This window comes from Mus caroli, unplaced genomic scaffold (assembly GCF_978045245.1).
Source record: "Mus caroli unplaced genomic scaffold, Mus_caroli_1 scaffold_6, whole genome shotgun sequence".
Classification (NCBI taxonomy): Eukaryota; Metazoa; Chordata; class Mammalia; order Rodentia; family Muridae; genus Mus; species Mus caroli.
Window position 1 is genome coordinate 66,356,299 of NW_028227261.1, and position 72,089 is coordinate 66,428,387.

At 43.7% G+C, this 72,089-nt stretch overlaps 1 protein-coding gene and 1 pseudogene across 1 annotated transcript; one reads left to right on the top strand and one right to left on the bottom strand.

The window, feature by feature from the left end:
• Positions 1-3,708: 3,708 nt before the first annotated feature.
• LOC115031033 (small nucleolar RNA SNORA17) lies at positions 3,709-3,823 on the top strand (annotated as a pseudogene).
• A 3,411-nt stretch (positions 3,824-7,234) lies between these two features.
• Mtap (methylthioadenosine phosphorylase) lies at positions 7,235-48,389 on the bottom strand. Its single transcript, XM_021159850.3, has 8 exons — positions 48,244-48,389; positions 37,647-37,733; positions 33,776-33,834; positions 29,337-29,504; positions 15,797-15,899; positions 14,637-14,876; positions 10,456-10,578; positions 7,235-8,011 (listed from the first exon to the last, which is right to left on the bottom strand). Exons 1-8 carry the CDS (start codon positions 48,274-48,276, stop codon positions 7,973-7,975), a joined length of 852 nt encoding a protein of 283 aa, XP_021015509.1. The 5' UTR covers positions 48,277-48,389; the 3' UTR covers positions 7,235-7,972.
• Positions 48,390-72,089: the final 23,700 nt, after the last annotated feature.

Below are 72,089 nucleotides of genomic sequence, written 5' to 3' on the forward strand. Positions count from 1 at the left end.
TTCACATGTGCTCTATGTGTATGCCTCCCTTCCCCCCCAACAAACAAATTAATGTGCAAATTGGATAATGTATTAGTGTCTCAGTTACTCTTCTACTGCTGTGATAAAATCATGACCAAAAGCAACTTGGGGAGAAAAGGCTTTATTTCTTGTTACAATTCCATCACTAAGGGAGGTCAAGCCAGGAAGGGAAGAAGAATCCAGGGAAAGCACTGCATGCTGGTTTAGATCTCTACCTTAGACAACTTTCCCAGGGATGGACCATCCACAGTGGTGTGGTGGTTTGAATATGCTTGATGCAGGGAGTGGCAATATTGAGAGGTATGGCCTTGTTGGAAGAAGTGTGTCACTGTGGAGGTGGGCTTTGAGACCCTTCTCTTAGCTGTCTGGAATCCAATCTTTTCCTGTTTGCTTTCAGAAAAAGATGTAGAACTCTTGGCTCCTCTAGTGCCATGCCTGCCTGGATTCTGCCATGCTTCCCACCATAATGATAGTGGACTGAACCTCTGAACCTGTAAGCCAGCCCCAATTAAATGTTGTCCCAATATAAGTTACCTTGATCATGGTGTCTCTTCACAGCAATAAAACCTTAACAAAGACACGTGGGCTGGGCCATCTCACATTGATCATCAATCAAGAGAATCCTTACATACTTGCCTATGGGCCTGTACTATGGAGGCATTTCTCAATTGAAGTCGTTCTCTCTTCTCCAGTATCTGGGTTTGTGTCAAGTTGACGAGCACAGTTGGGATTTGCCATAGAATTTAAAAATTTTTTATAAATATCTGAAGTTGACTTTCCTATTATGGCTTCAGCTTCGGAACCCTGATTTCCATAGGGCCTGAGGTCACAGAGGGCAGTTACAAATCCATCATCACATTCAATGGGAAGCTTCACAGCCTGGGTTATTCCTAAAACCGAGGGGAGCCTGGAAACACTGACACACTTTTCTCTCTCCTTCTCCAGATGAAATTAAATCAAACTTTTTGATTGTTCTTTTTATGATTTTTTTTTTAATTCTAGGAGAGGAAAAAGAGGGTGCTGCAGCAAAATACTTAAGAAACCACTGTCTCTTTTTCAGTTTCTTGTTGAATTCTGTGAACTATGAAATGAAAACGGCAGTTCTATCACCATGGCTCTCTGATTTAAACTGTCAACTGACGTGCAATTCTTTTGTTGGCTGTGGAATTTGTGCATTTATTTGGGCTGTTGTAACAAAATACCTTACATGGATAAACATAAGCAAAACATGTCTCACTCATAGTTCTGCTCAAGAGGGAAGTCTAAAATCAAGATTCCTTGTGCTTCATAAAATGAGTTTGTTTGTTTGTTTGCTTGTCTTTTTGTTGTTTTTTTTTTTTTTCTTCTGTGTCCTTGTCCTAACATGGTTGAAGACGCATGTAAGGTCATTTGGGGGTGTCTAAGGACTTTTGTGACCTAATAACTCACCACTCCTCAATCCTATTACATGAGGAATTAGCTTCCTACATGTGAATTTTTGGAGGGTTACATTCTAACTTTAACAGTTCTTAAGACATAAATGCATATGTCACACTGTTGTAAGTGATGTCCAAAGTGGCCTTTACTTCACAGAACCTGGTTTCTTCAAATTATAATGCTGTAAATAGCAGAAAGCAATAAGTAGCTGACAAGATAATTGAATAATATTTATTTATTTATAACCTTTTTTGAACTTGTTGGTAATTCCATACACACATATTCTGGTTACTGTAATCCCTCTCCACCAATCTCTCCAATCTCCCTCCCATCCCTCTCCAATCTGCCTCTCACCACCATTTGCTCCATCCTGTAATGCTCTTCCAAACACTGTGGTTTCTTTCCTGCTTTGGGAGCCACTGAGTTTACCCAGGGCCATCTGTGTGACCATGAGTTTAGAGCTATCTACTGGAGCCAGGCTCAAGGAGCTGAAAATAATTGACAGATGAGTGCTTAATCCTAAACAGAACATTTATATCACACATCACTATCTCTAAAGCTCAGGGATCATTGGAAAAGAGGGGGCAGAAGCATGTAAGAGTAGGAAGACAGGGAGAAAGTCTGTGAGATGCTGTGTTCTAGACATGGTACAAGGCAGTAATGGTACAGCAGCTATGGTTGCCTGCAATGGACCTACATAAGACTGCCCAAGTACAGTCAATCATGAATTCACAAGAGGTCAATGGGGCTCTATGCCTCTTCACTGAAATAGTCTATGGATGGACTCTGGGGTGAAGGACCCATTGAAATATCCACCATAACCTTTTGTCGTGAGCTGAATTGTTACTTAGAGGCGGGCAGATCCTGCACTGCCTCCAGAGTTGTAATCACTCTGGCCATCAGACTTAAAACCTGCTGAGAAGCTCTAATCTACAGTAATGGTTCTTACTCATTCCTTATCTTTAAATGTGTTAAGAGTGATAGAAGGAAAAAGGCTAGTGCTCATTGTACACTGCACACAGGACAGCTTTTAATAGCTGTTGTATAACAGTTTGCCTTTTTCTCTAGCTTGTTGTCCAAAGCGCACCAAACAACACTCCTCAAAAAAAAAAACCAAGAGTATTTCTTAAATAATTACCCAAGATCTAGCTTATGAGTTAAAAAAAAAAAAAGGGGACAAGAGTAAGGATTGTGAATTATATGAATTATATTTAGTGAGAGTTTGAAGGTGGAGACGTTCCCTGTACCAAAGAGATAGACAGTCACTCTAATGAAGTGTAGGATACATGTAAGGGGCCAGTGAGATGATTCAGTGGATAAGGACTCTCAATTCCATGTCTGACCACCTGAGTTCTGATGCCCAGAATCCACATGGTAGGAGAGAACTGAGTTACATGGTTGTTCTCTAGCCTCTGCACACACGCACACACACTAAATAAATGTAAAGTGTGTGTGTGTGTATATATATATATATACATATATATATATGTATATATATATATTCACAATTCTAACAGTGTAACAATAGAATAAAGTGCTTGGGAAGTATAGAGGATGTGCTGTCAGATAGTGAGTGGGGTGGATCAAGGGAAAGGAGGTGGTACTGGAGGCGTCAAAATCTGAATTGAACTGATCAAGAGAATGGAGAATGTTACGCTTGATGCCAGTTGTCAACTCTAGATGAGATCTAGAGTCACCCAGGAGATGAACTCTGGCCTTGCCTGCTTAGGATTATGTTGATTAGATTTTCTAAATGGGGAACACTCAACTTGAGTAGACCCAATATGGGTGACACCATTCCCTATGCTGGGATCCTGGACTGTATAAAAATGATAATGTGAGCTGAGCACAAGCACTCATCATTTTCCACTTATTCGTTGTAGATTCAAGGTGAGCAGCTGCCTCAAGCCCTGGACTGCACTCTTGAACTGTGAAGCAAAAATAAACCCATACTTCCTTAAGTTGCTTTTATCAAGGTATTTTAATCACAGCAACAAAGGTATTTTATACACACTAGGGCAAGAACAAGAACAAAAAACTAAGAAAGGATTTTATTCCAGATTAAGTCAAAGAAATTAAGACAATAAAGAATTTTAATGGAGGCCAAGAAGTATAGGTCCATGGTACAGTGTTAGCCTGGCATGCACAAGGCTTTGGGGTTTGATACGCAGCACCACATATACACATATTGAAAGGGAGAAATGAAGCATATTTGTGTGCTGACATAACCTAATAAAGAGCAAAAAATAGTTAAAACAAAAGTACAATGGACCTGACCCTAGAGGCATTGCAGGTGTGGCTGTTGTGTACGTATGAATCAGTAGGTGGTAGGGAGGAGAGGCTCTGTCTATGCTCAGTGTTCTGAGCTATTGTGATGGTTTGTACTCGGCCCAGGGAGTGGGACAACTAGAAGGTATGGCCCTGTTGGAGTAAGTGTGTCACTGTGGGCTATAAGACCTCATCCTAACTTTCGGGAGCATCCCCAAGAATGTCCCAAAACTCCTGGGAATCAAGGTGGGAGAGCTCACACTCAATGCACCAGCACAGGAGATTATGCCCCCATTAATGCTGGGGCCACTGGTGATCCTGTGTTCCCAAGCCTAGCAGATATTGGCTCCCTTCTTCAACCCAGCCCCTCTGGTATCTTCCCATCCCTTCTTCAGGCCTGGGGAACATTCTGGGTGCGGTGCTAGCTGCCCATAACCACTGGCCCATTTCCATCAACAAAAGTCATGGACCCAGTTCAATCTGTAGCAGTTGAAGACACATCAGACTCAGCTCCAGAGATCAGACTCAGCCCTAGCCAAAGCTCCAGTACTCTACCACCTTCATAGAGCCAGCAGCAGCTCAAGTTCCCTCAAAGCTGCAGCTTTGAAGATCCATATAGACTGAAATACTTGCACCCCACCACTAGATCTGGGTTCAAGGCCTCTACAGGTTTGACATTCCCCTAGATACTGTGTTGTTTACCAAATCTGTTGTCCCTGACTCTGCCCAACCCTACTTACCATGAGGTTATTTCTGGAAACCCTTTGGTTCCTCTTGTTTATTGTGTATTTTACTTTGGAAAATTTTATTAATTAAAGACATGTGCAGTTAAACTAAAAAAAAAAAAAAAAAAAAAAAAAGACCTCCTCCTAGCTGCCTAGAATTCGGTCTTCCACTAGCAGCCTTCAGATGAAGATGTAGAACTCTTAAGTTCTGCCTGCATGCCTAGATGTTGCTGCTATGTTCCCACCTTGATGATGATGGACTGAACTTCTGAACGTGTCAGCCAGCCCCAATTAAATGTTGTCCTTTATAAGACTATAAGTCTTAGTCATAGTGTCTGTCTAGCAGTAGTAACCTAACATAAATTGAAAAGAGCAAGCCTGAGTTCACCACCAATCCAGTGCCAGGAGGCCCTCTGGACAGGGAGGGAAGGGAGCTAGCCTGAGGATCACTAGTCTGGCACTGTGCAGAACCTGACAGGCTCCCAGGGAGGGGAGCAAGCTGGAGACTAAAAGTACCCCACCTGGAACCATGGGTCCCAGGCTGAAGAGAGCCCCAAACTGATAATCCACAAGGTGCCCAGGCAAGGAGAGAGCCCAAAACATTTCAGACAGGGAGCTAGCCTAAGATGACCAGCCTTTTGCTGGCTGCAGCATTGGATGGGCCAGTTGGCACAGGGGAGGAGAGCTTGTCCTGGTAGTATGGGTGTGGGAGGGCTGGTGGGCTGACCAGCTCAGATACCTCTCAGGCCCAGATCCATGGCTTTGAGTTGGTGCACCCCAACATGTACCCCATAGATGAATTGCTAGAATGAAGGGGCTAGCCCTACAAATCCAAAACTACAGGGCAACAACAGGATATATGAAGAGTCCCAGTGAGGTTCCAGTATTGTTAGTGTAGCAGAAGGCAGAGGGCCTTGTACCAGACCAGCAACTCAATGCCACCAACATTGGCAAGCCAAGAGTATACTGTAGGACACACTGTGAGACCCTCACTACAGCTTCTGTTGGCAGGGGAGGCTGCAAGGGTAGAGAGTGGGCATGAGGGGAGGGGAGATGAGTGGTTTGGTGTGCATGTGAAATTCAACCAATTAGAACCAATAAAGAGTTGTGAAAAAAAAAATGTACGATGGACCAAGTGATGCCCTTGACTAGGTCTGAGGTCAGGAATCTGTCTAAAGAACAACCAGAGAAATGGTTTGGATAGTGGTTCTCAAAGTGGAGTTTAGTTTCTATACAAACAGCAATAGCTAAGACCCAACACAAATGCTCAAGTATAATCTGATCATCTGAGAAGTCTGCAAACTGATGTTTATTGAAACACTACTCAGAACAGGCACATTATGGGAGCAGCCCACACGTCCATCAACACATGCATGGATAAGGATGAGGAAAGGATACACAATGAGATTTCATCTTGTCAGAAAAAGAATGGAATTATGATACCTGTAGGAGGACGGACAGAACGGACAGCATCATGTTGAGCCAGACCCAGTGATTATATGCATGTTTCATCATGATGAAGGATTAAAGAAAAGGGGAAGAAGCCTGCACATGATGCTAGGAAGGCCACTGAAGAAAGTCATTCTCCTTGAAGAGAGCAGCATTTTCTAAAGGCAACAAGACGGGTGCCCACCCCGCAGTGACTAAGGGGAAAGAAGTGTTTACACTGCAGTGAGTAAAAACAACCTAAAGCCCTGGGCAGGCCTCACGGAGTCTCCATGGACTGCTTACAGCCAGAGCTGGAAGCACTGTAACATGGGCGGAAGTAACAATTGCACTTATCCAGGGCCTCACTCGACATTAATGCTGGAGCAAATAGTTCATTTATTGCTTACAATCAACAGCTTATTATCTTGAAGTCAATTTCAGACACAGGCACACTCACTTTATAGACCTTTACAGGCGCTGTAGGGCACCTGTAACAACAGTAATTTGAAAATAAAGTTTTGTTCCCAATTCTAAGAAGGGGCACAGTGTCCACACTTTGGTCTTCATTCTTCTTGAGTTTCATGCATTTAGCAAATTGTATCTTCTATCTTGGGTATCCTAAGTTTTGGGCTAATATCAGACAAAGTTTGGAGCTGTGACAAAAGGATGGACCATCTAGAGACTGCCATATCCAGGGATCCATCCCATAATCAGCTTCCAAATGCTGACACCATTGCATACACTAGCAAGATTTTGCTGAAAGGACCCAGATATAGCTGTCTCTTGTGAGACTATGCCAGGGCCTAGCAAACACAGAAGTGGATGCTCACAGTCAGCTATTGGATGGATCACAGGGCTCCCAATGGAGGAGTTAGAGAAAGTACCCAAGGAGCTAAAGGGATCTGCAACCCTATAGGTGGAACAACATTATGAACTAACCAGTACCCCGGAGCTCTTGACTCTAGCTGCATATGTATCAAAAGATGGCCTAGTCGGCCATCACTGGAAAGAGAGGCCCATTGGACACACAAACTTTATATGCCCCAGTAATGGGGAACACCAGGGCCAAAAAATGGGAATGGGTGGGTAGGGAAGTGGGGGGGGGGAGGGTATGGGGGGACTTTTGGGATAGCATTGGAAATGTAATTGAGGAAAATACGTAATAAAAAATGTTAAAAATTAAAAAAAAAGAAAATAAAAAGTTAGGCTTCTACTTTCTTTCTTCTTTTAAACAAAAGAAAACATTGCCAACTGATTATGTGTCAACTCTCGATACACTGTGATGAGTCACACTGGCTTGCATTAAACACTGGCCTTGGTTTTCTCAGTTACATCATCTTAGCTGTGTGGTGACCCAGGATATTTCTTAGCAAACATTTAGTAAGCTCCTCACACAGCACTTTCCTTTATTTCTTTATTTGGGAAAGGGGGTGATTTGGCTTATATATCTTGAATCACATACACAGCGCATTTATATTATTGTTGTTGTCTTCACCACCAAAGGAGTTTCAAAGCTCTCTAAGTCCATTTTAATTTTTACAGCTTTATTATTTGATTATACTTAAAAGTAGAGGAAAAGATTAATCATTTCTTTGTGAGGAAACATGATTTCCACTTGATTGCTCCATAACCTAATTATAACGGAAACACGGCACACCTAATTTTTTTTTTTATATTCAGATAGTTTTGATTATTTTACTATGACAGGTAATATTCTTCTTTTACACATGACTCTTTGAAGGAATATCTCATAACTTCTTCAAGAGAGACTCTTAGAATACCAGGTGTCGGAAACATGGCGCCAGTTTACAATCACGCAGTCCCATCTCGAGCTCATATTGGTTCCTTAGCGCTGTAGGGTAGTGGATGTTGTCGCTAGTGAGCCTTGCTGTCAGTTTAATAGGGAAAGTGAGACAGATGTGCTTTCCGGTTTTGTTTGGCAGGCTGTCTGCTTTCCTTCTGGGTCCCAGATGAGTTGGGATCTTGGTTGAGTCACTAACAGTGTCTTTCTTTCTAGGCAAAGGCATGAAGGCTGCGGATCTTTCCCATTTTTGTTTAAGCAAAATCTCCCAAAGACTAGAAGTAGAACGTCTTCTTGTGTCAGCTATGCTGTTTTAATGTCTTGGTGGTAAAACGGAAAACTGAGCCATGTTCTGAAAGAAAGTAAGCAGAGATGACAGGGGCTACAAGCAGCTGACAGCATAAGGACCCCAGCACTTCTCTGAAAAGCAACAATAACAGACATAAAAAGCAAAAACAGAACAATAGAATCCTTGAAACACTGAGGATTATAGGAAGGACTCAAGGGGACACATATTTATTAAAACTTTTCAGATACTTCCCATATTAATCAAAATTTAAAAAACAACAACAAAAAAAAACCAACACTAAGTAGGGCAGGTGAAATGGCTCATGGGGTAAAGGTACTTGCCACCAAGCCTGACACCTGGGCTCAATTACTGGGACCCAAATGGTGGAAAGAGAATCAAATCCTACAAACTGCCCTCTAACTTACACACACTCACCATGGCACATATATCTCACACACACACACACACACACACACGAGAAATTAAAAATGTAGCTAAGGAAAACCACTAACCATATGTGGGACTTTAGGAGCAACTCTGATTTCTTGTGTGTCCTTCTCTTCTGTGACAACTGTGGTTGGCTGTGCTCATCTCAGGGGACAGTTGTGAGAATCTCACATGTTCCCCCAGTCTCCCAGCTTAATTATCGCCCATGTGACCTCTACCCCTCATCTTGTATCACTGTAAAGTCACTGAAGTTTTAATGTGTCTCCATCAGCAACACAATGGGATCTTCTCCATTGGGGGAGAGGGCTTTGGGTATTGTCCTACATTTTGTTTCTGGAGACAAGATCTCACTATGTCACCCCAGCCGACCTGAAATTCACTCTGTAGACCAGGCTGACCCTGAACTCACAGAGATCTACCTTCCTCTGTCTCTCTACTGCTGGCATGAAAGGCATGAACTGCCACACCTGATAGCTGGGTACTGTTCTAACTCAGAGCTTGACACAGTGGGCTGATTGGTGTTTGTGGAATGAACTAGTGAGTGAACATATGATACGCATTTCGTTACATGCATTTTCGTGCCTAGATGATTCAGAATAAAAATGATTAGTCCCACGTTCCTTATTATTCCAGAGCGGAGATCACGGTACTCAAGTTTGTCTTTAAAAAGACAATTCTTCAACCTTCAATTCTTCACTTCATTTGAAACCTGATGAATGCTACACTAAATAATCCACTTTAAAGTGAGTATTTCCATGACCACACTCCATCAGCTTCAAAGGGACCACAGATTTGTACCATCTCAGCATGTCTTTTAAGGAGCTGACTTGGAACGTGAAACTGTGGTAAACACAAGGTTAGCTTGTGAGTCTGAAACTGATTTGAAGAGGCCACAGTGAGTCATGGTTCCAGCAAACAAACTTCTGAGTGGTCTGAGCACATCTGTTTGAAATTGCTTTGTTCAAACCACCATTTTGTAATTGGTGGATTTTTATCTCCTGTCTCTCCCCCATCCCCAACCCCCCAGAACTAGCATAATCACAAGGTCCTTTTGCTCCTTAGCTGCAACAGAACCCATCATGGGAGGAAAATTATGCACTCATTAAGTAAACATTTATCTCCTAGGTATCCGGTGCTGAAACCAGTGGGGGTGTCTCCTCCCAGGGAAGACATTATATTACAACATTCCTGGCCTTCCCAGTCATACAGGCTGAGACCCATGGTCACAGTGGTGTGCTGCACAGCTCACTGGAGCGACTCTCGACCTTTGGGTGGCTCTACGTTGGGCTCTGCTGTGGCATTCCGTGCAAGACATAAAACACTGTTAATCATTTACTACTTTACAATGGCTTCACTACCTAAACTTGTGGCTCACTCCTGTGGGAGGTGCTAATCCAGGTAGGGGTAGCTTCTATCAACCTGTGCCGCCCTCTCAGTGACTGTCAAAGGATCCAGGAGCACAGAAAAGCTCTAGGACACCTGGAGGAACTTTCTCTTTAGGTACAAGAAAAGGTAAAGTGGAATCAGAGTGAGGCTCCGTACTCACCCCAGTTAATCAAGTCACAAAATGGCCACGAAAAGTGGCGCTCTCTAAGCTTGCAATTTAAACTGTATCCTTAGAACAGACACTCGAGTTGAGATTCTACCAATCTGCAACTTGTCATTTACCCATCACTAATAATGGTCTTAATTTTATGTAATATTGGCCTAAAGGAGATATTTCCCTCTACTTTGTCACTGATGTATTGATGTCCTGGCTATAAAGGCCTGCCTAAAGCCTGCACTAATCTACCAAAGAGAAAACAGCTGAGCACAAGAGAAGCACACAGGAAACTCATGAGCCTTCTGAACCAAGATGTGAGGACAACTCCAGGACGATGGAAAGAATCTGGGGCACAAGATAACAAAAAAGCTTGTTGGAAAAAAAGAAGTGTCGGCCTACATAAAATGCACAAGGAGAGGGACCAAATTGAAAGTGACAGACAGACAGACTAGAAAGACAGACAGACTATAGTTAAAAGCCATAAACCAAGTCTGCTCACAGACGTGAGGACGCTCACCTTTAGGTTCCGGAGCGTTTCTGACCATTCCATCGACCCTATCTGAGGTATAGTAGTGAGGAGTAAACTTTTGGCTTTATTGGCATTTTCTTTCATGGTCTTTAAAACCCCATCCACTGACACCTGGAGAGAGAAGAACACAGAATTTTACTAGCATAAACTGCTTTTCACAGAACACTTACCCGTGTCCCTGTCTTGCTCTGGTGTGAGATGTTTGTCTCCCTTCCAAATTCATCTTAAGGAATTTCGTTCTCTCGGACTGAGGGTGTCTGGAAGCTGGGGTATGAGAAGTTGATTAATTAGGTCAGGCTGGCACTGCTGTTAGGAACGGGGTCTGGTATTACAGCAAGCTCCCTCATTGTTGTGGTTTGAATGAGAGTGGTCCCATAGGCTTATCTGTTTGAATGTTTGGTCCCCAGTTGGTGGAACTGTTTGGGAAGGGTTAGGAGATGTAATCTTGCTGGAGGAGGTGTGCCACTGGGGAAGGGACTGAGGTCACTCTACTGCTCCAGCGCCATGCCTACCTGCCTGCTCCTATCCGCCCTGCCCTCTGAACTGTGAGTCTCTAGTAAACTCCTTCTTCTATAAGGTGTCTTGGTCATGGTTCTTATCACAACAATTTAAAAGTAACTAAAACATGAATTATATGTCATGTGAGGTTTGGTGAAGATAGGACTAAAATGGGTTCTCACCAGACATATAGCCAGTCAGTCTTGATCTTAGAGTTTTCAACCCCTTGAAATGTAAAAACAAGGCCTTCTTTTTGGTCTAGAAGCTACTTTTAATGGGATTTTTCTCATAGTTGCCTGAACAGATGAAAACAAACCTGTGCTGTAAGTCTGTTTACTCCAAATTTAATCCCCTGAGTCCAAACACTGCTCTTCATCTTACAGGAAAGCCCTTAAAGCAGCCCAATGTTATTTCTGAAAAGCCCAAGAAAATACCACAGATGTCAACCAGCAGTGACTGCCGCCACCACCGCTACCACCACCACCCTTCCTGGTCCATAGAAAAGTGAATTCCAGTTTGATTTGCTACATTGGATAACTAAACAGGAGCTAAATATTCTAAAAGCATCTTTTAAGAAAAAAAAAAAAGTAGAAGTGTTATTTTTATGACTCATAGTAAATGGACTGGTGGTTAACACCATAAACTACACCCAAGAGCCTAAAGAAACAAGCAAACCAAGTCAAACCACCTGAAAACAAAAATTCCAACTCACTCTGTGTTCCAGTCACAAATCACCATTATGATGTTTAATTTTCCTTCTGTATCTAGATCCAGCATCCAATACAGAAGACAGAGGGACACACGGTAAGATGAAGCTGGTAGGAACCTAGAGTGTGGGAGACTCAACACGTTTGTCCCCTTTCCCTGTCCTTCCTTTATGTGAAGCCGTCCCTCACTCTGTAGCACAAGCTGCATAGCACAAGTTGCTTTCAAATTCACAATTCTCTTGCTTCTGCCCCCCAGGCACTGCTTGCTTTCTGAGTGTGTGCCAACTGTACTTGGCATCTTAAGTTCCTGTACAAGACAAAAAAAATTACTTCTAGGACTGGGGATATAGCTCAGTGCCAGTATGCTTACCCAGCATAAACTGGGTGCTAAACTGGATCTTCAGAAACGGGTGTATGTATTTGTGTATGAGTGTGTGTGTGTGTGTGTGTGCACGTGCACGTGTGTGTGCATGCACACAAGAGTCACTTATAACATGTATGTTATTTATGATATTTAACTAGGAACTGGAAATTTGCTTGAGCACAGTAAGTAATTATAACATAATTATGATGTAATTACTTGGCCACCTCCTGCAATGCTTACGGAGGTACAGATGAGACATGACTGGGCATGGAGTCGGCTCGGATGGACTCATGTAATTATCTACCTTTGTGTATGAATGAACTGGTTCACGGGGGAAAGCTGACCGTCAGGTCCAGATCCTTGCCTTCCTTTACCCTGCTTAGAAGACAGCTAAGATCCAAAGACACATCTTTGTGTCTCCTCATCTAGATGGCTTCCACAAACACCAAGACAAGCTAAGGAAGTAGGACTGCCACAGGGGTGGATGCTCAGCTCCCGTGTGGCTTGCATACAAAGGTGCGATTTAAGTCGAGGGATCACACGCAGGCGATTACAGCAGCCAGAGACTCACCTTATTTATTTTTACTCATGTCCATATTCTTTCCCCCTTGACTCTGAACTAACCTTGTTCCTGTTGTTGGGTTCCACTCAAAATGCCCTTCCTATTGACCCCATGACTCCTAGCAACAATCCAACCCTCATTTCCAGGTTGAGCTTAAACTTCCAAGGTTCGCTCCTTTGCACAGCCACTCGATGGAGTTAAGGGTGAGAGTGAGCCCGGGAGTCAGCACTCTCCAAACCACTTGCTGTGGTCTGACTCTTGCCTGCCCCCCACAGGCTCATGATTTGAACACTTCTTCCCCACCGGGCAGTGACATTTTGGGAGACCACTGATTCTTTTTCAGAGGCAGGCTGTAGCTGACAAAACTAGGCCAGCTGGGGTGAACTTTGGAAGGTTACACGAAGGCCTGGAGTTCTGGCCGTTACCTGACACCTACTCCTGCAGTGTGGCAGTCCCACCTCCCCTTCATGACTTGGAGCTGCGATGCACACCACAGGCTCATGTTTGAGTGCTTGTTCCTCAGCCAGTGGAACCTTTAGGGCAGTGGTTCTCAACCTTCCTAAGGCTGTCGACACTTCAGTACACAGTTCCTTGTACTGTGGAGACGCCAACCATAAAATTAACTCCATTGCTACTTCCTAACTGTAATTTGCTAACACTATGAATTGTAATGCAAGTATCTGTGTTTTCAACGGTCTTAGGAAATCTCTGTGAAAGGGTCATTTGAACCTCCATAGGGGTTGTAACCCACAGATGAGAACCAGTACTAGGAGGCTGGGCTTGATGGTTGTTGCAGTAACTGCGACAATGGCCTTGGAAGGTTACTGCCCCATTCTTGTTCAATCTAGCTCTCCTTGCCTCCTGGGTGTGACACAGGAGTTGCCGGGTGGCTTTCCCACAATATGTTTGTTTGTGTTTGGTTACAATGGCACTGGCGCGCGCGCGCGCACACACACACACACACACACACACACACACACACACAAGCACAAAGCAGAGAGTCATTCCTCTGCTCCATGTCCTGGCTTTATTTCAGAGAAAACAAACTAAATAATCTGTTGAGTGTCAAAAGGAAACCGAGGTGAGCTTAGGCCACTCTAGAACCTTGTCATGTCGGGCTGTAATTTGTTTAAAGCACAATGACACAAATAGCCGTTTGAGCGAATGCCATGTTTACGCGTGTCTTTCTTGTGGCATGTGATATTACTTGTCTTTATGCCTTCCCACTGACAGAACTGAGCCATCTGCTTTCCAGCACCCATGTGGCATAAGAGTCACCGCTCCCTCTGTAGAGGAGGCATCTAGCTGCCTAGCCTGAGACTGAGTAGAAAATCTGACAGGAAGCAATGTGCTGCCAGGAAGTGACAGGAACAAATGTTTCTTTCCCATTAATTGCAAACAGCTTCTATAGATCATGAAGCTGGGAGGAGCTCTTGAGCTGCCAGGCCAGACACAGTCAGCCTCAAAACTCTCCCATAAGAAAAAAATACCAGCTGTAGTGAGAAGAAAGCAATAACACGTTTATGAAAACCAAAGGACCGGGATTCGTTTGTGTTGCCCAGCAAATACATGTGGGTAGACAGGTGACATGATTAGGTGATTCTGTGTTATGTTTAACTGGATGGCGAAACAGGCCCTGGGACAGTGGCCACAGTATGATAAACAGGATAGGGACTTGGGGGTTTCTTACTAGGCTTTCCTTCTCCATGAAAATAAACATAAGTAGCAACAGCACAAGGAAACCACACACAAAGTACAACTTTCTTTTTAAAGGCAGGCCCAGGGCTCAATGATTCTCAGTACATCTCCCTGCCTACGATGTAGTGCCTGCACTGTTGATGCCCAGATAAGAACTCCCTGACCCTCTGTGGAAGATCTTATATGCCAACAGGAAACTACAGAAAATATCTAACAAAGCCTAATGAACACCTAAAAGCGATGTACAAAGGCCCCGAGACAAATCCAAAGGAAACCAATGAGACATTCTCTTGGTGGCTGACGCCCACACCTCACGTGATCAGGAGGGATTCCCACTTACTGCTTCTTCATGCTCCTTCCAACAATCATAGTCGGTTGCCATGGCAATGCTTGCATAACAAATCCCAGCTTCCTTAGCAAGCACCACCTCTGGAACAGTAGTCATGTTGACAACATCTGCGCCCCAAGTACGGAATATAAGGCTTTCTGCCCGGGAGCTGAAACGAGGCCCCTCAATCGTGACTATTGTCCCCTTTGAATGGCACCGAAGTCCTAGCTTCTTAGCAGTTTCTATGAGGACCTGGAAAAGGAAGAGCACAAATGACACGGACAGTCCAAGATTTTATCTTTCTATTTTAGCAAACTAATTACCTAGAGTAGACTTTGCGGTCATATCCTTAGAGAACCTAGATCACTGAAAGAGGCCATCACACCCTACAATCACACATTCAGGTCCACTGCAGGCATAGCTCGTAGCTTTTAGTGAAACCACACCAGGCTCTGGTAATCTATATACTTGAATTCCATTCACTGTCTAGAACTTAGGAAGGCTATTCCAAGGGCTGCAATCTGGACTGAGGTCTCAGGTCTTAACTGATCTCACTCGCTCAGCTAAGGTATCACTTGTCACACACAGATTGAAGTGTGTGTGTTTCCCAGTGTCGTTTCCCAGAGTGCAGCTGTCCTCCAGTCACTGCTCTTTTTTTTTTTTTTTTTTTTTTTAAAAGCTTGCTCTCCCTCCAAAGACATATGGCAAAAGAATGGCTTTCCTGATTTTTTTTTTTTTTTCTGTCCAGAGATCAACTTATCTGGGCTTCCTTACTTCAAGGCTTTTTAGAAACATCAGTTGTATCAGAAACAGTTCTGGGACTGGAGAGGTGGCTCAGCAGGTGAACCGATTCTGCTTAAAATAACTAATAATGTAGATATCCTTAGCCATGGGAAATGGCTCACCATGAAACCACTGCTTTTCTTCTTTTTCTTCTTTCTTCACATTATATATATTTTCTTAATTAGATATTTCCTTCATTTACATTTCAAATGCTATCCTGAAAGTCCCCTATACCCTCCCCCTGCCCTGCTCCCCAACCCACCCACAAACCACTGCTTTTCAAAACCAACGCTGAGGGGATAAAGAGGGGACTACCTACTCAGCCAACTGACAAACCTGCAGATTGCGTGCCAAGCTCTCCTGAAATACCTGTAAGGGAGACCACTAACCTCTCTTGTTTTGGGGCAAAACGGTTCAGCCATGGGGATGTGGCACACTCCTCTGGCACTGCAATGACTCCCATCATAGAAGGTCTGAGGCCTTAGGGATGTCCTAGGAAGATAAAGGGGTGAGGTGTTGACCACTGTTAAAGCACTGTCTCTGTCCTCTGGAGTATCCAGGTCACTTCTTATCCAATAGCTGTGGATATGTGCAGGTGACTGTCACAGAGCACCTTCAGGTTTGAACTGGACTCTTCTAGCTCTGGGCTGACTGTAACATGCTCCTAACCAGGAATGAATGTGTACCCATTGGAGACTGTTAAATCAGGACCTCAGGGAGGGCAGTAATAACCAAGTCAAAGTCGATCTGAAACATTTTATCATGACGTACACGGAAGAGTTGGTTCTGTGTGCCATTTCCCAGACTCACACTAAGTTCCCCCAAACTGTACTATACTCTTTATTTGTTAGCTTTTTCATAATTGCACATTGTACAAATTGAATCAGACTATACCCAGGTCTCCCTAAAATCTACAAAACAAACAAACACCAAACAAACCCAAACCCAACTTTTTAAACAATTACTTTGTTTCAGGTCCATAGAAAGTCCTTACCCACATTTAAAGTAGAGATAACTGCGGCCTCAATCCTAGTCACGTTTTGCTAAGTCATTCTGTATATCAAATTGCCCTGCTCCACTGGTCATCTGCCCCTTGTTCAGCTTGTTTCCACCTGCTTTGACTAGTTCTCACGTTTTCTATTTCAAGTTGTTTTGTTTTCTGTTTTTCTAAATTCTGTTCTGGGAATCCATAAAAGACAAGCTAAAATGAACTCACTTCGAAACTTTCACAAAAAAACTACCAACTACTTTTTTGTATGTATTGATTTTTCTAACTACTGAGTAACTCAGGGAAAGCCCCAAACCCCACCTTTTCCTGCTGAGGGGAGATGAGGCAAGGGTGGGACACAGGAAAACTGAAAGCAGAAAATCTGGTGTCTTTTTCCAGGAGTTGGGAGTGGGGCAGGATGGAAAATTCTTTTTGCTGGTTCCATTCACACAGCTGGCATAATTTGGTACTGTTCCAAATTAACTATTCTTTGGGCTGGGTCATACCTAGTGACTCTACTTGACATCAAAGTCATCTCTATTTGAGATGAAGAAGTCCCACTGCTGTGGAGGAAAGCAAGCTCCACGATTCTTGACTCTTTTTCACATGCCTCAAGGAGAAGTCAGAGTTTACTCCACGGCATCCAGCTGACTTGAAGAGTGGGTCATATGACAGCTCTAGCCTACACCAACAGGGTTTTCCCTGGAAGAATGGCCAACGAAAGGATGCCTTGTTATCACCCCCAGATGGTTTTAGTTTTGATGATGAGTCAAGCTGTAGCAATGTCCCCACTTGCAACTCTAGGATTATAAAGCAAGGACACTGAAACTTCCGTAGCTATGGCAAGAGGCGTCCCTGCAGGAACACCGACCCTAACAACATACCCACTACTTCTCTGTCTCCCTACATCTCTGCCTGTGGCAAACATACCACATCTTGCCATGTTACTTGATACTTGTTGACTGGTCTTAATTCCTTCCTTCAAAATGGAACAGTTTACATTTTTCTTTCCTTTTGTTCTTCAGGACAGGGTTTCTCTGTGTATCCTTGGCTGTCCTGGAACTCACTCTATAGACCAGGTTGGCCTTGAACTCAAGAGCTGGGAGTTAAGGGGTGTGCCACCACAGCCCGCTTACATTTTTCTTACTAAATGAAGGTATTCAATTACAAGTTACACAGTTATAGCAAGTTCTGTATATTTTTCATTCTCCCATTTTCTAATAAAACATAGTACTCACTGGGCCTGGAGCCATATGATTTTGATTCTGGTACTCAGAAGACAGAGGCAGGAGGAGCCTGGTCTACATAGGAAGTTCCAGGACTGCCAGAGCTACATAGTGAGACTCTACCTCAAAAAACATACAAAAATAATCTATAGTGCTCATCCCTTCGTTTATAGAAGCAGTAAGAGAAGTCAGTTAATCAAGGTGCCCCGGTAACATAGAAGAGACACCTGAGAGTCAGCTGCAGGCTGAGGCCCCAGGAAATGAAAGGAAAGTAGCATTAAAATCAGTTTTCCTCCCCCATGAAGACATGCCTACTCATGGCATCTGCACCACTAACTCAAGTGTCACTGTGCTCAGTGAGATGATCAAAAGCTAAATCGATATACATAGAATATACCCACACATGGACTGTAAACTGAGGAAACAGTCTACACTAAATGAATTCGGACAGAGCAAGGGGTTTACAACCACAGCTGAGAAATGTCAAGGCAACCCCAAAGGAAATCCTAAAGCAAATGTGAGTCACCTGTGGACTTCCTCTGAGCCTTCCTGGCAGAGAAACTGCATCTTCTGGAACTCAGGACAAAGCCTAGAACAATCTTGCAGATGAAGCCTTGGAGGAGAGGCTGCTAACAAAGCTGGAAAGGTCACCTCCCAATTCCTACCAAACCAACCTGTCTGGATTCACAATTATAGTTCAACTGTGTAGTTCATTGTTGTTGAGTGATACGGGCCAGAGATGTATTTCATCCTTTTGTTTCAATTAAAATAAAACCAACTAGCCAACCAGTCAAATGTGTCTTGTACAAAGTCCTTAATACCCCAAACTCCATATACATTTAAAAAAAAAAACAAAACAAAACAACAACCTCACAGCAACATCTAAGGCTTGTCCAATCTCTAGACTTCTATACTGAAACCCTGCCCCTTAAGGTCCTAACATCTGGAAACTAAGACCAGGTCAAGCAGGCTAGCTCTTCTCAGACACCAGATGCACTGGCACCTTTTCTGGGCCTTCTTAGCCTTCTGAGAAATTTCTGTTGTTTAGAGTCTACACTATTTTGTTATAGCAGCTGAAACAGAATAAAATACCCACTTGCACCCTTGATTAAAAATGGAAACTCTCAGTGGCTGCCCCTCAGTACACTCAGGTACAATTGCATCTCATTGTTACATTTGGGTTATGCCTACCCCACAAGATGACCACAGGCTTATCCCCAGAACCCACGGTTACTTTACCTAACCTGGCAGAGAAAAGCAAGGGTAGCAGATGGCTTCGTATGAAGCTGACTTCAAAATAGAAAGAGAATTCTGGATTAATTATGCAGGAACGTCATCCTTACAAGAATCCTTAAATGTGCAAGAGGGTAGAAGGTGTGTAGATGTCAGAGTGATAAGAACTTCATCCTTTAGTGCTGGCTGTGGATGGATGTGGGCCCAAGTCAAAGAGTGTAGGGCATAAAGGGTCAGGAAATGGGTTCCATCTTAAGCACCACCCCCAGAGTAATATAATATAAAATATAAAATAATATAGCCTTGCTAATAGCTTTAAAAAAAAAGGCCCAGTGAGACCCATGCTAAACTACTAACCAAATAATACCAAGATGACAAAATTTTGGTTAGCTCCTAAGTTTGTAAATAATTTGTTATACTATCAACAGGGCATGGATACACTTGTTTCTGTAGTTTGATATATAATCAACCCAGCCATGGCTTCTATAGCAATAAAGAACTCCTGCCGAAGGTCTGCTTCTTATTCTAAAGTAAAGAGATTAACTCTGCCCCCTAACTGAGCATGGATTTCAGGGGACTGACTAGCAAGATGCTTACTACTCACTGGCTGCTTGCTTCTGGGAAAGTCACTCAGACCTCTGCGCCTCTGCCTCAGATCTTCCTATAGCTAAAAGTGGGGGCAGGAGAGAGAAAACCACTTACCCCTATGGGCTAAGCAAGGGTGGATGAGATAACAGAATACAAGGGGCTGGCCCTGGCCATTGCTGCACCCGGAACATCCGCTTCTGTACTCTCTTCTACCAACATGGGAGTTTGGCGTTTGGATGGGCCACAAATCATGCAAACCTCTAAAACTGCCTGAGGTTGTCAAGCAGGGGTAGATGCTCTCCTAGCTTCCTTTCTGCTGCTGTGACAAAATACTAGGCCAACAAGCAACTTAGGAGAGAAAGGGTTTTAGCTCACAATTCCGGGCTAGAGTCCATCTCTGTGGGGAAGTTACAGTGAGAGAAGCTTGAGAAAGATGGTCATATCATGTCCACATAGTACAGCAGAGACTCCTCTCCTGCCACTCAGGACCCCTGCCTAGGGAACGAGTGCCGCCCACAACTGACTAGCTTGCCTGATATTACTTAATAACTAGCCACAGACATATCCACACGCCTACCTGGCCTTAATAATTCCTCACTGAGACTCTCTTTCTAGATGATTCTAAATTGTGTTAAGGTGGCAGTTAAAACTGACCAGCTCAGGCACTAAGATAAAATGCACAAAGTATATCTCTGAAAGAGTGAAGGAGACATATACACTGGTACTGCCAAGAGAAATGAGTTCAAGGTAGTTCAGACACAGCACAGCAGAAAAACCAATTGGTAGGTTTGTTCCTTCGTTCTCTCTCTCTCTCTCTCTCTCTCTTTAAGATTTATTTATTTATTTTATGTATGCAAGTACACTGTAGCTGTACAGATGGTTTTGAGTCTTCATGTGGTTGCTGGGAATTGAAATTTTTGTTTTAGGACCTCTGCTCGCTCCAGTCCAAAGATTTATTTATTATTATTATTATTCATAAGTACACTGTAGCTGTCTTCAGATGCACCAGAAGAGGGCATCAGATCTCATTATAGGTGGTTGTGAGCCACCATCTGGTTGCTGGGATTTGAACTCAGGACCTTCGGAAGAGCAGTCAGTGCTCTTACCCACTGAGCCATCTGGCCAGCCCCTGGTAGGTTGTTTCTTAAGTAGACACCTTTGAATTAGCTTGAAAGTGTTAAGTCAAGGCTTTCCCGTTAAGATATGTGAAGCTAAAAATGCACCGGAGAGAAACACACTTGTTTTCCAAGAAACAAAACCATCACAACTTCTGAGGTAGGTTCCAAATGCGGCCTCTGTCCCTAGCAAGTCCTGGCATAAGTGCCTGCAAGGTGACATGGCTTTGCTCACAAGGATGGTTTCTGGGGAAGAGATTCTTTCAGTTCATTAGGATCATTTCAATCTCAGGAGTATTCCCAATTGTTTAACAACTGTAACAATAACAACATCAACAAAAAAACAACAGAAAAAAAGAACGAACGAACAAGTGAACGAACCTAAGGGATGTTTAAACCTCAGTGATGAGACTGTTCAATGACGAGGCTTCATTATCCCTCCTTATAATCTGCTAATGAGATCTTGCTAACAGTACACTACGCAACATAAGAACAAACATGGTTCTTGGGAATGTTAAAAGTACTTGTTGGTTACAGAAGACCTGAGTTCGGTTCCTAGCACCCACATGGTAGCACATAACCATCTACAACTCTAGTTCCAAGAGATTTAACACATTCTTCTGACCGCTGAGGGCACCAGACACGCACAGATGCAGTGCACACGCATACACACAGGCAAAGTTCATACCCATAAGATACAATAAACAATTCTTTTAAAAAAATCTTCAAAAAAGGAAAAAAAAAAACAATACAAAAACAACAATCACAGAAATCTTAACTCTGATGGGAGTAGCAGGAACAAATCTGACCTCGTTCCCTTAAGGGTTAGGATTTCAACATTGCATCAATGAAGCCTTTGTTCAAGACTGCAAGAGACAGTCCTAGACTCTCAGTCTGTCCGTGTGTAAAAAGGGACAGTGACATTTACTAATGCTGTTATTGGTTCCCAAGTGTTCCAACTTGTTCCAGGTCGATGTAAGTGGTTTTTATCTGTTTACCTGGGAAACAATAGCCACACGTAGATATACTGTATGCAGGAAAAAGTACCACTGTGTGCTTTTATGCTTAGGATTGTAAACTGTAAATGGGAAAAAGTTGGCTGGAAAGGCTTTAGCATTTTAAATTCCACTAGTGGGTCAGATGACCTTTTTTAAAATGTCCACTTCGAACAGCAATAGTTATATTTAAGAAATTGCCAGCTCCTAAGAGTGAAATGTGACATTTTCTTTCACTCCTGAATTATTCACAGCTAACTCGTCTTCCTGTCTACTGCATCATAATCATTCACAGTCACATGGAAAAAGAGAAACAAGCAAAGGTTTGGGGCTTTCTAAATATGAACTTATGTGAGAAACCATTCCTAGAGCCGGACAGTGGTGGTGCACGTCTTTAATCCCAGCACTTGGGAGGCAGAGGCAGGTGGGTTTCTGAGTTTAAGGCCAGAGTGAGTTCCAGGACAGCCAGGGCTACACAGAGAAATCTTGTCTCGAAAAAAACCAAAAAAAAAAAAAAAAAAAAAACAAACCAAAAAAACCCAGAAAACCAGAAACCATTCCTAGAAAAGTGGCAAGAGTTAGAGAAGCACGTATCCACAAGTTGGAACAATTTACACCAAGTTATAGGAAGGGCTGAGTCAGTCTATGAGAATAGCTAATCAGAACATCATTTCTGCCAGTTTAACTTCTGCTTTCCAAAGCCCAGAGGATAGCCCCCTAGACATCACTTGTGGCCAGTTCATGTCTTATTTACAGGAAGCTATAGAAAGCAGCTAAAGGGGCTGTCAGGTGGAAACGGGGAGAACTGTCCAGAATGCTTGCAGGGAGAGAAGGTAGGCTTGAGCATGCACATGTAACAAGATGTTGTGATGGAGACTCAGAGACAGAAGAGGGACAGGTGGCTCCAGCCAGGCTCACTGAGGGTGCGGCAGTGTTACAAATGAGCAAGTGCCAGAAGACAGTTACAAAATCTGAGCCATCTCACTGGGGTGGGAGAGCGGGAGCTGAGGGGACAGGCTCCAATCACCTGAGTTTGGGTCCACTTGCTAGTATGTAACAGCATCTCTGTCCCTAGGTCTTCTCAAGCATCAATCAGAGGATGATCCTCAGGGAGTGCCTACCATGAACTGACCACGGCCCTCAGCTCCACAGCTCAGTTGTTACAACAGGAATGTGGTGAGACTGTGAAGAGCTCTAAGGAAACTAGATTCCAGAGCAGACTCTAAGGACAAACTACTTCTTGGGGGTTGTTGACTTTGCTAGATACAAAAGGAAAACTTGGACACAAGTTATGGATGGAAGGGAGGGCAGAGGCACGTAGCGAGTGTATGCCCAGTAGTATCTGCTTCTTTTTTTTTTTTTTTTTTTTTTAAGATTATTTATTATATATACAGTGTTATGCCTGCATGTATGCCTGCAGGCCAGAAAAGGTCACCAGATCTCATTATAGATGGTTATAAGCCATCATGTGGTTGCTGGGAATTGAACTCAGGACCTCTGGAAGAGCAGCCAGTGCTCTTAACCTCTGAGCCATTTCACCAGCCCAGTATCTGCTTCTTTATAACACTGAAGATGACTTTCTCAGCAGAGTGAGGACACACACAAGCCACAGGAACAGGATGGTCCTGTCCTGTCCACACTTGCCTCTCAGAGGGGTGGGACGGAGCAAAGGCCCCTAGGAAACTCTGCATCATGGGTCTCTGTGCCTTCCTTTCCTGTTTCAGACAGGGTGCTGTCATGCAATCTGGGTATCCAGAACTACCCTCAAACAATGTCCCTACTGTGGACTCCTCAGGGGTGAGGTCCCAGGTGCAAGTCATCTCGCTCAGGAGTCCGTTTCTAACCGTTAAGACTCTAGTGGACACACTCAAGATGAAAGAAGACCTGTGTCGACACCAGAGCACACCTCTACAAGACCTCAGCCTTCAACGATGACATTACCGGGGAAGCCCAAGGCAGGGCTGTGTCTCTAGGAGGGTGAAATAGGCATCATCTATCATATCAGCCCATGTATTTACTGCGGGACTTTCCTGATGAGTCAGAGCAAGAGCAAACCCAGGCCTCTCCTATTCTTCCTGCAAGAGGACAAGCTGGGAAAAAAAAACCAACCAACCAACCAACCAACCAACCAACCAACCAAAAAGCTCGAGAAGGAACACATCAGAACCCAATACCCGCAGAACTCTTACATTAACAGATAGGATACTGAAGGGCAGGCATTGCTTGACCTGGTATTTTGAGTCACAGAAGTTACTCTGTCTCTATGAATTTTGTTTTAAGTTTAAAATAAAGACTTACACCCACAATTTCTACATATATCCTTCCTTCCTGTCCAATCAATGACTTCAGTGATACAGCAGATATTGATGGCACAGGAAGAAAGTTTACATGAAGTCATTGCCGGAAGTCCCTGTCCCTGGGCCCTCAGCCTCTCGAATGGGATGACTGTATTACATTTCTTCTACCCAGACAACAGGATCTGTAATAGTATCTGTACTGGTGGGTTTTGTGTGTCAACTTGACCCAAGTTAGAGTCATCAGTGCCTCAGTTGAGAAAATGTATCCATGAGGTCCAGCTGTAAAGCAATTTCTCAATTTCTCCCCTCACTAATCGAAGGGAAGGCCCAGTCCATGGTAGGTGGGCTGGTGGTGATCCTGGGTTCTAAAAGAAAGCAGGCTGAGCAAGCCATGAAGAGCAAGCAAGTAAGCAGCACCCCTCCGTGACCCTGCATCAGCTTCTGCCTGAATTTTTGTCCCAATATCCTCCAAAGATGAATTATGATCTGAATGTCTAATCTAAATAAACCTTTTCCTCCACAACCTGCCTTTTGGTCATGGTGTTTAACAGAAAATGGAGGGACCAGGTGTGCCCAGAAATTCAGGAAGAGACAATAGAGTGTGTCAACATTGGGGAGAAGCCAGCAGAGTCCCCCAGGAAAAGGCCCCCTATGCAACACTCTACAAAGAACCTTTAAGAAGTAAGTATAAGCTACAAAGCTGATAAGCAACGAGAGAAAGGCTAAGCAATCCAAACAACATGCTTCTAAACTCGGCCAAGGCTCTTCTTAGAATCTGGCCTGTTTACACAAGGCCCTTGCCAAACCACAGCAGGGAGGAGGCATCTATCTCTCGTCTCTGACTTCATGAGGCACCTCATCATAGATCCTGTGCGGTTGAGAGGCCACTGCATCTTCAAAGATATTTGTAAAAAGAACTGTTAGCATTTGGTGAGGAAGTAACTGTAGCCCCCTTAGCAAGCAACTGGGGGTCCATACACTTGCTGCTTTATCTATAAGTGGCATAGTAACACTGAAGATCAGAAGATGCTGGGATCAAAGCATGTAAAAAAAAAAAAAATTCACCATCTAAAAGTCCAACTGGAGCCCTGAGAACAGCTAAGCTCTCTCTATCCACATAGCAAAGCCAGAGTCAGGAGGGAAGTTACATGGACTCCTCTGTGTCAGCTGCCCACCCCCACAGGTGGCAGGATGAAAGAGAAATGTCCCTACCCACAGGAATGTACAGTACATAGGACCGTGCTAGCAGACAGTTACAAGGAACTGGCAAGGCCTTCTCCTGTAAGCAGCCAGGCGTGACCTGTGAAGATGGTTCGCTACTCTCTTGACGCAGAACATCCGACAAAATCATGCAAATCTAGAGTTTCAAACCTTCATTCAGTTTAAGAACATCTGAGAAATTGCCCAGGACAGCAAGGGTATGCATAGCCTCATAGCAGCCAAGCCCCCAAGTAGCTGAAAGATGTCATTTTAAAGAAGCAATGTGTGCCGTTCCGGAAAGAGTGCTAAATTTTTGCTGCACATGCTTTAAAATGCAGAAAGTAACACTGAACTTCCAGTTTCGATGTAGATTGTCTCGTTATTCAACATATCCAGGTGAACAAGGAACTTAAGACGCACTGACGAACCTATAGAGCTCATGGCTCGATTAACACATACACGAGCTCCCTAGCCACACCTTTAATCCCAGATAATCTTGAACTCAGAGATCTCCTTGTCTTAATCTTCTGGTGTTCATAGCCACTATGCCTCAAGATCTCCATGCCAAGATCCAGGTCAGAAACTTGTATCTCCCAGCCTCCAGATTAGGATCACAGGCGAGCCTTCCAGCTCTGGATTGTAGTTCATTCCAGATATAGTCAAGTTGACAACTAGGAATAGCCACTACAATCCACCCCTTGTCAACTTGACACAAATAATATCTCATGTCCACATGAAACAATAATAAGGTCCTGTCCTGAGTAAGCCTAACATGATATAACTATTCCTTTGTACAGTAAATTCACAATGGGGCAATGTCCCTTGGGAACATTCTTTTAGTGTCTCAAATTAAATACCAATTGATGTTAAAGAAATTGGAAGAAAGACAAATGTATTCTTAGCAAAATAGGACAGAAGCATTCCTATTACTTTATAATCCTCATTTCTGCAACTGGTTACGTGGCCTTAGCTGGTATTTATAACTACCTTCCTCTACTACCCATTCTGTATTTCCTTCACCCTCGGCAAGCACCTCAGCAGGTCTTGGCGCTTTTCCTGGAGGATTGACCTATACCTTCATTCCTGATGGGTCTGCATCCTTTGTCACCCTGCTTGGATTAGGCTGTTGTAGTTTCCCATTGACTTTAATCACAGGACATGGTAGTACTAAGAGACGCCCTAAGGGATCTCCTACACTCCAGACATAATCCTGCTTACCTCCATTGTGGAGAGGCAGTCCAATTCCCCCATGGTAATCTGGATCTATCACCCCTCCTAACACTGTTATTCCTTTCTTAGCCTGATGTGCTCATCTGCATTACACGGGGAAGTAGAAAAATTTCTTTTTAAAAACAGTGTTGGATCTCTGAAGCATGAGATGAACTGTGTAAAGACTTATGGGTGGACGAAGGCAGAGACTAGTGTGGCCAGGGCTGGCAAAGCACTTCATGCCTGCGACGACTTGCCTGCTCACTGCAGGATGCCTTGGTTTGGTCATCATCCTCAAATGCGGACGCTCAGGGATATTTACAGGGACTGGTTTGTCATACACACAGGAACACTGATAACAGAGTATCTTGAAAGTGACGGGCAACCATCTGAGCAGCCCACACTTGTGACAAGCCAGAAGGACTGTAGTCTACCTCCTAGGGGCCACATACCAAGATCACTGGCACTAGAGCTCTGCTTCCTTAGCGGCTGTAACTCAGTCACTTCTTAGCTCATGCTGGTAGGCAAGGTAGAACAGGCTCAGCCTCCAAACCCCCACCCCAAACTGACTTGCTGGACTGGATCTAAAACGTATCCACTTCCCCCTTACCCCCAAAACTGGAAAGACCCCCACCCCCATCTTCAGCAAGGAGGAGTATATGACTTTTCCCTTCAATTTCTTTTATTGTGTGCCCAACCTTCCCCAAACTTTTGTTGAGACAGGGTCTCACTATGTATCTCTGGTTAGTCTCAACTTTCTAGTTACCCTGCCTAGCCTCCCAACTGCTGGTATTAAAGGGGTGTCCCACTTCTCTCTTTCCCTTATACTTTCATCTTAAATTTTACCTTCCTAGTATGCCCTATAGTTCTTTCTTTCACTACAGATATATCTATCTGTGGTTTTGTTTCTAGTGACTGGGTTTCTCTGTGTAGCCCTGGCTGTCCAGGCACTTTCTCTGTAGACCAGGCTGGCCTTTGAATTCACAGATCCATCTGTCTCTGCTTCAGAATGCTGGGATTAAAAGGTGAGTGCCGCCACTGCCTGGCAGTGTTACTTTTGCTTTCTCTCCATTGAATCAAAGTGGATGCTGAGCACTGCACAGAGGCAGACTCATGGAGAACTGTCACTAACAAGAGGACATGCCTTTCTCAGGGGACAACAAACACTAAATAGATAAGAAAGAGAACAGTCTGCCGGGCGGTGGTAGCACACGCCTTTAATCCCAGCACTCGGGAGGCAGAGGTAGGCAGATTTCTGAGTTCGAGGCCAGCCTGGTCTACAGAGTGAGTTCCAGGACAGCCAGGGCTACACAGAGAAACCCTGTCTCGAAAAACCAAAAAGACAACAGTCATGTGTGACAAGATGAACCTGGAGGGATTTCTTGAAGTGAATTAAAGAAGTGAGAAACAGAAAGACAGCAGCAGGAACTACTCACACGTACGATCTGAAATGAACATGCTGAAGCAGAGGGTAAAAAGGAATTTACCAGACACCCACAATGGAAACAATCTATGATGAAAATATAATGACTATGAATACATATGCAGGAAGTATTGAGTATACTTAAGTTCACAGCCCACTCATTTGAGTTCCAAAAGGGGGCTGTAGTCATGAACGCCTGTATTAAAAGTTCAGAAAGTTGGGATAGCATTGGAAATGTAAATGAGGAAAATACCTAATAAAAAAAAAAAAAAGTTCAGAAAGCTCTCAAATAAATAACCTAACTGAACACCTATTTCTAAGACAAATGAGGCGAGCAGAAGACAGTGACAAAGATGAGAGAAACCACAGCCATTGGATTCCCTGTGAGGGCCCAGACCATGATGGGAAAGACAAGTTCTAGTAACCCATGCAGGGGGAGGGGGATATTCAGATGTAGACAGGCAGGGGTCTGAAACGGGATGAGATTGCCCTCTCTCATTCTGCACACACACCAAGTCAATTCAGCAGCAGACCTGCAACCCTGACAGTGCTGAAGGAAAGGCACACTGAACTAGAGGCCTGGGCAGGGTAAGAACTTCCTTCCTCAGGACCCCAGCAGCTTGGAAACAACAGCACGGGGCAAACGAAAGAACCAAGCTGAAAAGGCACACACACAATGCATCGCACTCCCAGGAAGTGCTCACGTACTGGGAGAGCATCTTTGCCAGCTATTCATCCAGCAAGGAATTAAAAACCGAAATATATAAAGAAAAATAGTCAATATCCTTAGCCACCAGGGAACCGTCAACCATATCTATAGTGAGATCTGATCTTCAGAATGGAAAACAGGCAACAAAGGTTGGTAGAGATACAGAAGTCAATAAGCCCTTATAAACTGTTGGTGGGGATGTACATTAGGCCAGCCACTATGAAAATCAGCCTTGGGGTTCCTCAACGAAGGTGAAAACCTCAGGACCTACCCCACCCCGGGGCACTCATCCGAAGTATCCAAGTCAGCCTACTCCAGAGGCCCCTCTGCACAGCCAGCTTTATCCCAACTATAGAATCAACCTTGATGCCTAGTCACAGGTACAGAAAATGTGGCACACTGACAACAGAAATCAGTCAACCATAATAAAGACAACAGTCATTGACAGCAAGACGAACAAACCTGGAGGAATCTGGTGAGGTGAAGTAAGCCAGGCACTGGAAGAGAATACACAAACTCACATGCGATCTAAAACACTCAGAAGATGAGGAGACGACGACGACGACGGCACTTACCTGAAGCCTGGGAGATAATTGGCCAAAGGACATTAAGTTTCAGTTGAGCAGAAAGAGTACGTTTTTGAAACCTCCTGCGTGGCATGGCGATGTGGTGCATCTATTCCACAGTGAAAAATCAATGTTTGCATCCAAGCTAATTTGTGAGGTGTGTATGTGAAGTGATAGGTGAACATTATATAAATCACCATGTAATGTCCACATATAGCAATTACATTCATCAATATATAATATCTGTCAGTTTAGTTTAAAAAAAAACAGTAACAACAAAAAAAACCAACCTACAATGAGAAGCTTAAAGTGATTTTGTGACCTGCTCTCCCATCTCCGTGTTTCCCACACATCATCTCTCAGAGCCACTCAGCACTTACCTGTCAATGAATTGGTCAATGATGACCATGTCACCAGGCTGGATCTCCTCTCTCAAGGACCCGCAAGCTGTGGTCACGATGACATGTGTACAGCCCTCTTCCTTCAAGGCCCAGATGTTTGCCTGGTAGTTAACTTTTGAAGGCATGATGGTGTGTTGTCTGCCGTGTCTAAGAGATGGAAGTATGACATCCGCCGTCAGAGCAGGGAACTATAACAGTTACAAAGAAACGGCAAAACCAAGTTCCTGGTGGAGGCCTCCAAACCCTTCTGCCTCACCGAGTCAACTATGAAGCTGTTCATTGATGTCCTGCTCTTCTGGATGACAGACCAGCTCTTTCATGACCACTGTTCCGGGCTTAACTGGATCAAAGCTTTTATTCTATCTATCTATCTATCTATCTATCTATCTATCTATCTATCTATCTATCTATCTATCCATCCATCTATCCATCCAGGAGACAGGATTTTCTGTGTAGCCCCAGCTGCCCTGAAACTTAGACGCCCACCTGCCCCTGCCTGAACTGTAGATCTAACCTTGACCTGGACCACAGGGCTGTGACTATTCTTGGAGACAGGGTTCAGGGTCCTTTTTTTTTTTTGAAAGAAAAACTTATTTTGATTCATTTCTCAATACATTGTTCAATATAATGCCAATTTTCTTTTTCTGCTTATTTTATGTATGTGAGTACATTGTAGCTGTTTACAGACACATCAGAAGAGGGCATCAGATCTCATTACAGATGGTTGTGAGCCACCGTGTAGTTGCTGGGATTTGAACTCAGGACCTTCGGAAGAGCAGACAGTGCTCTTAACCACTGAGCCATCTCTCCAGACTTTATAATGTCAATTTTTAATGGCAAAAATTTGTTGTTGTACTGAAATTTGACAATGCTCTAGAGAGCCACTACTTTCCTCAAGAAGTTGTAAGCAGCGAGAAAGAGAAAGCACAACTTTCTAAGAGTGTAGTAACTGAAGCCACGGGCCCGCAAGGCCCACAGCTTCTATTTTAAAACTGGCATGAACATTTCTTAGTTGGTAACAGAACTGAGAAATGGAGAACAAGACATGGACACCAAAGGTAGCACTGTATATATGGCAATAACAGTGGACAAAAAGGTTCTTAAAAATTATAGAAAAGGAACCAATATTTTAGTTAAAGTTTAAAAAAAATCTTTCTGTAGATAAAAATTCAATGCTTACCCCAAAGTGTTTATACAGACATATCATAAAACATGTTTTATATATATAATTGTTTCTCAATTAAACCTGGATCCAGACCGATAGCATAACATAAAGCATTTCTTCTGTCAAGACTAGCCATCTTGCCGGGAGTGGTGGCACACGTCTTTTTCCCAGCACCTGGGAGCAGAGGCAGGTGGATTTCTGAGTTCGAGGCCAGCCTGGTCTACAGAGTGAGTTCCAGGACAGCCAGGGTAATACAGAGAAACCCTGTCTCGAAAAAAACCAAACCAAAAAAAAAAAAAAAAGACTAGCCGTCTCAGTTTCCAATTTCCCTAAGGTTAGTGCATTAGTAAATATAATGACCTGACATCTTTTTTTAGTAGCTACAAATCAAGTGGGCATTACCTTTTCAAAGGGTTTCCAGGTTAAATGCTGCTTCATTAGGATGGTATGCATATCATACCTATGACAAGCCCCATAAAGAATTATTACTACTGTGGTGGTGGTTGCAGCGGCAGCTCACACCCTTAACGCCAGCACTGGGGAGGCAAAGGCGGGTGGATCTTTGAGTTTGAAGCCAGCTTGTTTTACAGAAAGAGTTCTAGCATAGCCAGGGTAACAAGGAGAAATTCTGTCTCAAAAAACCCAAACCAAACAAAAAGACCAAAACCAAAACAAGCAAACTAAAAAGGAATGGAAATATTACTAAAAAATATCGACCCGCAACCCCCAGGGGAGCCAATTCCTTGACCTCTGAGTCCTAGCTACCGGAACCTCGAGGAGCCACTTCATGTTATTTACGCCTTCGTAATCCAGGCTCACTGGACTTCTTTGCTTCCATTCTTAATTTTCGCTCAGGCCCTGACCCTCTTTAGATCTCAGCACCAAGATCAAGAAGTATTCTCATCTACACCGCATACAACTACAACACTAATGTCCCCTCTATGTCTCCTTGGTGCCCACCTCTAAAACTACAATCTGCCCCAAGGGCTCTGCCCTTGTTTTCTTCCGTAGCATCTGTCATGTAAATATCACTCTGTTGGACAAACATATGCACTTGGTTAAAATTATTTGAGCACCTGAAACCCACGAACCTGAGAATCCACATTCATTTAGGAAACTCAAGCCAACAGCTGTAAACTGCTCACTATTTAAAATTCATTTTAGGGGGCTGGAGAGATGATGGCTCAGTGGTTAAGAGGACTGGCTGCTCTTCCAGAGGACCCAAGTTTAATTCCGTGCACCTACACGGCAACTCCCAACTGTCTGTAATACCTATTTCAGATCAAACATCCTCATACAGGCACACATGCAGGCAAGATACTAATGTGTGTACATAAAATTTATTAAAATTAATCTTAAAACTCACATTGGTTACATGGCATTTTTATGTTCTTATGAGCAATATTTTATAAAGATGCCCAGACTATCAGGCCTCTTGAGAAACTAACACAAGTAATGTCCTACTGAAGTAGTTTTGTCAAGAGTTCATTTTTTTACCTGCGATAAGACAGAAATACACTAGAAGCAAGTAACACACAAGCCTGCCTTTGCTCAGTGTTTGAAAGGTTTGTTTATAACTTACGTACTTACTCAGTATTGGAAAGTCCACTTAAAATCTATTTTATATGCCTATTTGAATACGCACCTACATGTGTGCTATTATTTATTCAAGTAGTCACAATTAGAAGAGTGGAAATATATCCAAGCATTGGAGTAAGAACTTTGGGCTTTGGTAGGCAACCATTTTTGGTTCAAAGCTCTCTCATTGACTTTCCTTCTGGCCTCCCAAAAGTCACCCAGCCCACTTGAAGACAGGATCCCCCCCCCCCCCATCAGTAAAACCCATAATGAAATAGCTATGTGCTTGACAGAGCTGTTAAATATGCCTCCCTATCATCCTGTTCTTATTTAAAGAGAATTTTCTGGGGCTGGTGAGGTGGCTCAGTGGGTAAGAGCACTGACAGCTCTTTTGAAGGAGTTTAAATCCCAGCAACTACATGGTGGCTTATAACCACCCATAATGAGATCTGACGCCCTCTTCTGGTATGTCTGAAAGTTACAATAATAAATCTTTGGGCTGGAGTGGGCAGGGTTGACCAGAGTGAACAGAGGTCCCAAAAATTCAATTCCCAACAATCACATGAAGGCTCACAACCCATCTATCTGTACAGCTATAGTGTACTCACATACATAAAATAAATTAATAAATTTTAAAAAAAGAGAGAATTTTCTGTCTTCTCTTAATAGCTAACAAACTGTGGACCAACACAGCACACCAAGTTTCCACTCTGAGCTCATAGATGACATCTAAGGAGGGACCCATCATTACCCAGAAATGCACACATTTTCCTAGGGCTCACCTCCAGAGCTCTCAGGAGGTTTTTCCAGAACAAATGAAACATCAGTGTAATTTAAATAATCGTTTCTTCCCTGAGCTTGAGAAAAAAATAGGCAGCTCTCTAGCAATGACCACAGACCAAGGAAAGAGACTTGTCTGAAACCCATAGGGAGGGACAATTAACAACTCCATTTTAGTTTTGCTGGCTTCCAAGGGTCTTCTACTTCACTGTTCCGGACAGAGCTTTGAATAGTCCCCTTTCCATGTCTTACATAATAAAACCAACACATGTAAGTGTGGGCTGGCCTGAGACTGGTTCCCCACCACTAGACCATGCAATCCTTCTAGAAGGTACCACCTGATGACATGCTTGAGAGAGTCAGTCTGCGGGCCACACGTGAGCAGGGGAGTCCCTCATGACGGTGCTTTCTTTCTGTGCAGTGGTGTATCCCACTAGCTCTGTTCGGGGAGCGAGTAGATTCGCACAAGTAACCCACATCAGTCCAGGGACGCCTAACCTCCCCTCCACAGAACAAGAACTCCTCCTACACAAGGATCAGGATCTGTCATGGACAAAGCATCTTATTATCTGATCGCTGGAAGAAAGGAGATCGTGAAAGGAAATAGCTTTTCCGTGAGAACGGAAACGGAAGCTTCAGAGGAGGGTAAACCAACTATGTTACAGACTGATGTGGGACTCGAGATCTCCGACTTCCTAAAGATTTGAAATCTGAACTTATCTTAGGGCCTCGTGTGGTAAACAGAGTCCTGACTCTACAGACATACAACTCACACCTACATTATTACCTGTTCCCAGACTTTAAGTTAAATTTAAACTCTCCCGAAGTAGTAATGTTTAAAAATAAAACAAAGCCAAAAAAAAAAAAAAACCCAAAAAACCTTTAAATACTTTACCTTGCAAGAAGTACACAATCAACGTTCTTTATCTTCCCCAAAATTAAGGCGTCAGATGGCTGCATGCAATGGAAAAAAATAAACAGCTACGGCTTAGTCATTTAAAAACACACACAGAGAGTTCTTAAAAGTTAGAATCATTAAACAACACAAGAGACTGGTAGGAACTTGGCGTTTGAAGCTACAGCACAGGGAAAGGAGTTTAGATTTTTAATGATCGACATTATCGTCAATAAATATTGACTGAGCTCTTGGCTAGCATGGACTACACAGGTTCTGATGGCAGCAAGTGCCCCAGGAGACCTTACATGTGTTGATGGCATTTGGATGGTTCAAGACATGGTGTGAAAGGCAAGGCTGAGGATTTAAGAAAACTGTGGGGTTACCAGGAGCTCAGTGACAGAACCGCATGCTTGTGATGTCCAGGCCTAAGTCGGCCACTTGAAGTGTCACAGGGAAAGACAGGAGAACCAATGTCCATTAAGAAAGCCCAAGGCTAAGAGCAAGATGAGAAAGAACTTGGAAGAACCCAGGTCAGGTGAAGAACTTAGCTGAAAATGAGGGCATAGCTGGGATGCAAGCTCTTCTCAGAGGGCTTCTTGTCAGAAGAATGCCCGTGACTAGAGGAGGCAATGTGGAATTAGGAAGGTGGATGCCTTGCTCACACAGCCTCGGCGGGATAATATTATCTGGCTCATCTGGGTCAGAAGATGTCACTTTCATACTGACTCATCCAGTCAGTCACCAGTCTGTGGTGCGACCTGGACTCTAAATTAGAAACAGATTTGAATGGAAAATGAACATCTTGACTTCTAGAAGTGTAAACCAAGAAGTCACGTGTGTGTTCAATAGCCATGGCATCAGTCTCCTGTAGTTTAATGGACACCTCAGCTGAGGAAATTCAGTGCTAGGACCTCTGGCCTTGTAGGCTGTCCACACAAAACCAACTGTTACTCTTTATTTAAAAAAAAAAAAACAAAAAAAAAAAAAACAAGGGCTGGAGAGATGGCTCAGCAGTTAAGAGCACTGACTGCTCTTCCAGAGGTCCTGAGTTCAAATCCCAGCAACCACATGGTGGCTCACAACCATCTGTAATAAGATCTGATGCCCTCTTCTGGTGCATCTGAAGACAGCTACAGTGTACTTAGATATAATAATAAATACATCTTAAGAAAAAAAAATCAAGCCGGTAGATTCCCAGAGGCCTGCCAGCAGCAGCAACAACCAGGTGACAAACCCCTGTCCCCAATCCCCTGCCTAGAACACTTCACCCAAATACAAAAGAATCTACCTTCTTCTCAGCACCTCAGGGAACATTCTCCAATATTGGTTATATACTTGGTCACAAAGCATGTCTCAACAGATGCAAGAAAAGTGTAATAACCCCTGTATCTCACAGACCAACATGGATTAAAGCTGGACTTAACGACAGAAAGCCTCCACCCTCATGGAACTGGAACAACTCTCTCCTCAGTGAGCATGGGTCAAAGAAATAAAGGAATTAAAAACCTTCTAGAATCTAGTGAAAACAAATGGACAACATACCCAAAGGGACGAGAGCAGTGCTCAGGGGAAAGGTCTCAGCACCGAGTGCTTCATCACGCTAGCAGTAACAGCACAGCACACACAAAGCTCTGGAACAAAAGAGGCAAACACACCCAAGAGGAGTAGACTGCAGGAAAAGATCAGACTCAGGGCTGAAATCAATAAAACAGAAACAAAGAGAACAACACAAAGAATCAATGAAACTAAGAGTTGGTTCTTTGAGAAAAATCAGCAAGATGGACAAACCCTTAGCCAAACTAAAAGGCAGAGAGAAAATATCCAAACCCTTAGCCAAACTAAGGCAGAGAGAAAATATCCAAATTAATAAAACAAGAAAAGAAGGGGGGAGGCATAACAACAGACGCCAAGGAAATCCAAACCATCATTAATTCTTTTATTTCAAAGAACAGTCAAAAGGACAAAATGGCAGCCTATAGAATGGGAAAAGATCTTCACCAACCTCACATTTGGCAGAGGACTGATACCTAAAATATACAGAACTCAAGAAACTAGGTATCAACAAACCAAATAACCCAATTAAAAAATTGGATACATTGCTAATCAGAATTCTCAACAGAGGAATCTCTAATGGCAAAGAAGCACTTAAAGACATGTTCAGTGTCCTCAGTCATCAGGGAAATGTAAACCAAAACGACTCCGAGATTCCACCTTACACCTATCAGAATAGCAAAGATCAAAAACTGAAGTGACAGCACATGCTGGCGAGGATGCGGATCAAGGATGTTCTAGCCTCCATCCTGGTGGGAGTGCAAACCTGTACAACCACTTTGGAAATCAATTTGATGGTTTCTCAGAAAACTGGAAAGATGTTTACCTCAAGACCCAGCTAGACCACCCCTTGGGCATACACCCCAAAAAAAAATGCTCCACCATACCACAAGGATACTCGCTCAGCTATGTTCATAGCAGCTTTATTCATAAATAGCCAGGAACTGGAAACAACCCATGTCCCTCAACTGAAGAATGGATACAGAAAATGTGGTATAGCTACACAATGGAATACTACTCAGCTATTTAAAAAAAGACATCAAGAAATCTGCAGGCAAATGGATGGAACTTGAGAATGTCATCCTGAGTGAGGTAATCCAGATTCAGAAAGATAAACATGGAATGTATTCACTTATTATAAGTGGACATTAGTCATAAAGTACAGGATAACCACACTACGAATCACAGAACCACAAAAGGTAGGCAACAAGGACAGCCCAAGGAGATCACACTTGAATCTTGCTGAAAGGGGTAAATCCATTAGGCATGGTGGGAGGTATAGAAGGAGTGGACTGTGTAGGGGAGGCAAGAGGGGTGTGAACAGGAGGGACCATGTGGAGGGAGAATGGAAGAGAGAGTACTGGGAAAGACAACTGGATTGGGGTGGGGACATCTCTGGGATGAACTAGAAACCTAGGACAATGGAAACCCCCAGGAATCTGTGAGGACGACCCTAGCTAAGATTCCCCAGCAACGGGAGACATGGAGCCTGAACTGTCCGTCTCCTGTAATCACGTAAGACTTCCTATGGGGGGATGGGACACCAAACCAGCCACAAAACCTTAGACCCACAATTTGTCCTGCCTACGGGATATGCAGGGGTGAGGGCTGAAGCAGGACTTGAGGGAAGGGACAGCCAATGACTGGCCAGCTTGAGAACCACGCCATGAGAGGGAGTCCACTCCTGACAGTATTATTTATATTCTGCTCTATTCGCAGACAGGAATCTAGCGTAAATGCTGTCGGGAGGGGCTTAGCTTAATGCAGCAACCACTGGAAGCTGATGTAGAGACCCCGAGCCAAACACTGAGTGGAGATTGGGGAATCCTGTGGAAGAGGGGCGAAGAGGGATTCAGGGAGCCAGAGAGGTCAAGGACACCACAAGAAAACCTAGAGTCTAACCTGGGCTCATGGGAGCTCATAAAAACAGAACTGCCAACCAGAGTGCAGGATCGGGATGGACTTAGGCCCTCTGCACATAAGCAGCAGATGTGTAGCTCTGTCTTCATGTGGGACCCTAAAGTGGGAGGGGGGGGGTGTCTGTACACTGTCTGCCTTTGGATCCCTTTCCCCTAGCTGGGCTGCCTTGTCCAGCCTCAGCGGGAGAGGATGCACCTAGCCTTGCTGGGATTGGCTGATGAGCTTGGAACTCGGGGGGGGGGGGGGGGGGGGGCAGGGGAGGGGTAGGAGGGAGGGACTGGACCAGAGGAGGAAGAAGATCTGATACAGATGTAAAGTGAATAAATAACTTAGTAAAAACAAAGCCAGCCAGGCATAAGCACCGGCCAAGCCAGCACTCCGGCAGCGGGACACTAACCTTGCCGAATGGAGTATCCACATATTTCTCAGTTCTTCCTTCTAAAATTTCGGGATCATCCAAGCCTGTTCCACCAATTATTCCAATCTAGGGGAGAAAGGAGAAGAAAGAAGACGGTCACATCTGGTCATGCTTCATTTTAAGCAAAGATACTTAACCGTATTTACAGGCCCATTCTCATTCCTACCAATCCCCAAAGGGAAAGGACTCGGAAGATTACCGAAGAACAGCAAACCCGTAAAAGCCCTTTAGTTAAAAAGAATCAAAGCAAAAACCCCCAAACAAAACAATAAAACCCGATGGTCTTTTCTATTTTGTTTTTTTAAGATTTATTTGTTTATTCCATGCATATGAGTACACCACCATTGCTCTCTTCAGACACACCAGAAGAGGGCACCAGACCCCATTACAGATGGCTGTGAGCCACCATGTGGTTACTGGGAATTGAACTCAGGACCTCTGGAAGAACCGTTGGTGCTCTTAACTGCTGAGCCATCTCCCCAGCCCCTTCCATTCTTGACATAGCCAAAACATAGGCCGCTGTTTTTGACTGCACCACATTTACTGCCAATTAAATCACAAATAAACAGAATGTGACTTTTAGGTTAGAAATTGAGCCCAAATGTTGTAGAAAGATTTTTCTGATCAAGGTTGCTTCTCTACCACATTTACTACGGAGTAAAGAAAGCTTGATATAAAAACTTAGGCCTATTTCTTTGATAATGGTTTCTTTTTACTATACCATGATCTTTTATAAGAAATTTTCTTTGCATGCCACTATAACCATCTGGAAGGGAATGCAGGTTAAAGATGAGTGATGTGACAAGCCCATAATAATCTATCTATCTATATATATACTAAGTCAAAGGCTGTTCATATGTATACATATACAGCAGACAGTATTTCATACATTGCATAATTCAAATGTTTATTCAAAGTAATTAAATTTTTTTTTTTCCGAGACAGGGTTTCTCTGTGTAGCCCTGGCTGTCCTGGAACTCACTTTGTAGACCAGGCTGGCCTCGAACTCAGAAATCCACCTGCCTCTGCCTTCTGAGTGCTGGAATTAAAGGTGTGTTTCCCCCCCCCCCCCACCCCGCTAGTAGTTTTAATTTTTAAGTTTAAGCATTTTTTTTTTAGTTTCCTAAGACTTCCTGGAAATCCATGTTCTTAGAAAAAGTGGAGAAAGAAACCTGATCCTTTGAGTTGATCTGGAGTTGGAGGGATGGCTCAACAGTCATGAGCATTTCCAGCAACCACACAGTGAGTGTCTCTCAACCATCTGTACCCCAGCTCTAGATCCGACACCTTCTTCTGGCTCTGAAGGCAATGTGCATATATGGTTGCCAGACACACGCAGACCAAACACCAACGCACATAAAATAAAAATAAATGAATCTTTTTTTTTTAAAATGAGTTGATCTAACAAAGCCTGAGAAACAAACCAGAACAATTACAAAGACAAACATTAAAGTCTTAACATTAAAAAACTAAGTAACATTATCATTATGAAACTTTATGTTGACTCCCTAAAGAAGACAGGACGTAAACAGGTCAACAGCAGGCTACAACATGGGGCTTTGGGAGAAAGCTCATAGAAAAAGACCCCAGCACTTTTTACAGTGAAAGGGTGTAAATGAATTGTCACTTAATAATATTCTTACAAAGTAAAATAGAAGTATCTGGCTCAACAGGGTAAAGTTCCAAAATAAAGAATTTGTGAGATTTTGCTGTAGGATGGCAGATTTACATTTCCTGGTGGCTAAAACAGTTGACACTGATGCCACCTTGTGGTACATTATTGAAATTACAGCAGATGTATTTTATATCAACTAAAGGGGAAAGACCGACCAGTCAACATACTGGTGTTTTCAAATCAACAACAGTTATTTGTTTAATATGCTTAAGGTCAACCAATCTATAAAATCACTCTGTTTTACAAAAGCCCAGCACTTCTGCTGGTGTGGCTTCTCCTGCATCTTTCACATATCTGGGCTAACAGACTGTCCAGCCCTGTCCTCACACTGGGCAAAAGAAAGCAACTTAAGAAACAACGATCAGTCAGTCGACTCATTGGGAATTTAGCTACTAGGCTTAGAGGCAGGAGGATCAGAAGTTCAAGACTGTCTTTTGATATATAGGGAGCCTGTGGCCAGCCTGAGCTACAAAACATAAAACAAAAGCCAAAAATCAAACAAAAACCAACCAACCAAACAAACAAACAAAAAAAAAACCTTCAAACTTTTTACTTATGACCGCTTTGCTCAATCATTTCAAGAAGTTCCCTAGGCTACCCCACCTCAGATTTTGAGTCAACACTGACCTGACCTTTCAGGCTTGAATACGAAACAGATCTCATTTTGTTTTGGAAGCACTCTCAGAATGCAGCAAGCTAGCACAGTAGGAATGAAAGCAGCAATCGGAACAGGCTCGCTCCTGAAACTCGTCCTCCCTCATCTGCCAGCTCTGCTTCAGTCCAACCCCTCCCAGCGACACGACGACGGGCCTCACTAGGGATCTCAGGCCTCAGCGAGGAGTGGATAGTACCTGGCAGGAAAGAAGACTGACCAGGAAGACCACAGCAGTCTACAAAGCCCACCCGGCCATCCAGCTGGCTCTCACTGTTAATGGAAACCTGTACCCTCACCTAAACCTACACCTGCTACAGGAAACCAGACTGGCAACTGAATACTGTACTGCCACACCAGGGAACAAAACAGGACCTTGATGGAGGCCTGCAGTGTCAACATGTGGCCCACAGCACCACCTGCTGGCAGCACAAGCAAAGTACAGCTGGATGAAGCTCCAAGCACTTCATCCTAGGTTAGCGCTGAACCCTATCTGATTTTCACAGACCCTCTCTTACACAGGTCCTACAAAAAGAGCAGCAAACGGCTCAAGTCGTTTTCCAGCTTGAGCACCGTGTGCCAACTCCTAACATCCTCTGGGGACTCCCAGGAGCTCAAAGTCTACTAGGAAGAGTCACTGCCCATGATACAGAGACCGACCCTTGGTCCGGGGCAAGCTTTTGCTCAAGGTGACGGAACACACTATAGAGAGGCTCTGGGTAGCTGGGTGAGCATCTAAGGCAGTGGTTCTCAACTGTCCAAATGCTGTGACCCTTTAATACAGCCCCTGACTTGTGACCACCAACCATAAAATTATGTTAGTTCATAACTGTAGTTTTGCTACTGTAATAAACCTTAATGTAACTATCTACTATGCAGTCCCCAAAGGGGTGGTGACCCACGGGTTGAGAACCGAGATCGAGGAGGACACCAGTGAGAAACCCATCAACCACTCTCAGGAGGCAGCAATACCTTGTCAGGTCCCAAATCCAGGTGACTCTAGAATGCCTAAAAATGGGTTAAAGGGCTGAGACAGAACGGATGGATCAACGGATGGATCCAGGAAGTCTTCACTACACAAAACAAGGTTTCTGAAAGAGGGCCATGTTTAACTGTTCGATTTCCCACCAGTCACCTCAAAAAGAATGCCTGCGACTATGGACCTTACAGCTACATTCCCTGAAACAGATGTTACGTACCTGTCTGTCTCAAGGTACCCTATGCACTTCCCCTGGTACCTCAAAACCAGGACTTCACCTATCTTACCTGGTCTCAGGATCCATCCTTTTGAGCCCTGTATGTCCTGCCTCCCAGAGGTACTCTCAAAACACCAAAGATAGAACAGCTGAGATGAACCCTCGTAACGAAAATGGGTGGCTTTTGAGCATGTCAAGTTCAAGGTGAGGAAAGACAGCTAGGGTGGGATCTGGTCCAATCCCTATCTGGGATTTCAGTCCTTCAGCTCCAGTTACCACCAACAAATATGGAGGGGCTATGTGTGTGGTTTTATAGGATCCCATTTATGGTCCTGATTTACGGGGACCAAGAGGCCAAATGCTTGAGCCCGAGAGGTCTGTACAAAACCTGCAATACGAACTAGACAGCACATCCCCAAGGTAAATGTGATGGTCTGTATATGCTTGGCCCTGGGATCGGCAGTATTGAGGTGTGGCCTTGTTACAGCAGGTGTGTCACTGTGGGCGTGTGCTTTAATACCCTCGTCCTAGCTGCCTGGAAGTGGGTATTCTGCTGGCAGCCTTCAAATGAGGATGTAGAACTCTTAGGTCCTCCTGCGCCATGCCTGGCTGGGTGCTGCCATGTTCCTGCCTTGGTGATAGTGGACTGAACCTTTGAAATTATAAGCCAGCCCCAATTAAATGTTGTCCTTCTAAGAGTTGCTTCGGTCTTGGTGTCTGCTCACAGCAGTAAAACCCTAACTAAGACAGTAAGCTTTCTCCACAGGGAACGCCTATGGGCCAGACTGTGCCCCAGTCCAAACCTATATACAGATGTTGTGATGCTCACTACTTGAGTGGATTTGGAGTCACAACCTAACGGACACAGATACACCCAGAAGGAAGAGCACAAGGAGCCTGCCTGCACATGGAAGCTCCCAGAGAAGCTTAAAGATTCTACGGGCTGATGGACTCATTAGAACTTCTGGATTGGGGCTGATCCAGAGTCAAATCCTAGGCCACACCCCTGGTTCTCTTGCCCACCGACAACCTATCTAACATCCTAGTTTCCAGGAGGCAAAACCTTCTGGAATCTTCTGGTTTAGCAAACCACTAAGTTCTAGCAACTGGAAGCCAAGACGCTCATCAGATGGAATCAGAGAGACTGTATGCTGTCTAGTCTCAGCTCCCACCAATGTATTTGAATTTTATCCTGTAACAAAATAAACTTCATGAAACCACCGATAGAACATTTTCTTTGGGGCCACTTGTATTCATGTTCCTGGGATGCAACATACTGATTATTCTCTTTGAGGATTTTTTTTTTTTTTGGTCAAAATATATGGAAACCATGGCTACCCCAAATCCAAACCTCAAGGAGGGTTACCACAGAAGAAACCAACTCTCTTGGCAACCCTCTAGTTATCTGGGACAAGTAGCCTCCAGTCCTGTGAGATACTGTCCCTGAGCAGGCTCTCCAGCCCACTGAGCTCCGCTAAGGCCATCCCAGCAACCTAACACAGTCATAGAAGTCGGAGGAAATAGGAAAGCCTGGAAGATCCAAACAGCCTCCGGGCACCCTGAAGCTGGTACACTTCACAGATGAAATGGACTATTTGGTTTCTCAGGGGCCTCTTCCTCAAAACTCACTGCACTCCCGTCAAGTCTCCTTTGCTTGTGGAATAAGGGCAGGATGTGGCCTTGCTATTCAGCTGATGGATATCAGCAGTCCCTCTATGCCAAATGTTAGACCCCAAACTGCAGAGGATCTGATAACTGGATTTTATCCAAAGCATGCATTTTATCTGAAGCTTGCTGGTTGGTTCCAGTGTGTTGCTCTGCTTAAAACACAAATTTGTACAATATGAGCTAGCGGAATATATCAGGCTGCATAACGACCCCTTCCTAGGCTAGTCACCTGGCATTCTGTCACTAGGACACAAAATATGTGAGAAAATCAACCCTAAGGAGGAAAGGTTTGGCTCAAAGTTTTACTCTGTGGTCACTTGGGCCCTACGGTGAGGCAGAATATGGAGGTGCAGAGGAGGAGAGAGGGAAGCTGCTCAAATCACAGCTGCAAGGCAGCAAAATGGGCGTCTGTGGTTCCAATACCCGTGCTACATTGTAGTTCCGATACCTGTGCTAGCCGCATGCCTCACGGGACTTAACTTCCAGAGCAAAGCTGACCTCCTATCTGTTCCATCTCCCCACTTCCTAACAGCCGTAACCTTTAGCATGTGGGTTCTCAGGGGATATACAAGAGGCTCCTCCAAAAAGATGTTGACACCCCAACCCCAGAACCTATAAATATTATTCTGTGTAAATAAGATGAGATGGGAGGCTATCTGGATGGGCCCTCCATGGAACCTTAGGGGTTCTGAGAACAGGAAGTTAAGAGGGAGAAGGGCACGTGTTGATGGAGGGTATAACTGTGGAGCAGGGAGACAACTATGCGAATGTCTCTAGAAGCAACGGAGTCAAGCCAATGAGTTCTTCCTACCCGAGATCCCAGTTAAGGATCTCGGAACCATCATATACAAATATTTATCTTATCTGTTTGTTTTCTTATTTTTTTCCCTATGTGGCTCAGTTCCTACCTCTCCTAACCAGGCAGTCTCTCAGGCAATGGCCTAGGGGGTCCTTAACCAAATATGCGATCACTTTCTTGGGGCATCTGAGAGTATGTATGTAACATGCATGTAACATGTATGTAACATGCATGTACCATGTCAGTCTGCCACAGGAGGGAAGAGGTGCTGTTGGCACTTTGTAGGGGAGAGGCTAAGGGTAAACTCTGTGTGCTGCAAAGCTCAGCACAATCTGACAGAACAGTGGCAACCATGCTCAAGGCAGTCCAGAAGAGAGGTTTAAAAGCCATCTTCCAAACCAGGACCCTCTGACTTTGAAGTCTACTACTGACCTACAGAGGGACCATATTCCCTCCCTATCCAACTAAACATGGTTAACATTATTTTCCTATCCCTCAGTGGAGAAACTAGCCAGGGGCATAACTGGATCGCTGAAGCAGTTCTCCAAACCCCCCTCCCTCTCCGGATGCCAAGGATTTGCTTTGCCTTCTCTATGATCAAGCACACTGCCAGCCCATGGCTAAACCTGGACAATGTTTCTCTCAAGTCCTCTTGGGCAATGTGCTCCTATGAATTCATGGCCTCTGCCTCCTGCTGTCTCCATTTATCTTCTACCCTTTGACCCTGGACATACTCTGCAGCTCTTCTGCTGCTGTGAGAGAAGCATCCTCATCCCTCATGCTTTAGCGCCCACTTGGAAATGCGTTAGTGGAAGGAATCCTGTACTCAGCCTCCTTACTTCTATTTGGAAAGGACTGCTCAGCACCTCCAGGGGTGGAAGCCAGACACAGGAAGCACCCTTTCCCTCTTGCTATCCACCCCCCGCCCCCCGCCCCCTATCTCTACTCTGCCTGCAGAACCTCACTACGTCTCTGGCTGCCAGCCCAGACTGGCACAAGCGCCATGGCTTCTGGCCAGATGTTGTCCTTTGCCCAGTATAGGCAATTCTGTACAGAGCAGCCAAGGAATCACTTAAAAAATATAAATCAGACACTACCTCTCTGTTCACAATCCTTAAATGGCTTCCAAAGCATTTAGAATCAAATCCAAAATTTGTTGGCTTCATTTATTTGTTTGTTTGTTTATTTATTTACTTATTTAGATAGGGTCTTACTGTATGTACATAGTTGACTCACTGTGTGTTCTACATAGTTTAAGGCTAGCTTAAAATTCTGCCTCCCTCTGCCTCAGGGTACTAGTAAATTCTCTATTGTGGTTTATATCCTGAAGGCCTACTATACCCAACTAATTCTCGAGATCACAAGTACAGACGGTGGTTTCTATTTCAAGGCCGTTGTGCTCAGTTCTTGCCCAGCCTTTCCTCAGTCCTAGCTGTCCACGTAATTCCAGGTTCCTTATCATCATTTCAACTACTAGCCTGTCTTTGATGTGCCTAAGTAGCTATAATAAAATCAGACTTACAAACGTATTTCTCACAATCTGCAGGCCCTTGGAGAACTCAAGATGATGGCCAATTCAGTATCAGGGAGAGCTAGCTCTTTGGTTTATAGATGGTCCCTTAAATGGCAGAACCATGTGGCTCTTAGGGCCTGATGCCTTTTACAAAGGTGCTATTGCCATCAGGGAAGCTCTAATAGCCATGACTTAATCACCTCCAGCCAGTCCCATTCTCCTCCAACAACCAGTCCGGGTAGCAGAGCTTAAAAACCAACGCCTAAAGGTCTTTTCTGCCACTCCCAGGATCCTGACAGCTCCCTCAGATAACTTAGTCTTCCAGCCCCAATACAAGACAAACTTAAAGAAATCAGGGATGCTGTTTCACTCAACTGTGCATTCTCAGAGCCTGGCAGGTTTCCAATAAGTATTTTTTTGGGTAGGATTCTGCTGGTAGACAGACAGATTACATCGAGATCATGAGCATTATACTGTCCCTACAAAACGGGATGCTTTTCAACTGAATGGTCTATCATATTTCTTAAACCAAACGGTATTGGATTTAAACTCGAACCCCTGGTAATATTTCCATTTACAAAGGAAGGTACCAGAGTTAGCATTAATGGAGCAAGCACTGAGCTGGGCGTGTGACATAAATCTAACAAAGCTCAAAGTAGGAGTGATCAGCACTGGCCTTCTAGCAGAGGTCCCTAAGAGAGTCCAGGCCTCTCCGGCCCAGTGTGGGAAGATTCTCACTGAGGTACACAATAAAACAGTTGCTTCTCAGAAACGGATGGAATGGTGCATGCCAGAAGCCACCTGCTGGACACAAACGTGCCTCCTACGCCCATACAGTGGTTTTCCCGCAGAGGCGGCCTGCATAGGCATGCAGCCCCAGCTCTCGATGTCCTCCCCACTCAGAGGAAAACAAATGAAACTATTGTTTAAGGACCAAGAAATATCTCACATCTACTTGCTGGGAGTGCCAGGCTGTAAGTCTGTCATTATCTAGGAACCTGTACGAGACACGTTAGCTGATCTGTCAGCTTCACACCTGTAAGAAAGAATCTGTGTGGTCTTATGATCTCAAATGAACAATCCATCCATGCTACCTGATGTCCAGATAAAATACAGTGTGTGTGTGTATGTGTGTGTGCACGTGCGCGAGCCCGTGGTTAGCCAGGGCTAGACATCAGGTATCTTCCTCAGGTTAAACTTAACCTGTTTTTCAGTGAGAAAGCCATTCTCGGCTGGCTAGTCTTCAACCCTGTGTCTTCCTGAGTTTCCCTGTGTCTTCCTCTCTATTGGCAGGACTGTGGATGCTGGCTTCTGCCACCAGCTCCCCAGCAAGGGTGCTGAGGGTCCAAATTCATGTTCTCACACTTGGGCAGCAAGCACTCCAGAGATGGAGCCACTTCACTCTTGCGCTAAGATATCCTTTGTATAGGTTATTTTGCTCTGGATGGGGCCCCTTCCTGTTTTCTATGTGGGGTGCTGCCTTAGCAGCTTGTGGAATATGGTGTTGGCATCATGAATTTTTATTAGCAATGCCCTAACCTGTTGCAATCTCAAGAAGAGGACTCAGCAGGTATTCGGAGCACCATTTATATCTCTAAGTTTTATTTCAAAAGCTTGCCAAGATAAAAAATTACATATCATCCAATATTTACTACATAGCTCCTTCTGCTCTTAAGTGGACCACATTCATTTTGCAGGGAAACTGTGGTGGGCAGAAGGCTAACCTGATTAAAGCAAATTCTTTCTGTTGAGATATGCTGGTCCTTGCACAGATTGTATTATCCTGACTGGACTGATTAAGTGTGAAGTACTAGCTATTTGGTTTTACTCACATTGTGGGACAGAGATGACAAATAGATTTATCTTCAAATCACAGGCCTCTACCTCAGTGAAATTTCCAGCCTACCATATGTTAAAATCTCCACTTTATAAATAAGTACCTACTGTACCTTGCACATGAAGACCCTTTCTGCCCCGTTCCAGTTGACTGGAACCATGGCTTTCTATAAATGTAAATAATCCTTCTCAAAATGGAGAAAAGAAAAAGTTGGCCCCTATGACCGAGTGCAGCAACCTCTCGCTGAGTGGCTCATGAAGCCCTGCAGGGTCCCAGTATACAAAGCCCTGGCACGCTGCAGGCTAAATGCAGAGATGGGCCTCTTGCAAGGGCATCAAACGGCACTGCAGGCAATCAAAAAGGATGCCTGAAGAAAACCGTGCACTTCCTGTATCATGGGTCAGAACTTCCTAAACTGAATCAAATTAACTGCGTTCCTGGCTAATAATAAACAGCCTAGAAAGGACTTAGCCACCAGTTTTTCCTGGGCTCCGTTATTTCACTCTCTACCCATTAATCAGGATGTGTTTAAAACCCCCAGGGGAGGCTCACTCCAACTCTCAGAACCCATGCTCTCATCTGGCCAGCTGTTCCCGGCGCACAAGAGTCCCTTGTGTCCAGATCTCTGGAGACCTGAGGCCTAAGAAAATAACTCTAACTTTCAAGGTTGCAAAGCGGTTTAAAAGACAGAGGCCTCCAGTCTGGAAGCGGTCCGCGCTGTTTCAGTATTTAAAAAGTCTCAGAGCTCCCTCAGCTCTGCGCTGCCGAGGTAACACAAAGCAAAAGGAAATCTAAGTTTGGAGGGGGAAATAAAGCCGAAGCATGCAAAAGAGCAAGTGCCAGATCTCCCACGTGGGCCTAGTCAAAGTAGCGGAAGCTTAAGTCCCGTAAGACTAGAGGGACCGACGCAGCAGCCGCAGGAGCTGAGCCACGCGCCAGCTCCCGCCTGGGGGGAGTGGTACTAAAAGAGGGTGGCAGCTGGGCGCAGTCCCCTCCACCACCCCGCTCCCCCCTCTATTACCCCACTCCCCATCAGAGCCCCGGTTACCACTGCTCGGGCCCGGAATGCAGATGAGTTCAATGGCTGGGGAAATCGGGGTGGCGCTGGGTGCCGCGCGCCCTGTCCCCTCCCTGCTGAGCGGTGGGTGGGGGGCGCTCGGGCTGGGGACTCAGCCCGGAGGCTCGAGAAGGAACCCTGCAGGGCTGGCCCATTCGCAGCTTGTAGGGTGATCTCACCTTCACCGCCGTGCAGGCGGAGCCCGAAGCCATGTCTGCACCCGAGAAGTCCACAGCGGGCCGCAGCGTGGGACCGGGAGGAGACTGCGGGGCCGGCGCGGGAGTAAGCAGTGCGGGGACCCACGGGCTCTGGCTCCTCCTCTTCCTCCCGGGGAGCGCGGGATTGGCTGTTCTCCTCCACCCTCCTCCTCAAATCAGGTTCCCGCCTCCAGTCCGCTTTGCAGAGTTTTCGGCTTCTCGGGGCTTCGGTTTTTACTGTGCAGCCTGATGACGAGTCCATGATCAAGATATAAAAGCCACTTAGGATGTGCTTGGCACTTTGTCTTTTAACTGTTTCACAAGAACGTGGTGAGGTAGCGCATTACTGCCAGTTCTGCGGCGATTTGGTTGCCCGGGTGGCCAGGGCTGTAAAATCAGGGCCTGCCGCATTCCTGGGCTTTGGGGAGGGCGGAGGGAAACTGAAGAGTGCTAGCTTGAGATTCCCGCCCCCCACAGCTCTGATTTACAAACTGGTTTATTTAGCTTCTGTTTGGCGGGAAGCTTTTAAGGAGGCAGGACCCTCCCCAACACCCAGCCTGATGCTACCAGGCAAGGGGCACTTTAAAAAATCCTTTATACAATGGCTAGTGGTGCAGATTTGTAATCCCACTCACTCATAAAGCCTGGTCAGCAAGCAGTATGGCAAGTTCAAAGTCTTACTTGGTTACAGAGTGAGTTCAAGACCATCTTGAGCAATATTAAGAGTCTATCTCAAAAATAAACAGAGGGCTTGGTATTTAGCTCAGCACTAAAGTATTTATCTAGCATTCAAGGAGACACTAGCTTCAATCCTCACTCCAATAAAATAAGCAAAAATTAAAACAAAACTTTCTATGCCAGGGCAGCATACGGTACAGCAGGATTCAGGTCAGGACCTGTGTCTCTGTGATGCAATACCAGCAAGACCCACTCTGACCCCAGCGACCTTTCCCCTGGATACTCCCTCTGAGAGGCCCTATCCCTTCCCTACTAGGACGATTCATTATAGCCTTTGATGGTACAAGCTGCGCCAAACAAAATGCTGGGCAGCAGCTATCTTATTTTTTTCTTAGTTTATTTCATTATTTATATGTATGCACACACAAATACCTGCAGGTGTGTTTGTGTGTGTGTGTGTGTGTGTGTGTGTGTGTTTGTCCAGAACCCAGCCTGCAGCTGGAGTAACAGGCAACTGTGAACTGCCTGATATAGATGATTCTGGAAACTGAATTTACCTCCACAAATGCTCTTAACCTCTGAGCCATCTCTCCAACCCTGGGTGACAGCTATCTTTCTTTCTTTTTTTCTTTTTTAGATTTATTTATTATTATATCTAAGTACACTGTAGCTGTCGTCAGATGCTCTAGAAGAGGGCATCAGATCTCATTACAGATGGTTGTAAGCCAACGTGTGGTTGCTGGGATTTGAACTCAGGACCTTTGGAAGAGCAGATAGTACTCTTAACAGCTGAGCCATCTTGCCAGCCCTGGGTGACAGCTATCTTAAGGGTGGTCCCCTGAAATATAGAAAAAGCTACAAATTTCTCTGTGGTTGGGAAGGAATCAAGGAAGGAAATTCTGTTTTCTTCTTCTCAGCAGTGTTAATTGAAAGTTCCCAGAGAAAAAGTACCCTTGACATCGCATTTTACGAGGCTGATTAACTGATCAGGATTGTGGAGAGCTGGGAAGTTTCTGGCCCAGAGCCTACCTTGCCCTGTCTTGCCCCACTAAGTGGTACTCATTACCTGTGCCTTATTGTCCTTGTGCCTATTGAGTAAATCTTTTGGAGTGTACAAAGCTAGCTCCCACCAATCCCAAAGGCGAGCATCATCGATAGCATCTGCAGCCTACACTCCATCCTTTCCTGTAAGTCACCTGTGTGATGTTTTCAGGAATACATTCAAAGTGTCTTCCTGTGTGACTTTGTTGTTGTTGTTGTTGTTCCATTCCTATGACAACTTGGTGACAGAAATTGAGTTAAAACAATTGGGTTATTTAAGTTATGATCTAGTCAGAGAAGACCCTAGCTATATGACCAAGGTATTTGTAAATATATTTGAGTCCAGATCTTTTATCTGGGAGCATGGGGCTGGGAGGAAAAACAGGACCAAGCTACTACAGGAGACGAGAACCAATTTCTATGGATTGTTCTTTGACCTCCCCATGAATGCTCAAAGATACACACACACACACACACACACACACACACACACACACACAATCTACTACAAAAATAGAAAAAAAATTAGGAGCCTGAGAATACTGATGGATGAAAGTACTTCCCTAAAGGCCTCTCAGCTGATGGATCTGTTGGGTCTTTGGAAGCCTGCCACTCAGTGTGGATCCAGTGCAGAGCATGCAGGAGACAAGGAGCTTTATGGCCGGGAGAGAAGATGGATCTTATCTGCCCCTCCCCCTGCCATCCTCTCACAATCCCCCCCACCCCCTTCTCCTCAGAAAGAGTGGAGGCCTCTCTGGGTATCTCCCCACCCTGGCACATCAAGTCCCTAAGAAGCTAGGTGCATCTGATAAGAGGGATCTTAACCAAACTTGGTGTCAGCAGGTCTAGACTCTTCTCCTCACCGCCTTTCTGTGGAAAGCTGGACACATTAGACAAGTTGGATTTTTATAAACATAAAAGATCCCTGGATGGAGAAGCCTGGTGAGGACTACAATGCCCTTTAGAGCTTTCCTCCTGCTGTATGTGGGCCACACTCAAGCATTTCCTATTAAACAAGGGATGCCAGTGAAGATGGACTTCCTGCTCAGGGTTTCTTGGGGTTGTAGCTTATATTTCAGGGAAGAAATTTGTACTTCTAGACAAAATTGAAACATTTCTCTGTACTCTTCTAAGAAATGAGGCACCCCAATATAAGTTGTTGTTTATTACGGTTTTTTCTCTGTGTATGGGGATGTGTGGTTCAACCAAAGTCATTCTACCCACCAGAGGACTCAGTAGCGCCCCCACTGTACATTACAGAAAAGAGACAGCAGTGTGATCTGACACTACAATAACAACCATAGGATTTTTGATGGTTGATTATCTATTTTCTAAACTATGTTATTAAAAAGATGTGAGTGTGTATGCATGTATTTTGATTATAGGTGCTTGCAAGTTCTAGCTGTGCAGGTGGAGGTCAGAGACAGCTCATAGGAATGGTTTTGTTTTTTGTTTGTTTTGCCTGCTCCCTGTGGGAACTGGGATCTAACTCATTAGCTCTTCTGCATGCAAAGCCCTCTATCCACTGAGATATCTTGCTAGAGCAAATAATTTAATTTAAAAGAACATGTGAGTGAGGCATCATTTGGGAGGCAGATTTCTGAGTTTGAGGCCAGCCTGGTTACATAGTGAAAAGACTCAATCTCAAAAAAGAAAAAGGAGCCAAACCAGAATATTCTAACATATCTAGTCCAGCCTTGTCATAAATAATTTCTGTGAAGAATTGTGTTACAGTTTGATAAAGATTGCACTGATTGTAGAATGACCATTTTCATAATATTAATCCTACCAATCCATGGATATGGGAGGTCTCTCCATCTTACGGTGTCTTCTTCAATGTATTTCTTTGGTGTTTTGAATTTTACATTTTAGAGGTCTCTTACTTCCAAGAATTGGCTTATTCCAAGGTCTTTATTCATTTGAAGCTGCTGTGTAAGGCATTCCTTTCCTGCTTTCTCTTTCACTCTTTTTTGTCTTTGGTATATAGGAAGGCTGTTACACCCAAACATATCTATTCTTTCTATTTTTATGTGTATGAGTGTTTTGCATTCATGGGGCTGAGGTTACAGAGAATTGTTAGCCACCACATGGTTGCTAGGAACCAAACCTGGGTCCTTTAGAAAAGCAGTCGATACTCTTAATTGTGGAGCCACCTCTGTATACACTCAGACTCCTTCCTTCATAGTTTTAATAAAAAGGGAGAAGGTACTGGGTCATGACTAGAAGACAGATTCAGTGGGATGGAATTTTCTCCTTTCGATGATCTGAGAATTTCAGTAATACTGTATGCAGAAGGGAATAAACCCATGGAGGAAAAGTTGTACAACACCAACAGGATAGTAGGGCAAGATCCTGGAGAACCACAGGGAAACAGGGTCAGAAGCACTTTCAGAGATCTCTATCTTATACTAAAGACAGAGACTTGAGGCTGCAAGAAAGGAGGTACGACTAGGAACTCTAGAATACTCAAGAGCAGTTGTGGAGAACCTCATGGAGACCAGTTCTGGTGGCCCCATTCTCTAAACAAAATAGGAGATAGGGTATACATCATTAGTTAAGTGGGGAGGGGAATGGTAGACACACGGCATGGCTGTGTAATATGTTAGACTAGGGACCATGAACCTAAAGTGACACTTGTTTGTAAAGGTTCTTTTTGGCTAGGCTCCTATAGTAGAAACAGATATTGAGGCTGTTGGGGGAAGTAAGAATTCATGCTATCAATCACATGACTCTAGACTGGCATGAGAACAATGAAGCCAGGAGGAAGTTGGGTGAAAGTGAAGGAAGATCTAGGACTAGGAGGCTCAGGAAGCTAAGAACAGTATGGTTAGGATTTGATGGGAAAGAAGGAAGGACAGGAGGTTCCAGAGGGAAGCCAGCAACTCAAGGCTTTAGATGAGTTCTGAAAAGTTACATGGGGATCCAGAAAGTGGGCAACTGAGTTAGATAATCAGATAGGGAAGAGAGTGTCTTTGTGTGCTGTTCACAGTCATAGTATTTCTACATTAGTGTGATTGGTCCAACTTGAGGCCAGAGGTACACCATGGTCTGGGCTGAGCTCTATTCAGTTTCATTAGTCATAAAGGGTATAAGGCAGACTGGCCTGGCATAAGCAGAGGGCATCCAGAAGAATGCCGTCCTTCACCATTGTCCTATGGTAAGCTGGGAGTGGAAGAGGATCCACTTCAAAAAAGCTGTGTGGAGAGAAGATAATAAAATAATATAAAAATAAAATAATGTAAAAAATAAAATAAAAGCAAGGAGGTAGAAAGGGTAGCCTGGGATAGGCTGGAGATTGTAGTGGGGTTTGTTAATACTTAAGTATTTCGGAGTGTAGTAGAAAAATTCTACATGAAATCACAGCCTTTAGGAGGCTGAGGCAGGATGACTGCTGGGAGATCAAGGACAGCATTAGCTACATAGTAAGTTCTAGGCCAACCCAGGCTTCACAGTGCAACCAGCCAACCAAAACCCACAACCACCTCCCCACCCCACCCCCACCACAAAATGATAGAATTCTGGGTAAGATGGAAAATAAAGGATACCTGTCTTTGTTAGATCCACAGGAAACTCCAATGTAGGGCAGTGGGTCCCGCATCTGCTCAATCACAGGGCCTGGCTGCTTAGGGGCCTGGGATGTGGGGAGTTTCCCATGCTGAGTGGGCGGAGTCAGGCTGTAGGGAAGCCCCAAGGCACCACCCAGGGGTGGAAAAGCTCAGGCTGAGATGTGGGGGGAAGTTGGAGCTCTGTGTATGTGTGTGTGTGTGTGTGTGTGTGTGTGTGTGTGTGTGTGTGCGCGTGCGCGCGCGCGCCGTGGGTGTAAGGGAAGAGGGGAGTAGGAGAGTGCCTGTGTCCCGCCAGAGTTCTGGTGCTCTGGGCAGGCAGACGCAGGACGACTGCCGGACACTTTCCACGCAGCCCCGGGTGGGCATCTGGCTATGTTAAGCCACTGACCTCACATAGCGGGTGGACAAGGGGCAGCCAGGTAGGTTCTCAGTCTCTGGCATCCCACACTGGATACAGGCGGGAGGAGCTAAGAACAGAATAGGGGCCCTGGGGCAGCACTCAGAGATAAGGGTAAAGAGGTCAGGAGGGGATGGGGCACTGGGTGGTTCCCAAGCAGGCGCTAGTCTTTAGTCCAGTCTGTGGCTGCAGTGTAGGAAGGCCTTCTGACTGTTGGTTAGACACGGCTCGTTAGAAAAAAGCTTATCCCATCGTTTAAGCACCGTGGGCCTTGATGAACAGAGACAGTCTATGGTTTTAGAGCTTTATTGAGAAAGACCGGCCATGGCCACGTGGAGGGGATTGGGGGGAGGGAAAGAGAGAAAAAGAGCTAGAGAGTAAGAAAGGTGAAAGCTTAAGAGAGTAAGAAAGGTGAAAGCTTAAGAGAGTAAGAAAGGTGAAAGCTTAAGAGAGTAAGAAAGGTGAAAGCTTAAGAGGGCGAGGAGGGGCCAAACAGCCCCTCTTATAGTGGGCTTTGTTTGTTATCTTGCTGTTGCTAGATAACTGTGGGGAGGAGTCTATCCAAAAGGCCAGAAGCTTGGGACATTGTCTATGTGACCAATAGCCACACACCTCTCCTGTGGCTGTGGGGGTGGTAACTTCGACAGGAGCCAGGGGTCCAGGAGGCATGATCAAATCTGTCTGTGCATAGCCCATTGCCCCACGTGTGTGTGTGTGTGTGTGTGTGTGTGTGTGTGTGTGTGTGGTGTCCTGGGGTATGTGATGAGGCTGGGGCCATGGGGTTCTCAGACGCTTGGACACCCAGGTGTCACTGAGTGTCATAGAAGAGCAGAGAATGGAGTGGGAGCCCGAGGGCTGGGTCTATCCTGGAGCTGGGGGTGGAAAGGGGAGCTCTGACTGGTCCCATGGGGATTGCCCTCGGCTTAACTGGCAGCAAGCTTGGTGGCAGTTGTGGCTGGGAGTGCAGAGAGGCCTTCTACTGGAGATTGGACAGCGGCTCTGTAGGCAAAGGCCTTTTCCATGGCTCCCCACGGTGGATCCCGATGAAAAGAGACAGTTTATGGTTCCAAATCATTTATTGTCCTGGTAGAAAGTAGATATATAAAACCATACCCTATTTCTCAGGGTGGGTCTGAGATTGAAACCTTCTGCAGGGAGGAAGGTCTGGGAAGCGAATCTTCTTGGCAATGCCCTCCCCGTATCTAGGTGCCTCATTAGCATGGAGATCTCTGTCTTGAGCCTACTTGATCACAGGTCACATCTCTTTTCCTATTGTCTTGATCTGAGATATCAGGGATGCCTCATCTACATGTGGAAGGGCTTGGGGCATTGCCATTATGTGGCTGATGGCCACAAATCTATGGGGAGTGAGGGCGACTGGTGCGTGGTACCTGGTGCCTGGGAACAGGTGAAGTTCCTACTGTCCCTTCAGGGTCTCTGGGGCTTCAGAGCCTTTAGCTCAACCGAGGATCAGGCTACTTCTCACCATCCACAGTCTGGTGGTTGGATAAAAGCCAACATTCCTCAGAAGCTTGGGAAGCTCATTTCCCATCTACTGAAAGGATTCATTTTCTTTACCTCTAGCAGAAGGGACATACACAGCTTACTGGTTATACCTGTTAGCATATCAAAGCTCATGCTGGCCCCCAGGCTTCCCCAGTATCACAAGTACCCATGAGCCATTTCACAGTCAATGGACACAGCCTTGACTTCAATTGTTAAGGGATCTGCCTGAAGACCAAGCTGCACATCAGCTACAAATGTGTAAGAGGTCTGGGTCCAGCCCACACATGCTCTTTGGTTGGAGGTTCAGTTTCTGTGAGCCTCCATGGGCCTGAGTTAGTTGATTCTGTTGGTCTTCCCATGATGTCCTTGACCCCTCTGGCTCCTTCAATCCTTTCCTCCACTCTCCCACAAGACTTCCTGAGCTCCACCTAATGTTTATCTGTGAATCTCTGCATCTGTTTCCATCAGCTGCTAAATGAAGCCTCTCAGAAGACAGATATCCTAGGCTCCTGTCTGCAAGCATAGCGGACTATCATTAATAGTGTCAGGGGCTGGCTCTCTCCCATGGGATGTGTCTCAGGTTGGGCCAGTCATTGGTTGGCCATTCCCTCAAACTCTGCTCCATCTTTATCCCTGCACATCTTGTAGTCAGGGCATATTTTGTGTCAAAGTTTTTGTGGATGGGTTGCTGTCCCCTCCCTCGACTGGAAGTCCTGTATGGTGACAGGAAGTGGCCACTTCAGTCTCCATAGCTCCAGTTGTTAGGAGTCTCAGCTAGGTTTTCCCCATCACAGATCACTGGCTATTCCCAGAGTTGCCGCCCTCCCCAGACTTATTTCCATTCCCTCTCCCAGTCTTCTCCCTCCAAAACCTGATCCCCATCCCTTAGCCTCTCCCCTTCTCCATCCAATCCCTCCTTCCCTCCACCTCTGATATCTATTTTATTTCCACTTCTGAGTGAGATTCAAGAATCCTCTCTTGGACCCTTGTTACTTAGCTTCTTTGGGTCTGTGGATTATAGCATGGGTATCCTATCCTGTACTTTATAGTTAATATCCACTTATAAGTGAGTACCTATCATAGTTATATTTTTGGGTCCGGGCTACCTCACGCAGGATGATATTTTTTACTTCCATCCATTTGCCTACAAATTTTGTAGTGTCTTTGTTTTTAATAGCTGAGTTACAGTATTATATTGTGTAGATGTACCACATTTTCTTTATTCATTCTGTCCCCCACATTGATTTTCAAAGTGGTTGTACAAGTTTGCACTCCACTAACAATGGAGGAGTGTTCCCTTGATTCACCTCACCAGCATATGCTATGTGCTACCCTTTGAGTTTTTGATCTTAGCCATTCTGATAGGTGTAAGATGGAACCTCAGAGTTGTTTTGATTTGCATTTCCCTGATGGCTAAGGAAGTTAAACATTTTTTAAAGTGCTTCTTGTCTATTCAAGAGTCCTCCACTGAGAATTCTCTTTTTAACTCTGTACCTCATTTTAAAATCGGGTTATTTGCTTTGTTGATGTGTAACTTCTTAAATACACACACACACACACACACACACACACACACACACACACACACACACAGTATATCAGCCCTAGGTTGGATGTAGAGTCGATGAAGATCTTTTCCCATTCTGTAGGCTGCTGTTTTGTCCCATTGACAGAGTATCCTTTGCTTTACAGAAGCTTTTCAGTTTCATGAGGCCTCATTTATTGTTGCACCAAGTGCCTGAACTGTTGGTGCTCGGTTCAGGAACTTGTCTCCTGTACCAATATGTTCAAGGGTATTTTCCACTTTCTCTTCTATTAGGTTCAGTGTATCTGATTTTATGTTGAGGTCTTTGATCCACTTGGACTTGAGTTTTGAGGGTGATAAATATAGATATATTTGCATTCTTCTACATGCAGACATACAGTTAGACTGGCATCATTTTTGAAAAAAAAATATTTTTTGATCAAAAATCAAGTGTCCTGTAGGTGTGTGCGTTTCTGGGAGATTCTAACTTTGGTCTATAATAGGGAAGTAGGTTAAGGCAGAAATTTTAATCTTAGGGTGGAATAATAGAAGTAGGCTTCAGGTAAGATTTTGGGCTTGGACAAGGAGGTGGGCTCAGGTGTTTCGACCATTCTGACAAGCCCTGGGAAACAATGGGAGTAATCACAGGACTTTGTGTATGTCTTACTGGTTTCTTATTGTACTGCTCGCCTTTAATACTTGTATGTAATTAAAATGGTATAAAAAGCAGATTGGGAAAATTAAATTTGCCTTCAGTCTCAGAATTGACTGGGGTCAATGTTGTCTCAGTGTCTTTTTTTCTTTTTAATCCTCACTCCTGCGCTGGAGAACCTGTTGACTGACTGAGCAGGCTTGGTCATCTGTGATGTTAATTCTCTCAATACAAGAACACACGCAAAAAAACCCTTTCATTTATGTATGTCAGCTTCAATTTCATCAAAGTCTGATGGTTTTCAATATATTCATCTTGGTTGAATTTAATCTAATTTCTTAAATAAGATATACATCCCATATTGTATGCAAAGTATTGTGCAGTTATGATGAATATTTTCTGAGTTTTGTCATATACTTAAATTTTCAATTAAATTTAAAGTTTAAATTACTTTTTACATACTAATAGTATGTACAATTTTCCCCACACTGGGACTAGTGATTATGAAAATGAATGAAGTATCTTTAACTGAAAAGCTAACAAAGTATCCTCTTTCCCCCAAACCACAAACTGGGTGGCAGCTGTGTCCCTATGCAACACATTAACAACAGAGACAAGGGGTGCACTTCGCTGTCCTCCCCAGACACCTTGGCCACATGCAAGGAGAGGATTCTACACCATCAAACGGCAATGGCCATCATTCAGCTAAAGTATCAGACAGATCTTGTTCTCGTCACCCCCGTCTGGCCCTTGTTTTATGAGTTTCACACATAGGATGCACTAACGTAAATGGGAGCATCAGGCTGTCCTCTCTGTGACGAACACTTCCCCATCCTCCTCCCTCTTCCGTTCACTCTTTTTTCCTGCATTTTTCTTTCTCCTTACTCTTTCTCCAGATATTGCTTTAGCCACCAAATGGGTCACTCCAGGAACACCTTGAAACTTATCTTGATGCAGGTTTGACTTGAAATTCTTCCCTTTTCTTTTCTTTTTTTTTCTCACATTGATCACAATTTTGAAACTCAGTCATCTTGAATGGTTCAGAGGCTCAGCATAATTTATATTCATTTATTGAATAAATAATTGAGCAAATGAAAAATGAACACAGTTTTTGTTATTATCATTAATTATTATTATTATTATTTAAAAATAAAATATGTAGAGAGCTACAGATGGTTAGGATAAATGGTTTCTGGTGTTCTACCGCATAATAGGATAATGAATCAAATAACTCAGAATAGCCTACAGAGAGGATTTTGAGTGTCCTTAGCAGAGACATGACAAATATTGGAAGTGGTAGATATGCCAAACATAATGATATGACCATCACCCTATACCGGTGCATTGATACAACACACTGTAACTCCTAACACATGAAATTACTTCACGTCAGTCAAAAATAAAAAGAGCGTAAAATGCTACGGAACATGAGCAGCAGGGGGCAGTAAAGTGTGCTTTTTTTCCCCCTCCTTAATTGGCCTTCAGCATAGAACTACCACTCCCGTAATATTGACTTCCCATGTGAAAGAGAAAGATGCAAATAGTGTGAAAAGTGCTTATTCCAAAGGGCCTATTCTAAAGTGATAAATGTATTGTGTAGTAATGTTCTTCAGTTAACTGTAGAATAACTCTCCAGCCCCTTGGTTCTTTCCTGAGCTGACAAAGATTCATATGTATTACATACCAATGACCAGCAGGTGGCAGCACATCTAACAAGTCGGGAATATAAAAACAGATTTTTGAGGGAGGAGTAAGACATGTCTAGGGAATGGAACTTTGCTTAAAAACTAGAGAAATGAAATCATCATTAGGCAAAGATTAAACCGTTTATGTTGCAAGTGCAAAACAAAGGGGTGTCGAATTTTAACCACAAGTACATAATTCATTTTGAAGCAAGTGACAGCTAAAATGACGAAGGTTAAGTTGTGACTGACGGACATCATTAATGTTTTTCCATGAACTTTTAGAACATTCCTTTATCAGATTGTGACCAATTAATTCACCAGTGTTAGCCAGAGAAAGACAGTGCACACAGACACAATGTTCTTGGATTGGTGATTAATATATGGACTGTCTTCCCCGTTGCTCCTCACTTAAATTATTCAAGTCTCAACAGAGGACCTCATGTATTCTCAGGTCTTCACCTTTTCTGAACATTTAACTACTTCTCTTTTATATTTGTAATCAGATAAAGCCAGGAACAATATCTGAAGTACAAGCCCTTGTGTGTAAAGTAAAATGCAGAAACACTGGTTTTTGAGAGTGACCGCTGTTGACCCGAAACTTCAAACATTCCTGTGAAACGTCTATCCTGATGCAGGAGCAGAGACCAGACCTGCTCTGAGCTCCACCATTTCTTAGTCATGTAGATAAGCAGTACGATTGCTTGAATGAGAATAAAAGGCATTCCGTTGCATTTTTATAGGTGACAAAAAACCAAAATCTCCCAGTCTTTGCTGCTTGATTTCTCACGGGAAGCCCAACTTGGATTTCACTTCGATGACAAAGAGCTCTAGAAAAAAACAAGAGGGCATATTTGGTTAAACTGCTGCTTGCACGAGAAACTGCCTAGCGGGGTTATCAGAGGGTCAGGCCTCTCATGCCTGTTTTTCCCAAGTCTGAATCAGGCGCTGTGGATCAGGAAGGCTAACTGGAGTTAGTCTTCAACTCTACTATCCTCATAAAATCACTCCGGAGAAGGCTCTTGCTTAGGCTTGGATTTGATTGCCAACTGAAAGACGCTTAGGAAAGAGATGCAGTGTTGAAGAATGACCGGGTACTAGGGAGTGAACTTTGGATTGGATTTGACTCAGGGCTGCCTGTGGAAATCTGATCCCTGCGCCTGGGCTAGGACTGGGGCCTCTGGTGCCCTCTGTTGGCTATGGTATGCCATCACATTTGTTCCTTCATGTGTGAGATTAGGGTGAGTCCTCAGAGCTAGTGTGTGACAGACACTTGGAACCTGATAAGTGCATGTCATGATGGTGGTGGTGGTGGGTTCATTGGTGCTGTCGCATGAGCTGCATGGAGAGTTGTGATTATGGCCGGAGGTGGTGACCATATCCCTTCAATCCCAGAGGCAAGGGGATCTCTGAATTCAAGAGAAGCCTGGTCTATATAGTGAGTTCCAGAACATTCAAGTCTGTTCAGAAAAGCACTGTCCTGAAAACAAAAAGGATAAAGAGGAGGAGAAGAAGAGGAAGAGGAAGGGAACGAAACGAGAATATGGAGAATGGCAAAGGACTTCTACTTTGGGGAAGTTTAGTGGCTTTTAACAAGCTTCAGTTAAGTAAGAACAAAATACGATACTTGAACTTGAGATCTCTAGAGATTGCAGTAGTAGAGCACAAGGGATGTTAAGTTTAGCCCAGTTAGGGGTGAAAGAGACTTTCTATATGTTCACAGATAAGAAAGGGGCAAAGGGAAGCTCTCAGACATGGCTGAAGCCAGGCTGGAGGATATATACTGAAGAGATGCCCAGTGTGAAACAGTGTGCTACATTTGCAGAAATGCCGTTATTGAAAATGATTAAAGGGCAGTGAGAAATTAAGTCCTGCGAGTGGCCAGAGGTCAGAGTGCACCACTGTGGGAGGGGCCTGGGCAGAGTTTTTTAAACAGATACATTTCCTTCAGCTCACCGGTGATTCTTGTTTTTAAAATAAAGTATTGGGCTAGGAAGAGGACTCAATGGATAAAGCCCTTGCCATGCAAGTTTGAGGACTGGAGTTCAGATTAACAGAACCCAATATAAAAGCTGAGCAGATATGGTAGCTACCTGCAATCCTGGCACTTGGAGCCAGAGGCAGCAAAACTGTGGGGCAAAGCTGGCTAACTAGACTAGATGACCAGTAAGCTCTGGGATCAACTGAGAGTCCCTGCTTCCGTATATGAGATGGAGAATGACTGAAGAAGACATGAGACAGCAACTTCAGGCTTCTGCATATCTATCTGTACACAGGTGAATACATGCCTGCACACAAATGTGCTCACACACATGCAAATGTATATACATGCGTATACATCACCCTCATATACACACAAAATAAGATGCCAACATTTGAAATTTGTTTATCTTTTAAGTAGGAAACCCTGAATTTTTAGGATTTCCAGGGAAGTTGGACTGTCTAGTGCTTTCATTCTGTAATCTTGCACAGTATTCATGGATGGCACTTAGTGTCCTTCTGGTCGCAGACTCTCCCCATCCCACTCATCCATTGACATTACCCCATCTTGTGTACATTGGCATCTCTGATCTTTCTACATCACTCTAAAGAGCTCTGCTTTAATTCCACAGGGTACACAGGACATGGGTAGTTTTTAGCAAGTAGATTCTGCAGTTTTCTGATTTATATTTTTGTCTAGAGGATAAATTGGAGGAAGAGACGATAAATTGAAGGAAGATATAATAAACTGTTTTAGTCTTTTAACAAATGCTTCATGATAGTTAGTGACTGTTTATATGTAAAGGCAGTTGAACGTCATTGCATTTTACTGCCAAATTTTCTTAGACAATAGGTTTTCATCTTTGGAAATTATAATCTCTGATATTGTTATGAAGGAGTGATCTTCAGCCAAGTGTGTTTTATTACTTTTAGATGTACGTGTGCCCATTAAGAAGAAGTCTCATTCTAATGTGGCAGGTCCTTTAAATATCAACAGATGGCCCCACTGGAATTGATAGTGAAGAATTAAAATTCACATATTGACACGTCTGGAAAAGGATTAAAGGGAATGTATGCATTTAATTTATATATATGCATCCATTTATTAGAACATAGTAAAATATTTTATGTTGAATGGCACATCTAATTATTTGCTCTTAATAGTAAAGGTAACGTCATATTTGGGGTAATTTATAAATTTCTAGAGGAAAGATTTTTTTTTTGTTTTTTGTTTTTCAAGACAGGGTTTCTCTGTATAGCCCTGGCTGTCCTGGAACTCACTTTGTAGACCAGGCTGGCCTCGAACTCAGAAATCCGCCTGCCTCTGACTCCCTAGTGCTAGGATTAAAGGCATGCGCCACCATGCCTGGCTGAAAGATATTTTAAACATATTTAAGATATGATGTACAGACATACCCAAGGGTTCCCTTCCTGGGCTGTGACTAAGGATCCTGGGAGTTACCAGAGGCAGAACAGAGCAGATGTGCTTGGATCCAATTGCAGAACAATGGGTCCCAGGATGAAGCAAGCATCTCATACACATTTCCCTTTAGGTCAGGGAGTGGAGACAGGAAGTTAATGATGAGGAGGGAATAAACTAACTTTGTATTTAATTGATGCCTTGGGTCCAAACACTGGTTGGTTTCCAGGGAACTACGGCTTTCTGGAACAATACTGGTTGGTTTTCAGTGGGAAAGCTATGCTAGATATGTTAGGGTTTTCAAGAAAAAGAGAACAAATAGGACAGATGGATACACACACACACACAAGAGAGAGAGAGAGAGAGAGAGAGAGAGAGAGAGAGAGAGAGAGAGAGAGAGAGAAAACAGAGAGACAGAGACAGAGAGACAGAGAGACAGAGAGACAGAGAGAGACAGAGAGAGACAGAGAGAGACAGAGAGAGAGACAGAGAGAAACACAGAATGTGTATCAGAACCAATAGATCCTATAGTATACATGCTTGTATATTGATATTTGTGTATGTAAATATATGTACATATATCTGGTTTTGGTTGTGAGAATTGTCTAAAATTTGCAGAGCATGCCAGAATTAAATTTGTTATTATATTATTGTTACTAATTATGCGAATGAGTATGTATGTGTACTGGCTGGTTTTGTGTGTCAACTTGACACAAGCTGGAGTTATCATAGAGAAAAGAGCTTCAGTTGAGGAAATGCCTCCATGAGATCCAACTGTAAAGCATTTTCCCAATTAGTGATCAAGGAGGAAGAGAGCCTTGTGGGTGGGACCATCCCTGGGCTGGTGGTCTTGGGTTCTATAAGAGAGCAGGCTGAGCAAGCCAGGGGAAGCAAGCCAGTAATGAACATCCCTCCATGGCCTCTGCATCAGCTCCTGCTCCCTGACCTGCTTGAGTTCCAGTCCTGACTTCCTTGGTGATGAACAGCAATGTTGAAGTGTAAGCCAAATAAACCCTTTCCTCCCCAACTTGCTTCTTGGTCATGATGTTTGTGCAGGAATAGAAACCCTGACAAAGACAGTGTGTGTATGTGTGTGTGTGTGTGTGTGTGTGTGTATGAGAGAGAGAGAGAGAGAGAGAGAGAGAGAGAGAGAGAGAGAGAGAGAGAGAACCAGTACACATGCCATAGCACTTGCATGAAGGTCAGAGGACAACTTTGTGGAACGTATAGACTATTGATGAACAACAGGAAAACATAGCTTAATAAAGAAGATGCATGATTTTAACATCTGAGTGCAGACTTGTTTATGTGATGTAGTTTTGGGGGTAGAGGAAGACTCTGCTACTCAGCTACAATCCTCCCTAAGAAACAAATTTCAATTTGATAGTTATATGTACCATTCACTAAACACACGCAGAGAACGTGCTTTGTGTGAAGATCTTTGCCAGTTCTTCGCTGCTTTAAAGGGCCTGATGCTAGTGTATGTTACCTGGAGCAGGAGTGCAGACCCAGGCAGACCCAGGCAGACCCAGGCAGACCCAGGCAGACCCAGGCAGACCCAGGCAGACCCAGGCAGACCCAGGCAGACATGCTCCTGGGCAGTCCAGTTTGGTGTGGAGAGGACTGTCCTTGTCTTAGATGTGCGAACTTGGACACATTTTCACCATCCCACACTCCTGTGCTCATTCTTGAATCTATTTTACCAAAGCCACCACGTCATAAGGCCTTATTAGATTTAACTGGGAAAAAGGCACAATTAATAACTTCCCAGTGTTTAATGGGAAATAATATAGTTTTCTAATTTAGTCCAAGTAACCAACAACCATTTATTTTTTTGGCTTTTATTTTTTTATTACTTTTATTTTTTTTTGAGATCAGAATATAATTACATCATTTCCTTTTCCTCCCTCTAAACCCTCCCATACACCTTATTTCTTGAAAATTTATAAAAAATAAAATAAAATAAAAAAGAAAATTTATGGCCTCTGTTTTCATTAATTATTATTTTATGCATATATGTATATACACACATATCGCTAAATATATAATTACAACATGCTCAGTCTGTAAAATGTTACTTGTAAGATTTGGGGGCTAACTATTTGGTATTGGATAATCGATTGGTGTGCTCTTCCTTGGGAAATACTATTTATCCACACTCTTACACTTCATTGTAAACTGCGGCCTGAGAAGTCCTGACACAAGAGGCAGAGTGAGATTTGTGTGCTGGTAAGCCCTCATCCCTCACCTTTGTGGCCTCCCTTCCCCCAGCCTGGAACCTGCTTGCTCAAGGGTGGAGCTTCCTGCTCATTCGTTCTGCCATGCCTACTGCTGGACCCTGCCTTTGCTGCTTGGAAGAGGCACACACGTGTTCGTCCTGCTACTGGACCCTGAGTTACTTGGCGGGAAATCGGGTTCCCTCCCCCTTCCTTTATAACTGAGTGTCTGGAAATAGTAAAATTGAGCTTTGATCAGAATCTTGTCTTAGCTCCATTCTTTCTTCCGCCCCGTCTAGATTCCTCTCTTTTCAGCTCGAACTGCCATTCTCAGTTGAACCGTTCGTGTTGTGGACTGCGGGCAGGCCGCAACAACCTTGATCTGAAGTCTAGATTCAAATAGAGAGACTGTGAAATTATAGAGTGGCTTTCACATCCTTCTACAGTCTACATTTATTGTTCTGAATTTTGAATTTTAAACATTGGTCTTGGATGCCAGCATTCAGTGCTAGAAACCTAAATGGTCTAAAAAGTTATTGCAATATAATCACCAGAATTTTATATCAGGCAAGCTAAAATGCACAAGTTTAAATGCATATTTTGTATAAGTTCTCTGATCTGTATTTAAAGGCAACACTAAATGGACTCTGGGAATTAAAAAATTAAAACACGTGAGGGAAAGTGGGAGGGAAAGTGGGAGGGAAAGTAGGAGGGAAAGTAGTTGGAGAGTGGTGGAGCAGAGGGAATGGGTAATGTATTTGGTCAAAACATATTATATGAATATTAAATAAAATACTTGTAAAATTCCAGAAAACTTAAAGCTACTCAAATTCCTCTTAGCTCACGTGCTGAAAGTGGCAAGCTATAATGGGCAGTAGGTTTCCTTATTGATTCGTGGGCTGGGCTGACATCAACTTCACTCTCACTGCATTCTCTGGCATGTATGTATCCCATAGAATATCTATAGTAGGGCACAAAGACCTAGTAAAAGGAAAGAAAAGTTTATGGCTTGTCGATGGGTTAATGTCATTCTGGATTGCCTGGGGAGATGAGAAATATAAGAAGGGCAAGTTCACTTTTAGCAGTTAATTCCTCTGCCCAATACAATGGTGGCTCGTCTTCTCTTCCTGTAAACATTATTTTATTATGTGTGTGTGAGTACATTGTTTTCACTTATCTGTGCACTAAATGTGTGTCCAGTGTCCTTAGAGGCCAGAAGAAGGTATTGGATCACCTATGGATGGTCGTGAGGGGTCATGTGGATGCTGATATTGAACCTGGGTCCTCTGCAAGAACAAGTGATCTTAAAAACTGAGACATCTCTCTAACTTTTCATCATTAAAAAAAAAAACTTTACCATAAATTGATGACTAAATGGTACCTGTATTTAATGTAACTAAAATTTTTAGTCGGTAACAACAGGAGACCTGATACCGGGGACCCTGTTACTATGTGGAGCTCAGGCAGTGGACCAAACCAAGTCCTACCAGCATGCGCTTCACTCATCGTCAGAGAAACCAAGATAGTGGATGAGACTGGAGAAGAGCAGGCTGTGATCAGAGAATAGTGATGAAGGTACCACATCCTATACATATATATGTATACATATACATCATATACATATATTCATGGCCAATTAAGTCAGCAAAGCAATTGTGCCAACACAGCCATGAGGACTCATGGTCAAGGAAGCCAACATTTTATTAATACTAGGCTAGCATACATAGTATGTCAAAATGAATTACTCAGAGGAGACATGGGAAAGAGCAGCAAGATAGAGGTATAGGAAGGCTGATAGTGTGGCTGGGTTCTTGGCATAGAGGTATGTTACTGCTTTGAGCTTGTAAGCAGTCCTCTGCAGGTACTCATGGAGTAAATGAATTGAAAACCCTCCCTGCCCCTATATCAAAGCAAACAGAAAGACAAAACCCGCCAACTCCTAAAGCAGTTCCAGGGAAAGGTAGTGAAGCCACGTGGAGAGCATGGAGGAGAGGAAGTAAAAGTTGAAGGAAAAGCAAACATTTGGAAGGGAAATGAGATTTGATTTCACTGGAGGATTCAGTTCCCTGACCCCCAGTACTTGCTGTATGTGAGGTTTATAATTCTTTGTCAGTATGACTGAATTTGAATCACCTGCGACACATAGGTGTGTCTTTGGGTGTGTCTGAAAGAGACTCAACTGAGGAGGCAAGACCCACTTTGAATGCCAGTCTCATCACACTCCACAACTGGAGTCCTAGACTGAATTGAAAGCACAAAAAGAGGAAACTGGAAGCAACCTGTTCATCTCCAGCTTTCAACACACAGCGCCACCACCAGCTTGCTTTCCGAGCCACCATGGGTTGTAACCCTTGAAACCATGAACCAAAGCAAACCTTCTACCCTGGTGTCGCTTCACGTCAGCTAGTTGGTCATCGTCGTGCTAAAAGTATTTGGCAGACTCTATAGAACAGCATGGCATGTAAACTCTATAGAAAAAAGCATTTCTTATAAATTATCTCATTTAATTGTTGTACCACTGTGAAATAGGTAGGGATGTTTATTAAATCCCCTTTTGGGGACTGGGGAGGTAGACGGCTTAGCAGTTAAGAACACTTACTGCCCTTGCATTGGCCCTGGGTTGAGTTCAAAGGGCTCACATCAGGTGTAACTTCAGTACTAGAGGATCTATCAGCTCTCTACAGCTATTGTGTGTGTTGAGTATATATAAACTCATGCAGCTACACACATGATCATACAAATACGTGAATGAATGAACGAATGAATGAATGAGTCTCAAATTCTTTTCTTGCTTTCACAATTGTCCAAGATTGGATATTAAATTATATGGCCCCCAAGCTGCAGGATTCTATCACTGAGTGACACAGACTTTGTCCTCCAGGATCCTACAGGGTAGTGAAGGAGATAAGACTGCAAACAGTTAGTGCAATTTAAAAAAGAGGACCATAGAGTGTCAGAGTGGTAGTTTACAGCCAGGAAGCAACTAATTCTAACGGTGAATGAATTCTGCTGAGGTCTTTAGAAAGAATGAATTGAATATTGTTTCTCACAAGATTTCTACGAGAATTTCCTCCCTGTCAATTAGTTGTAGCTTCTAGATTCTGGACAGAACCAACTAGGTGAGGATGTATTATAACCTTCATCTTTTTTTTTCCATAGGTAGAACAACAATATGAACGAACCAGTACCCCCAGAGCTCCCAGGACCTACACCACCAAATAAAGAGTATACATGGAGGGATCCATGGCTCCAGCTGCATATGTAGCAGAGGATGGCCTTATTGGACATCAATGGGAGGAGAGGCCCTTGGTCCTGTGAAGGCTCAATGCCTGCCCCAATGTAGGCGAATGCCAGGACAGGGAAGGAGGAGTGGGTGGGTTGGTGAGCAGGGGGAGGGGGAATGAGACAGGAGGTTTACAGAGGGAAAACAAGGAAAGGGGATAATATTTGAACTGTAAATAAAGAAAATATCTGATAAAAAATAAAAGTAAGGAAAATAAAATAAAATTACAAATAATAAAACAAGGGGGGGGGACAAAAAGAAAACTCTTGTATTTGAAAATCATTTTGTAATTGTCAATTTCAAGCTTTTCTTTGGAATAACACCCCATCTTGCTTCAAAACATTGATAAGAAAAGGTAAATGAGCCGGGCGTGGTGGCGCACGCCTTTAATCCCAGCACTTGGGAGGCAGAGGCAGGCGGATTTCTGAGTTCAAGGCCAGCCTGGGCTACAAAGTGAGTTCCAGGACAGCCAGGGCTATACAGAGAAACCCTGTCTCGAAAAACCAAAAAAAAAAAAAAAAAAAAACAAGAAAAGGTAAATGGCATGCAAATAAACTTTTCCCGGATTGTCTCAGAGCAACAGAGAAAGTTAAAAGACCTAGTCAACTTGTGAACTCAGGCAGGCCTTAATCTCTTTATATCTAGTGAGTAAAATCAGAATTTCACTTTTGCACGTTCATTTTTGGATATGTGAAATACAATATAAAATCTATATACAACTATGTGTAAATATATAAAAATAATAGATAAGTATACAATATATGTCACAATAATAATGATAAAAGAAGAAGTCGTGAATCTGAGAAAAATTGAGGGAAAAATGGAACTCATGGGAGGAACTAGAGGAGACAGGATGGTTAGAAAGTGATGTACATACAGTACTCAGGTATGAAATTCTCAAAATATAATAAAATAAGTGTAAAAAAGAAACTAATAGCTAGTAAATTACATGACTGACACATCTCCTTCTCCTCAAGGCTCAGGACATGATAGAAGAGGGCAGATTAATAAAGAGCTTTGTGGGAAAGAATTCCGAGGGCATTTAGAGCAGTGACAGTTCTCTACAAAGAATGCATGGGATTATTTCAATCTTCTTCTATCTGTTGAAGCCTGTTTTGTGACTGATTAAATGGTCAATTTTGGAGAATGTTCTGTGAGGTGCTGCAAAAAAGGTATATAGTTTTTTGTTTTAGGATGAATTGTTCTATAGATTTCTGTTAAGTCCATTTGGTCCATAACTTCAGTTTAGTTTCACTGTTTCTCTGTTTAGTTTGTGTTTCCATGATCTGTCCATTGAGAGTGGGATGTTGAAGTCTCCCACTATTATTGTGTGAGGTGCAATGTGTGTTTTGAGCTTTACTAAAGTTTCTTTTATGAATGTGGGTGCCCTTGCATTTGGAGAACAGATGTTAAGAATTGAGAGTTTTTCTTGGTAGATTTTTCCTTTGATGAGTATGAAGTGTTCTTCTTTATCCTTTTTGATAACTTTTGGTTGAAAGTCGATTTTATTCAATATTAGAATGGCTACTCTAGCTTGTTTCTTGGGACCATTTGCTTGGAAAATTGTTTTCCAGCCCTTTATTCTAAGGTAGTGCCTGTCTTTTCTAATTGACATTCAAATTAAGCCCTAAACCCCATTCCCATAGACTTCTTGAAGCACATCTTCCATTCCCCTGCCCAGCAGCAGATGCTCATAGCCACATCTCCCACGATCATGTCAAGGAAAAGCAAACTGACTGATTCAACTCAAACACACTTCAAGCCTTAAAAATTGAGGTCTGGAATATTGTTTATAAATCCTTGTCTGGATTAGCTGTTATAGATTTTATGCTGAATAATATCTTACTGAAAATGTCCTTTCTCTTAGTGGAAATTTCTTTATGTCCTTCTCAAGTAGAACTTTAAAATATGTGAATGTAAGCCGGGCAGTGGTGGCACATACGTTTAATCCCAGAATTTGGGAGGCAGAGGCAGGTGGATTTCTGAGTTCAAGGCCAACCTGGTCTACAGAGTGAGTTCCAGGACAGCAAAGGCTACACAGATAAACCCTGTTTCGAAAAACCAAAACCAAACCAAACCAAACCAAACCAAACCAAACCAAAACAAAACAAAAACAGGGAATGTAAGACACTAGGCTTTCTAAAAGAAAATGTTAATTACCAGGTGTCTATCTAATATATCTTGAAGTAATATATGATGTCATGTGTTTTATATATAAATTTTCTGTTCATCACAGGGATACTGCTTTATACCTATTAAATTTAATCTGTCATAAATTATATGTAATTCCCCTTTAATATAGCATTCAAGAGAGTTGATGTAATTTACTGTTTTGTACTTTATAGGAGAAATCCCATTAGAGGCATTCAAGGTGTCTTTTAAAAATAGGTCAAGTAGGCTTTTCTTTCTCACACATGTCTTAGCTGTCATATACTACTTGTATTTATTGTGGATTGTGGTATAATTAAATGTGTATATACAGTATTTAATGATTAAACAGGTCACTAAGGCTGCTTGTAGGGGTGGGCATCTGTGATCTCGGTGCTGAGGCAGGATAACCTGGTGTTCAAAACCAACCCGGGTTATATCAAGACTTTATCTCAAGAAAATCAAGTAGGCTTTCAGCTTTCCTCAGAGAGGCCTCACTCGCACTGGGCAGCTGTTAACACAGAGGCTCACAACTGGGTGAAGTGCTGAGAGTAAGTGGAGGCCTTGGCCTTACGTGAGATATCTAAATCCTCTCCTCTCAACAAGGCTTTGGGAACACCACAGAAGAAGCCTGAAATTGTGGAAGAATGCTGCTTCAAACGTGTCTTGTGGACGTGACACAGTCATCGAACTCATGAACTCAGTAGGTTATCTTGATCATCATCCTTCACGTGGGAGGGGCTCATGAGCCCTCAGCCCTCACTGAGGGTCCATGGGAAAAATTGGTTGGTGCCATAGGAGGATTGCCGTTTCCCTCAGCACTGTACCCACTGATAAACTGTTCCAGTCAATAAGCCCCCACTCGTGCTTATGCAAAGAGCCTTAACTAATATTAGTGAGTCAACAAACTCACAAACATCAAAGTAGGAGTGATATTGTGAGATAAGGAAGGAATGAAGGGTTGGGGGTAGATGAAAGAGGCTAAGGACTCTACGTGAAGATGCTTAAAATACAGAATATAAAAGCATGAAATTTTCAGCCGGGCATAGTGGCGCACGCCTTTAATCCCAGCACTCCGGAGGCAGAGGCAGGCTGATTTCTGAGTTCGAGGCTGGCCTGGTCTACAAAGTGAGTTCCAGGACAGTCAGGGCTACACAGAGCAACCCTGTCTCAAAAAAACCAAAAAAAAAAAACCAAAAAAAACAAAAACAAAAAAAAACCACCCACACAAACAAAAAACAAAACAAAACAACAACAACCCCCCAACCCCCCCCCCCCCAAAAAAAAAAAACCCATGAAATTTTCAACAAGTAACGAAGAACAAGAAAACAATAATTAGGGACATCAGCATTTTCGTCTCCTCAAATACCATTGTTTCTCTGTTTTAGGAACTGCAATCTTTTATGTTTTGATCGTCTTTCTCAGGGGTCCACTAAGCGACATCAATAGCTGAAGTGATTTCTACCAAGTGGAGAAGGCCAAAAAAGCTGGCCTGACTGGCTAGTGACACTTTCGTTCTGTCTCAGGAGCCGGCTGACTAACTTCCTGTGCTGTGAAGAAGGCATTTCTGGAATTTTAGCGGAGAAGGAATTTTCTTGGTAGTCTGGAAGTGGTTAAACTGCTGGTTTCCTTTACCCACTTGCTGACCGTATTATCCACTGTCTGACTCACTGATATGACGTCTAAGAGACGAACCAGCCAAGTCAAGCAGTTGCAGTTACTCATCAGGAAAAG

Excerpts from the sequence above, each read along its gene's own strand:
- Mtap (XM_021159850.3), bottom strand. The coding sequence starts at position 48,276 with ATGGCTTCGGGCTCCGCCTGCACGGCGGTGAAG. Across the intron at positions 14,877-15,796 it reads TTTGCCCCAAAACAAGAGAG|GTCCTCATAGAAACTGCTAA; the intron begins GTTAGTGGTCTC and ends TTCCTTTTCCAG. Across the intron at positions 8,012-10,455 it reads AAACGCTCCGGAACCTAAAG|AACATGGCTCAGTTTTCCGT; the intron begins GTGAGCGTCCTC and ends ACTTTCTTTCAG.